Genomic DNA, 72,089 nt, shown 5'->3' on the forward strand with positions numbered 1-72,089 from the left:
TTCAAAGGTACTATTTGGTCAGGTATTAACATCACAAATACTCTAGAGTCAGAGAAGGAGCCTTCCTTCTAACCTTGTACACAGCATTCCATTTAGATTTGGAAATCTATGTATGTACGTATGTATATATGTATGTATGTATGTATCTGTCTATCTATCTATTTATCTATGCATCTGTCTGTCTGTCTATCCATCTATCTCTACATATATATATACACATATATACATATGTATGTATATATGTCAAAGTAGAATTTAGTTTGCATATGTCTATGCAAAATGTGAATAATAAAATAAGGAATCCAGCTACAATTTGATTAAAAACTAGAAATCCAAAATGTATTCTTGCTTGCCTGAACCCTTCAGATTGCCTCCAGTTTTCTCTGCAACATACTAGGCAACATCAAAGAAAATATCAATAAACCCAGACATAATAAAGGCATAAAAACTTTTGATCTATACAATAGAGAAAGCCAGGGCTGTTGTCCAACTCATACTAATTTCCCTAGGGGTCATTTTTGAGCTGTCACTATTGTCTTTGGGAAACTGCTTCACTCTGCTGATCCTTTAGTCCATTTGGAAATAGAAATGGAAGATACTAACTATATTCTAACCATCTATTTATTTGGCCTTGATGATTTTTTTTGTAACTTTGGCATGTGATTGTGTCTAGATCAACTGAGCTCTTTCTCAGTCTTATTATAAGAAATAATTTAACACATTATGACTTCTCCATATCTGTGGAATGTATAGGTAAAATAGGTGAGTACTTATTTGGATATCCCAATTGTTATTTTAGAAACTTATTATAGTAACTTGGAAGACAAATAGATCCATAGTAGATAAATCCATAGGTTTTAGTATGATAATGCTTTATAGTTTTCTGGGCATGAACTTAGTTTATGAGTTTGAAAAATATTGACTAACTATTACTGATATTATGGTTAATCTGTAGATGTTGGTAGGAAAAATGGATCATTCAGATTCATCTCATGCCTTCAAACTTTTTTTTTTCTAAAATGCAATCTCTTTCTCTCTACTGTCAGACCATTTTTGGTTCTTTCATATTTCAACATATATTTTAAATGGCACATCCTAGAAAAGTTAAGCCCTAAGACTATTTTCTGCCATTCTATTCAAATGACAAATTTAGTGCATTACTGAACATAAATATAAAGTTGTGTGTGGATATAACAATTAACATTAAAAAACCAAGCTTTACCATGTACATAGCAGATAACAGTAACATTGGTTTTTCCTATATACTAAAGTAATAAACAATTATCAATATTAAAAAGAATATCTTCATTAAAAGAAAAAAATTGCTAGGTTTTCCTAAGAGCTACCAAAAACTGTATGTGAACAGTCAATCTTAGGGCAGAAGACAACAAAGATAGATTAAACAATTTTTTTTCTTGCAGCCACATTGAGTTGAATGTTAATTAACAAGCATGAATCAACTGTGCCATTTGTATATAGAAGTATTCCTAGAGGTAAACAAGCCATAATTATTTTAAACATTTAATTAAATATAAACTCAAAATTTCCTCTCTCCCTCTTTTATTTGATATAGTATTAAAAGAACACAATTTCTGATACTTGATAATGTCTATTTTTAATGATGAAAAGGAATTATAGTTCTCAAAAACCAAATGAACTACAGAACTAGAGAATATAAACAATCTATCTGGCCAAGAATTTTATAGTTGTAAAGATGATGCCAACTCTTGTGACCCGTGTGGTGAGGGTCATGATGTTTCTGCACATTGCTCCTTTAATTAGAATAAACAAAATAGACAGGAAAAGCTGGAGATGTACACTACAGGAACAAAGAACATTAAGTACACCAGTGGGCTCCAGGAAAGAATTAGAGCAATAATGCTTAAGGGAGGATCTTGTATCCAGACGATGGAAATTTTCATTCATTGGCATGCATGAAGACAAAAGAATTACAGAAAGAATATTAAAACACTTTCAAGTGCTATCTTTATACAACTCTTCGTTCATTTACTCTTCCTTAGTGAACAGAAATGTTTAGGTGGTGAATAAAATAGTAAAATTAGCACAAATATGTCATGGTAGTCTTGATTAAATAGTTATTAAAGTTCTATTCAGTCTTGTTGAGGGGTAAAAATAGTTGTGGTTAACAGTTTGTGTCATATGTCCAGTGTCAGGAGCAGAAAAATGTTAGAGTATGTTTACAGAGTACTGAAATTCATACATTATACATATTCATACACATATTTTCAAATTTACTGCAATCAAGCAAAATAATATGTCTCTCATCCCTAAAGCTGGTAATATAACTTTTGCTTATATGAGGTTAGAGCACCAAGTGCATACTTGCAGAAAATATGCAGAATGAAATTCATTATTATCAAATATAGCCCTTATGCCAAATGTTAGATTTTGAGGATTATTCATCCTATGCAATTCTAACTTGTATCTTTTGAACAATCTTATTCCACCTACCCCTACATTTCTGGAAACCATAATTTTATTCTCTCCTCCGTGTGTGTGTGTGTGTGTGTGTGTGTGTGTATCTCAATTGATATATCAATTAAAATATATGTGAACTCCTCAAAGAAGAATTCTCTCCTCATGTATTTTCTTCTTTACAGAGTTCACATATATTTAAATTGATATAGAAATTTTCTTTCTATGTTGAATTTATTTCACTTAGCATAATATTTTCTAGGCTTATCTTTATGGTAATAAATGACAATGTATACAGATGTTTATAGTAAATTCAGATATATATGTGATTTTTAAACTCATCCTTGCATTTATTGGTAACTTGTTGATTCAGCTTGGCTATTGGGATTAATTCTGTAATTAATTTCTGCAGATATCTCTAGAAGGTGGTAGTTTCATTGGCTTGAGTACAAAATGGTGGAAAGGAGACTTTTTTTTTTTGTAGGTTGTGGGGCCTGGGAGCTGTCCCTAAGCTTTTCAGCTCAAGGCTAGCACTCTACCATTTGAGCCACAGCACCACCACTTCCAGTTTTCTGAGTGGTTTATTGGAGATAAGAGTCTTACGGACTTTCTTAACCCAGCTAGCTTTGAACCACAATCCTTAGATCTCACCCTTCTGAGTAGCTAGGGTTACAGGCATGAGCCTCCGGCGCCTAGCTAGTATAATCCTTTATTAAAGCTTTTTATAATAAAGTCTACAGTTAACTTGTTTTGTTTATTTATTATTTATTGTTTCTTTGTGGTGGCCCTGGGGTTTGAACTCAGGTTGAGATGCTGTTCCTGAGCTTTTCCTCTCATGGCTAGTGTACTACTTCTTCAGCCACATCTCTACTTCCAGCGTTTTTGTGGTTAATTGGAGATAAAGATTCTCCCTGTTGTTCCTGTCCACACTGGCTTTGAGCTGCATTTCTCAGATTTAAGCTTTCTGAAAAAAGAAAATTACAGGAGTGAGTCAATGCCTCATTTATAATTCACTATTTTTAAGCATGGAACAATTAAATTCTGCTGGTACATATAACAGGAATTTTTTTTGCAATCGGGTTTGCAATTGGGTTTCCTAGACTTACCATTTATAACGTCATGAAGATATGTCACCATTGTTTATTAAACATGGTACAAAGAAATCTTACTTCTGTACATTGTGAAAATTTTCATAATCTTGTAACTCTAAGTTAGAATTTTAATAAAAGTGATTTTTAATATTTTCTCCATTTTTGTCAATTGGGAAAATTACAGTGAAATTTCTTGTATGCCATATGCCACATTATGGCACAGTTTCGTGATTGTTTTAGCATGTAATGGTTGTTTGCTTCTCTCAAAATCTGAAATAATGGTTTTATGTAATTGCACTTCCAAATTTTCTACAAACATTTCAAATCTTTAAGAAAGCTTGTAAAGTTTATATCAGTAAATCAATTAAAATCAATTTAACTGATCAACCAATCTAACTGATAGCAACAAGTATCTTAATCTTTATAAAATTAATCCTTTTCACCTATTAGGAAATTTGTCTTTGAAAGTTGGTTTGTTCAAGAGTACTGTACCCTCTATATGGCAGAGAGAATAAGAAAGCCATAGAGACCCTTAAGAGAGAAGCAATCTGAGGTGATTATCTAAAAAAAATGTGACTCAGAATTCCATTGTGTATATATACCACATTTTCTTGACCCATTCATCTACTGAGGGGCATCTGGGTTGGTTTCATATCTTAGCTATGGTAAATAATGCTGCAATAAACATAGTTTTGCTGGTAGCTTTAGTGTGGTCTTGTTTGTGATCATTTCATTGCCTCATTTGTTAGGAAATGGAAAGACTTGAAAAAAATTATATTAAGTGACGTAAGCCAGGCCCAAAAAAACATAGGTCCCATGGTTTCCCTTATTTGCAATTCCTAGTATATGTCTGCGTCAAGCAGAAAAGGTCAGATAAGTTGATGTTAGGGAAATGAACCCTAAGATATGTATTCAAATGTTTTTTCTTTCATGTGATTGTTTCTAACATATTTATAAGATTCTTTGTTGTTTTGTATGTTCCTCCCCCACAGCATAACCCCTGCTTTTGCTGTATATGATGTTGGTATAATTTGTGGAGGGGAAGGGAAAAAACAAATTGTTAAAACAGGGATCAGGTGGACTCATTGCAACAATGAGATGTACAAGTTGTTATGTTGAAAAACGAACTTTACAACTTTGGTGGGAGGGGGAGAAGGGGAGGAGGTTTGGGGGGGAGGATGGGAAGGGATGAGAAGGGGAAACAAAGGAGGAGGCTACAATACTTGATAAGAAATGTACTCATTATCTTGCCCATGTAATTGTAACCCCTCTGTACAGTATTTTCACAATAAAAATTAAAAAAAAAGAAATGTGACTCAGGCTCAATGAATGGATTTATATTGACAAATCTTACATAATATTATAATGATTTTGTGTTTTATTTTGAATACAAGCAATATCCACTAAATGTTTCTCAGTTGTGAAAGAATTATAGTTTACTGTACTGGAAGTTTTCTTTCTTGTACTCAGCATTGATATTAGGGTGAAATTGCAATGTTACAAGCCCAGAAAGATACAAATCATTTAAAGATGATCCTGAAGTTCATATGTTGAACCTTGATTTTAAACAGTTATGTACAAGAAATAGATTATTACTGAGTGTGACCCAATGATTTTATTCTCTTTCTTACTTTCTTTTTCTGTCCTTCTTTCTTTCTTTCTCTTTCTTTCTTTCCTTCTTTCTTTCTTTCCTTCTTTCTGTCTTTCCCTTTCTTTCTTTCTCTTTCTTTCTTTCTTTCTTTCTTTCTTTCTTTCTTTCTTTCTTTCTTTCTCTCTCTCTCTCTCTCTCTCTTTCTCTCTCTCTCTCTCCCTCCCTCCCTCCCTCCCTCCCTCCCTCCTTCCCTCCCTCCCTCCCTTTTCTTTCTTTCTTTCTCTTTCTTTTTGCTTGGAGTCTTGACAGATAGATACATTTCTTTTATCTGTGAAAAATCTCTTTTCTCCAGTGAGTGAGATAAAATGCTAGGACTTTGAAGCTTGAGTTCCTCTCTTCCCTTTCCCAAACAAGTTGAATTGCTACTCATTAACCTCTCCAAGATAGTGATATGACTCCTGCTGAGAGACCAACACTGATGAGTGACTTTGTAGAAACTTGACATTGAAAAGTTTTGGAAGCCTTTATCTTCTTCTCTAAACAAGAGCTCAAAGACCAATGGGGAGTGACATATAACAATGATTAAAGATGAAGGAGTCCTTTTTTTCTGGAAAGAAGGCCAGCTAGAGTGTACTTATTGATCTCCCTTGTCATCAAGAAGCAGTAGAAAAGAACAGATGGGTAGAATTTTCTCTGCCCTTATTGGTACTTCCTATTCAGGTGCTGTCCAAATACAGAACTGACAAGTGTGATCTGACACACTGAAACTCTTGTAGATCCTAGACAGGCCACTTCAGAAAATACACTAGCAAAAGTCAATAGCCACAAAGAGAAAGAGCTATTAGAAATACTGGAATAAATACTAGAGAAGTTAATTGACTGGAAATGATAAACGAGAATTTGAGACAAAAATAGTAAGATTATGCTAGAAAACTCCAAAAATATCAACAAATTAGACTTGGTTAAGAATGAAATTACATCTGAATCTCAGCAAAAGAAAGGGCTGGGAGAGCAAAAGATAGACATATTTAGGAATAACAAAATGAGACTGAATTTAAACATGCAAGAGAATAAAATGAGAAAATGACCTTGGTAAAAGATGAAAAAAAATGAAAGCTAGTAGGTTAAGAATGAGTTTTCTGAATCTAGAAACTGCTCAAAAAATCATTTCTTTTTGAGACAAATCAAAGTCTCGAAATATGTTAGAGACATGAACTTGCTAGGTGTCAATCAAACAGAACAAACAGGGAAACATGACCACGAGAATATAATCAGAATAAAAGGCAAAAGAAAGAAAAAGAAAAGCAAAAACTGCTCAACTGCTCTATGGCCAGAACTGGCTTTTGTGATAACAAATTTCATCATTACATACTAGCAACAATATTGAGCTATCCAAATTTGATGTTTTGACTTAACAGCATGCACTCACACACTTCTATTGCTTACTATAAAGTAGTGTTACACCAGCAAAAAATGCAGAGTAAAATTAATAATAAAAATACTTAAATGAATTTTGTATCAGTTTTCATTTGAATAATATTCCAGGAGACCCTAATGAGTTTTCAAAAGGTTTTTTTTTTAACAGTCTCCATCATTGCTTATGTAGGACATATTAAATTCATTTCTGAATTCATTATCACTTTTTCTCAAACTCTACATTACAGTTATTGAATGTGAGCACTGAAGTTGCTTATTGATTTATATAACCACAAGAAACCTGGCGAAAGGGCTTAAATTTCATGAAATATTTGGGATCTAGAGGAATTGTTTTAAAATAATACAGAGTAACATTTAAGAGAATTATTGATATTCCCTTAGGAAAACTTTAAAAATAGAGGTAATTTTGAGAATAAATGAGTGATAGAATTAGTAAGATACCTCATTTACTTTCTAGTTTTATATATATATATATATACATGACTTCTTACTTGCTGAGGGCTTACTTTGTGTTGGAAGCTAGCCCCAAAAGTCCTGAAGAAAAGTTCAGTCTTGTTCCTTAGGGAATATAAAGGTGTCTTAGACAACTTCTGATTTCCAGTTATAATTCAACCCATGGGTTCCTATCTTGAAGCAATTCTTTTATTCAGTCGATTTTTCAGCCTTTAGTATAAAAGCTAAGGTTTTGAGTTCAAGCCCTACTACCTACACATGAACACACACACACACACACACACACACACACACAAACAAGCATTGCCCATTTTACAGTAGTAGCAGCTCTGAAGTACATTGCAATACATGAAATGCTAAGAAAATCTATGCAACGTAAGAAAAGTAAGTAGTGTAGTGTTACTTGATATGAAATAATACTTTGCTATAGATGATTAACTTAGCCAACCAGACTACTTATACATGAGATTCAAAGATAGAAATTTTGATTATCTTCATTAACAATCCATCATATTCTCTTCCATATATAGTTGAATGGAGAAAATTAGTAAAAAAATTAGGTTATATACAATTCTATCTTTATAAACACCCAAAAGACCTATAGAAATTTCACCTTTTAGGCAAATCAAAGTTTGGTATTGTGTCTTCCATTGAAGTATTCTATTCCTGAATGTATTGTTCACTGGTGGCCAGGAAACAGTCGTATGTAAACTCATGTGTATTCCACAGGAGTGAGAATAAAAAAGGAACTTATCTTGCATTTTTAATATAACTTTATTATAATTTTAATTTAATTTAATTTTATTGTAAAGATGAGGTGCAGAGGGGTTACAGTTACATGAGTCAGGTAATGAGTTCATTTCTTGTAGAGCATTATTATCCCTTTCCTTGTTCTCTCACTATCCCTTCCCTTCCCTACCTCCCTCACTCCTCCCCTTACCCTGAAGTTACAAAATTCATTTCCAATATACTGTCTTGTGGATATCTTTGTGACAATGGGTCATCCTGTGTCCTTCTTTCAGTGTTTTCTTATTTCCCTTCCCCTCCCCAAATGAGAAAAATGTATATACAAGATGCAGGGTACCAAAATCAAGTACAGCGACAACAGGGGATATACCATAGGGGGAAGAACATACAAAGGAAACATTCTTGACTATTTCTAGTTTTACTTTGCACAGTAATGCAAATGATGGCTGATGTGACACATACACAAACAGTTTTATTTCTAGACTAAAGAAGAATTAAAAGCTCTGGGCCCACCCCCACAGGTCATTCACTAATGTGCTATGTGACTTTGAGCAAAACACTTAAGCTCTCTATTTCTGAGTTCTCGTAGATTGGCATAGAATTTTCTTATCCAGACCTTCTAATCTCTTTGTATTTCTATTATTTTAATCTTTGGAGAAAAGTAGATTTTCACACCATTCACAGTTTACTCATATTATGCTTCAGGCTGTGCAAGGTGTAATGGTTAGTTTAGCTGCACAAACTTTTACTTTCCATGCTCACTGAGATTAACACTTGGAAAGTAGACAGAAGTAAGGCAAATGGAAAAAGAAACCCTGGAATTTGGGCCTGCCTATATAATATGGGTTCCCTGCTATAAAGCAAATGAGTTAATTGCATCCATAGGAGCAATTTAATTTAATTTAATTGGACTGTGAACAGAGAAACCATGTCTGAAGGCATGAAATCACACCTGGAGAGTAAAAAGTCGTACTCTTTCTCATTAAGTTAAGTGAAGAAAGGCCCATTTTAAGAATGAATTTGTGATGCCTTCAGCAAAATGACCTAATTAAAAAAAATGGCCTACAATGTCAAATATTCATGCTCAAAGTTCTATCTACGGTTTTAAATTGATAAATTCTACATATATACATAGATACATAGATTATATATATTAAAAACTGTACATATATCACATATGAAAAACTAAAATTATTCTTCCAACTACTGACAGTTGATATGAGATTGACTAAAAAGTTGGAGATATTATGCATCAACTGCTATCACTAATCACGTTCCTGTATCCACAAAATGATTTTCTTTATTTATCACGTTTTTACTCTAAGAGTAAATCCTAAGAATTGTGAAAATTTACAATCATATCATTTTTATCTGTAATCAAACTTGATACTAACAGAGATGGTCAGTGATTTCTCTTAAATTGATGATGAATGAATGAAATATCTAAGAAGGGACTTTACGTTTGTTCAGTTCTGGTCCTTGTTTGTTTTTCATTTTGATTTGAAAATGTGCTTATATACAGGGATGACTGTGTTTAATAACTGAGTTTGTTTTATATTAAAATAATGAATACATTCATGATCAATTAGTGTCAAACTCACTCCAAATGGTCACTTTTGTTATTTGTTGTTCTCTTTTTCTCTGAGAAGACAGCCATTTAGAACATTCCCTACTAAATTTATACAAAGAAAATTACCAACTTACTTTCAAATTGCTATCAAGTAATCTCCAATTCAAGGGATGATTTTTGTTTACAGAGTGATTTGTTTATTAGAAGCATATAACAGGATCATCTACCTCTAGATCCGATTTGTGTCTGCAGTAGAAAAGAGTGCATAACTCAAGTAAACCTGTAATGTCAACTCCTAAGTCTATAGAACACAATGAATTTAAAATTTAAATTTAAGCAGAGAAGTCAAACTCTTCCAAGTCCTAATATAGAATATTCTATATATTACATTCTATATTCCATATTAAATTCTATTACCCAAATTTAAATTATGTATAAATACATATACATATGTATATGTATGTAGATATATGTATATCTAGACATGTATGCAATATATGGATGCATATACATAATATAGATCTCTAGACATATATCTAGACATATCTAGATACATATGTGCATATGTATGTCTATATATATGTATACACACACATATATCAATGTTCTGTGGCCTCTAAGTTGCAAACACTCTTCTACAAACAGTCACTGGTTGTATAACACAGTGAAGCTGGAGCTAGGCATTGAAATATATGGATGTAAACCTCTACCTTTCATCAAAGCCTAACATGTCATTTCTATTTCAGCTTAAGGCTACCAATGTATATGTGTGTGTGTGGTACATGCCTAAAAATATATGTTCATGGGGCTGGTTAGGTGGCTTATTGCTGGAATTCTTGCCTAACATGCATGAAGTCCTGGGTGCAATTTCTCAGTACCACAAACACAGGAAAAGCTGTAAGTTGTGCTGTGGCTCAAGGTAGAGTGGTAGAGTGCTAGCCTTGAGCAAAAAAGCTTAGGGGCAGTGCCGAGGCCCTGAGTTCAAGCCCCAGAACTGGCAGTATATATATATATATATATATATATATATATATATATATATACACACACACACACACATATACTATATATATACATTCATGAATATATATGCATATATGTATGTATATATATATGTATATATATATTCATGAATGTCTATTGTCGGCCATTGTGGTGCACAATTATAATCTTAGATATTCAGGAGACCAAGATGGCCAAGATTATAGCTTAGTCTATCAAATGGCAAAAAGTTTATGAGATCTCATCTCAACCAATAAAGATTGGGCACAATAACATGTGTCTACAAATATAGCTATGCTGCAGCATAAATAGGATAATTTTGGTCCAGACTGCAATAGTTGGGAGACCCTATTTTAAAATAATAAAGGCCAAAAGGATTGAGGCATGCCACAAGTAGCAGAGCACCTGCCTTGAAAAAGCACGGCTTTTGTTCAAACCTTACGATTGACAATTGAATAAAAAAAGAAGGTCTTTTCTGTCTCATTAAAGTTGCCCTCCTTCTAGTAAGTGTATTACTTTTAGAAATGTGTAGTGACAAAATAGTTTGGCAGGCATGAAGTAGCTATCTTCAGAACTCTGTAGCTCTGTTTATTGCCATTGTTCCTCCTGACATTAAATGACCCATGTTAAAAAAAATGATCCATGTCCTTATTTCTGTTTCTCCCATCAATTTCCTAGGGACTGTCACAAAATTTTGCAATAAAATGTAGATTTAATTTGATGTGCTATTACACATTTTTGTGACTGTAGCCATGCGACTGATGGTAACTATATTACTAATTCTTCAAATGTTCAAGTAGAATGAAGAATTTCAGAACAATGTGTATTCTTAATGGTCAAATGTCATTCTCACAGAAAGACTGGCTTTGCATTCATTTATTTTTTTCCTTCTATCCTTCTCTGGTTAAAAAATGCATTGATGTATTTTGTAAACTTGATTTGTGCCTTTCAAATCACAGTTTGAAACTAAACAACATGTTTCTCTTAATCTCTGCTATCTCTTTGCCTCTTTGTCTCTGTCTTTCTCTTTTACACACACATATACACACATATAAGTCTCACACACACACATCCACACACAAACATCCACGCACACCACTTCAGGCTATCATATTATTACATTGCTCACAGTCCTTGAAAAGATAAATGGATAAGCTGCTGCCATAATTATAAGTACTCACTGCCATAATGAATAAAATTTTAAAAATTGTGTACACAAAAGCAAGATAGAAGAAAGGATTCATAATTGGCAACTATTAATCTAATAGAGACAAAAAGAGACTGCTAATAATTAACACATGCCACACAGAGTGATGGTTTATGATAAGGATGACTGAAAGACAGCCACATTACTTAGGTTCCCCTACTGGCCAAAAACAAAAAATAGCCAGAGTAAAAACACAATGAATCTTTGGCCCCGACAGCAGCAATCAGGTTTACTGAGGTATGGTAAAAGTCTACTCTTCATGATTCCATTTGGAATTCTTCTTTAACCCTGCTTTATGGCTACATGCATATACATTCATGTCTCTTCTCATAAAATTTAGACAGTGTACTTAAAAACACAGACACATTTTATTTAAAACAAACTTTGTTTAAGAAAACATTTATACCTGGGCATGGATATGATTTGAAAAAACAAATGGCATTTATTTGAGAGGCAGGCTATGTTTATTTGTACTCTGACTTCATCTATATCTATATCTATTTATTTGTGTATATGTAAATATACATTTGTATATAATTATTTATATTTTCTATGCATATATATGTATGTATCCTAGGCTATATATTTTATGTAGGCTGGGGAAATTGTTCTAATGTTCCATAGATAAAGCATACACTCCTCAACTTTTATTAGAAAAAGTATATTATTCCCACAGAGCTCATTCAGCACATAGCATTAAACAGGGTCACAGAATATACATTACTAACAAAGACTCATATGGGTGAATTCATAATCACTGGTTTATTTTTGTTACTTCCTTTCTACATAGACATGCAGAATTATAGTCTAATGAAATACAATCAACTTCTGAATTATATTTATGATTTTCTAAGTTGAATAAGAAATTAACTGATCATGAATATGTGAGGAAATGTATTCTTTTTTTTTTTTAATTTAGCTTATTTTTATCAAGAAGGGGAAAAACAAATCGTTTAAATAGGGATACAGGTGGACCCATTGCAACAATGGGATGTACAAGTAGTTACGTCGAAAACAAACTTTACAACTTTGGTGCTGGTGGGAGGTGGGGGAGAATTCGATGGGAGGGTAGGGGGAGGATAGGAAGGGATGGGAAGGGGAAACAAAGGAGGAGGCTAGAATGCTTGATAAGAAATGTACTCATTATCTTGTCCATGTAATTGTAACCCCTCTGTACAGTATTTTCACAATAAAAAATACTTTAAAAAAATAAAATAAAATAAAATAAATGACTCCGAGGAATTATCAGATGAGAAAGAATCAAATATATTTTACTCAGGGGCACGACCCAGGGGAATACATGTCTGTCAACCCCTATTACACAAGTCCTTGCCCACCCAGGATTACAGTGGGATCTTAAAAAATAAAGACTAGGGCTGGGAAAGTGGCTCAGTGGTAGAGCGCTTGCCTTGCATGCCTGAGGCCCTGGGTTCGATTCCTCAGCACCATATAAGCAAAGAAAAAAGAAAAAAGCCGGAAGTGGCGCTGTGGCTGGCTCAAGTGGTAGAGCGCTAACCTTGAGCTGAAGAGCTGAGGGACAGAGCCCAGACCCAGAGTTCAGGCCCCACGACCGGACCCAAAAATAAAAAAAATAAAAAAAATAAATAAAGACTAAAGGGGACTGACTAAGATGGTAGAGTACCTTTCTTGCATACATGAAGCCTTGACTTCAAACCTTAGTAGTGCCAATCAGAATGTCAGACTGACAGAAAATAAATTTACAATGCAACTGTTTTCTGATGTTCTCTATTAAAGGGAAACTGCATTTCAATAATATGAGTATTCTCTACATCCTACTTTCATACGTTATGTAAAGGTTAAATAATTTTAAAACAACTATCACTTTTAAAAATGAGAAAATGACTTGAATGGGAACCTTCTTTTAGTGATTCCATCGCTGGCTCAAAAAGCACATGAAAGATTGCTCACCTGGGCTGGAGGTGTAGCAGTGGTGATGGATCACCTGCTTAACAAGTTCACGGCCCTGAATTCTAACCCCAGAACCACCAACCATTTACTCAATTGTAAGTGATCATTCAAAAACACAATAAGAAATTGCAAATACCCACTAGAATGAGAATAATTAAAGAAGCTGAACATGGCATATGTTGGTGATGTTGTGGAAGTGTTGAATCTCCTAATTACTGCTGGTTGTTACAAGATTTAAAATGATGCAATATTGGAAAGACTTTTAGTAGTGTCTTAATACTTAATCATTTCCTACCTATATAATTCAATCATTACACCCTTAGAAATATACTCTGTATCTGTGTCTTTAAAATTTGTTAGAACCTTACAGATTAATGGATTAGCATTCAGCCTCTCTCTCTCATTTTCTCTCTTATCTCTCTGTATCTTTCCCTAGTGTGCAACAAGTCTGTAGACAATTCAACAGTTCTACTAAAATTAATAATTAATGCAAATTATTTATGGCTAAAGAAAAATATTTAAACAATTTCCAAGTCTTACAAATCAAGACAATAGAGAAATATACAATACATAAATTTAACATTTTTCCTTCTTATATATAATAAATTTGTCACAGAACAGTAATTTAATTTATATATTTCTCTTAATGTATTATGATGATTTTCATATTTTTGAATGTTTTGTGTATGACATCACACCGTTTGTTCATTTATAACCTTATTTTTCATCCATATTGGTAAGCATAACTTCAGTGTAAGTTAACAATTTCGTAGTGTTATTACATAACATAAGAATAAATCTACACTGGTCTTGAAGTATAACCCTAAATGCATCCATTTCTCTCACATGGATGGGGCTGAATATTTTTCCAGTCAAGAGGGAAGAACAGAAACAATAAATTGGAAGAGGTTGGTACTTAGAAAAAAACCTCATCTTGGAAAGTGACAAGACCCTTTTTGATGAATATTGAAGACCTTTTTTCATTTTTTACATCTACACAAATGTATGCAATCTTGTTTCATGTCCTCTTATTCACATATGCATGCTTTTTAGTCTAAGAGGAATATCTGTTAGAATACAAACTGTGTTGTGTGTGTGCATCATCAACCTTGGAGATGAAGTCAAATTGGTTTATAAAGAGCTTTTCTTCAATTTAAATATGCAATAGCAATCTGTCAATGTCTGTGATATCCATGTAGCTAATCTTAATATGATGTTATATATTGATAGGAAAAGAATTCACAGTGAATGTTGCCAAATCGTCAGAGCAGGCTATTCCTAGAAGAGGAGACTTCCATACAAGTTTATGAAAATATTTTAAACATGATTTAACAGTCTAAAATATGTATACAAAACCACAAAGAATCACCCTTTCACACTTATTCTATCTCAAACTTATTTCTAAAAGTAAATATATATATTAAATATTACTTGAAATTTGAAATGTTTGGCTTTCAAGTATTTTTTTTGCAGTGTAGGAGACCCAAATGACAGAAAACCACAATAAAGTATTGAGGAACTAGAATGAAAAATGTCATCAAAATTTATCTAATTTCTTTGATCTTGTACATTCAATTATCTGTGCCTCAGCTTCTACTAAAATAGGAAATATAACATTATTGAAAAAAGAAATTGAAATATCTATCATATAAATATTTTTTCTGAGAATACTCAAGAAAGGTAGGTTTTTCTTTTCTTAAGCTGTCATTAATGTATCTTTTTATAATATATATATTATTGTAGAGATACTGGAGGAGGTAACAATGCTCAGTAAGAAATGTACTCATTACCTTACTTGTGTAACTGTAATCCCACTGTACAGTGTCTTTACAATAAAAATATATGCTAAAAATTAAAAAAATAGTGTACATAGGGGTTACAGTTACGTGAGTAGGGTAATGAGTACATTTCCTAGCCAGCATTGTTACCCCTCCTTTGTTTTTCCCCTATTGTCCCTTCCCAACTCGTCCCCCCCAAAAAAGTTGTAAGTTTGTTTCCAATATAGTGTCTTATACATCTATTACAATGATTCAACCTGTACCCTAATTTCAGCTTTTTGTTATTTCCCTTCCACAAATTAGAAAAATGTATATACAAGATTCAGGGCACCAGAATCAAAAGCAGTGAATACAGGGGTTTTCTAATAGCAAAAAAAAAAAAATGGACATTTAGCAAAATTGCTATTACTATCACTGTAATTATTACAATTCATCTCATAAAGATATAAATGTTATCATCTATTATCAGTGGTCCCAAGAACTATTACTATTGGGCTTCATAATTATCTGCAAGTAATCTTGTTGATGTTCTAGGATTCTTGCATATATCTGGAAGTCTGAGAAAAAAAACTATTGATTATGTAAATTTTCAGATAAGAGCACATTTTTATCTTCTAAGGAAATTATCCTCAGTATTGGGATTTTAACTTAGAGCCTTCTCTTTACCAGGCAGCCCAAGTGTCATTCTCTCACTTGGACAACACTCCTGGTCTTTTGTTCTTTAACTATTTTTCTGGTAAAGTCTTGCTTTTTGCAGGGGCCAGTTTCAGAATGTTATTTTCCTATCTCTTCCTCCTGAGTAATGTGGATTACAGGTGTGTACTCCACATCCATTCTGAGCTTGATCTGTAAAGAGGTTAAGATGTAATTTAAATTGGTATTTTTTCTTAAACCTAGGAAGACATTCAAGAGAAATGAGGTAAAGTATAAATAAAAAAGTGGTAACGTGCATGATAAAGTAATTCTGTTTGAATTCAAACTTGTTAGATACCTTTATCAGCATTATTGTGCCCAACTTTTTTTTTTTTTGGGTCCAGTCATGGGGCCTGAACTCTGGGCCTGGGCGCTGTCCTTCAGCTCTTCAGCTCAAGGCTAGCGCTCTACTACTTGAGCTACAGCGCCACTTCCAGCTTTTTTCTTTTTGCATATGTGGTGCTGAGGAATCGAACCCAGGGCCTCATGCATGCAAGTCAAGCGCTCTACCACTGAGCCACCTTCCCAGCCCCTGTGCCTAACTTTTATGACTGTTTTTAGAGTTAGTGACCTTAGAGTAAAGCTGGGCATGTTCTTTTAAGAAACAATACATTTCATTACAAATAATGCATGTAGGCAAACACTTTAAGATTATAGAAGACATTCACTCTGTACATATAAAGGAAAGGATCCATGCATATTGTTTTCACAAATTGATAGATAATGATGGTGAATGTGTGGATTTTCAGGGTTAACACCTATTATAATAGGTGTTAAGTAACCCTGAAAATCATAATCCCATTCAGAATTTCATATATGATAGTGACGTTTATAAGGCTATTGCTAATATTTTATATGAACTATCTCCTTTAAGTGTCAACAGTGTTATGATAAAAAATAATGTTACTTCGCCCTCATTTATGAATGGATAAAGAGTAAATAACTTAAAGTAATAAACATTAAGGATAGATCCAGACTGTTAATCTTATTCTTTCAGACTCTAAAATCTACAACTGTAGTGATATTCATTGGCTAAAATTAGCATGAATATCTATATAATCTAAAATATTTCTCATGTAATAGCAACCAATATTTATCTATTGTTAGACATTAAAATTCAGGATAACAAATTAGAAATTTGTTCTTTAGCATTAACAAATAAAATAAACTGAGGTTGATTAGAGAATTTGAATTAAATAATTAGGCATTTTTGAAATAGAAGGAGAGAGAAGGAGAGGAAAGAAAGAAGAGAGGGAGGAATGAAGGAAGAAAAAAATAAAAGAAAGGCAAATGTCTTATTTTTCTGTCTTATCTCCTGAAATTTCAATTTTGGCCAATTAACTAAGATTGTAAAAAAAATAACTCCTAATTTATTGAAAATAACAACCTCACAATGAAATTACAATATGTCTCTTGCTTTACTATTCCATAATTTTCTTTACACATCATATTGTCATAGGGGAAGAAGAGTTTGACAAAAACATGTTGAAAAAAATAAAGACTGATGAATCCATAATTATTTTCATGACTACCACAGGGCATCATGAAGAATTGCTGTGATTTCTACTTTCCAGAACATTTCATTGCTCTCTGCTGTGCTGAGCATTAGGGGAAAAATTATGCATGTGCCAGACCCTACATTTACAAATCTATACAGCCTAATTAGCAACTAAATGAAAATTTTAATAAATGCTATGAATCAAGGCTAATTGTATATTCTGTCAGCTAGCTGTGATGTGCAAAATGCCATTCCATACTTTTGCTCTATTACTCTGAATAATTGAGAATAAAGTGGGTGTGAATAGCATAACACTTTCTCAGTCTTCAAAAACGTCAGGAAAATTCACAATTATCTGTTTGCTATGAAAATACTAATCAGTTTTACGTTTTCAAAGATGGGAATATAAAACCAAGAAAAAGATAGAAATATGTCTTATTCTACATTATCTCACAGTACAAATGAACACATTATCCCAGGGTTAAGAACTAATGCTCTACTATGGGATATAGTCATGTGCTATGTCATGACATGTAATAAAAATTGAGTTGTACATAATAGACTATTGTTCAAGCTATACAAACTGTTTTGTTAAATGGAAAATCTTTTGTACAACCACTTCAAGAAAATAAAATTTTAAAAAATGATTACTTACTATTTTGTAATTTATGGTACTATGAGTCTTAATGACCTCACCTTCATGATTGTATCATGATAACATTATTATATCATTATGATTAACATGAGGTTATCATTATCAATAAAAGGTAGCATTCTGCTCAGTTGTTGAATGATTCTTTAGGTTAAAAATTCTAATCCATCAAAAGTGATGACATTACTATACTAATGGCCAATAATTATCTCATTTCTTGAAACTCCAAGAATTTTGAAATCTTGAAAGTTCTAAGACATACTGTTTTATAATAATTGACTAATAAAAAAGAAATCTGGTCCACTAAATTAGATCTTCATTTGCAGATGAAAGACAGAAAGTTCAAAGAAAACTATTCTCAGTCATGCCCACTTGTACTTTGAACAAGTCAGGGAAACATTTAGAGCCTTAATATATTCACTGATACCATATTAAAATTTGTACTTTGAAAGTAGTAGTAATGTGGTAATGCTGATGAAATGTGGCTCTCAGATGTAAGTGTTTACAGAAAAAAAAGCAATATTTAAATAAATAGACTGAAAGAGAATATAAGCCCTCTCTAATGTGGGTGATCATTGTTCAATATATTGAAGACTGAATAGAAACAATAAACTTGGAGAATATTTGTATCTCTCTGAGTTGGAATATAGATAGATAGATAGATAGATAGATAGATGGATGATAGATAGAGAGATAGATAGATAGATAGATATGGATATAATTGCCTATTGTCATTAGGTTTTAGAGTTTTCAGGCATCTGGCCCAGAATTATACTACTACCCTTCCTACTTTTCTATCTAGCAGTTCGTAGATGACTCTATATTCATATGAGTCAAATGTTCTAATAGATTAGCATCTATCTATCTTATCTTGCATAATTTAAATACCAGTTCTCAATGTAGTTATCTATCATATGCCATCTAAATGTATACATATAGATATAGCCCACCTGTTAGTCTATTTTCCTATAGAACCCTAATAATTATAACTTTAAAAGTCTTAAGATAGACTGCTAAGTTGAAACCTAACCACCTCATCTTTAGTGATTCAAATTTTTAGGAAGAATGAATTACATGTGAGTTGATATGGTTAATATAATTTGACTTACTTGCACATGTGTGACTTCTAGGCTTCAATTCTAAAATGTAGCTTCAGGCATAATTTCTATGGATCATTAGTTCTGGAGTAATCATCTGCTTGGTTATATGCATAGACAAACATTCTTGTGGGAAAAAAATCTATGCTTTTAGGAACTATTAACCAACATCAACAACCAGTATTGGCTTGGTCATTCAGGAAAGTAACTGAGATTTGTTGCATACAGACATTCTCATTCCAATCAGTTCCTAAATTGACTGTAACATTGGCCTACACTTGAGACTTATGACAGACCAAGAGACAAAAATATGATGCTCACTCTCTTCTGAAATCATGACTTAAAGTAACCGTGAAACAGTAACTGTTAATTATTGATTTAGTCCACCAAATGTTGAGGTATTTTTATATATAACATAAATAATTAATACAAGTAAGTGGTAGTATTCAAATTCATTTTTAGTCATACATAATAAGTTAGTTCTTATAAAAATCCAATATTCCTCATACTTAGCTATATTATTTTACAGACTAATAGTATGTGGAATTTTCTTAGCACATATAACAGAGCACTTTTGGATTTATTAACATTTTCCAAGTATATTTTTTGTCATTTTCAGTTGGGAAAATTAAGTCTTTTCAATCAAAGTTTCCAAGCGAATGACATTTTCACCAATACATTAATTTCATTTGCACACTTTAATGTACAGTATATTTCATTGATTGGCAATCTCATTAATCTTGGCATTATAAAATTTTACCTATTAAACAGTAAGTAGTACTTAGTGGAATTTCCATTAATGCCTTTGTTTTTAGGCAATGAACCTGAAAGATTTTTTTTAAGGTAAAGGAATAAAGAAATAAAATATTGTTGTTGAAGAAAGAACTATAGTCCTTTAAATAGAAAATTGTAGTAATTCAACTTTTCTTAGGATCTTGCTATTTAATAATATTCTGTTCTAGTAAATTTGTAAAAGAATGCTTTCTTTGGATTAAGCTTTGCTTGTAAAATTTACAGAAATATAAATTAGTTTTCTATATCAATTGAATTAAATTTACTATGCATTTTCCTCTACCATTTAAAATATAATAAAATGTGAATAAACTGTCCTATTTATATTTAAATTAACATTTATTTATATTTAAATTAACTTTAAATTTATTTTAAATTATATATTTTAAATTAACTTTAAATTTACATTTAAATTAACATCTAATTAATTTGCTTGAAAGGAGATGTTAATTTTGTTTTACCTTTAATAGAAATGAACCAAGGATGATATTATATTGTTCTACATTTTTAATCATAGACATGAAACCTCTTATTAGGACAATGTATATTAAAAGTTGTTTTAGAATCTTTAAATTCCAATACAATTTTAATTAAATGTGTTTTTACTAAACCTCATTATTTTGAGAAAAAAAATTGTAAATTAAACCACAAAGAAATATTCCTGTCAGCTTCAGAGAAGTGTTTGACATTGTAAGTACTAGTGAAATGATGTTCTCAAGGATGCCTTTGTATTACATGGTGGTAATAATATGACTATAAGAAGCTGGGAGTGTGATTTGAAGGCAACCAGTAAGTTGTAAAATTGATGCAGCAGCTACATTAATTTGTCTGTCTATACTTTGCTTTTTCTCTTGCTTGTGTTTCACTTATCAGCTTTCTCTAAATATCTCTCTTGTTTTCTTTCTGACTGTCTTTCTCTCTCTCTCTCTCTCTCTCCCACACACACACACACACACACACACATCAGGAAAGAGCAGAGGTCCAATTCAAAACTTAATATCTCAGTAAAAACTAGATATAATAGATATAATTGTATTATCATATAATCTCATGTACTTGAAGAGTAGACATAGGAAGATTGAAATTTCTGACTTGCCTGATAAAATGCTATTGAGAACATTGTCAAAAATGATCCAGGCAGGCAGGTTAATGCCTGTATTCTCTACTGTTTAGGAGGCGGAGATGGAAGAATCATAGTTTAAGATAGTGTGGGAAAAGCTAGCTGAAGACTCTATGTGATAAATAAACTAGAAGCAATAAATCACTGGGGAGAATGATTCAACTAGTAAAGTTCTTTATAGCAAGCCGAGGCCTGAATTCAATAAGAAACAGAAAAGAAGAGAAACACGAAATATCAGTAAAAAGTGAATAGCTAAAATTATTACAATATGATTTCTCAGAACCATAGTGTTGAGTGGAAACAAGTTGTGGAATAACACAGAGTATAATATCATATATGAAAATTTTGGGAAAAAGCAGAATGAACTATATTATTTGCATTATTTGCAAATATTAAGTGAATCACACAAACATAAGTATAAGGGTTGTTTTAGATATGGTAAGTCAATAGAGGATACAAAATCAAGATGTCCCAATGTTGTCAATAACATGCTATTGATTATATTGTGTGCTACATATATGGATTGTACCACTAAATGAGTTATCTTAGCTGTTTACATCTTGACTTAGTTATACACATATAGTAATTAATTTTTAATACTTTGCTTTTCTTTTGGGTGGTACTGGGGGTTGAACTTTGGGCTCCATTTGCTTTAGGCTGGTGCTCAATCATCTGAATTATGTTACCAGGCATCAATAATGTGGTTAATTGTTTGCCCAAGAAAGTATGGATGTTAATTTTTTAATGTTTTTTTATTGTGATCCTCCTTTGTTTCCCCTACCATCCTTTCCCTCCCACCTCCTCAGCTACACTCCCCCATTCACACCCTTCCACCCACCGAAATTGTAAAGTTTGTTTTTCAACCTAGCATTGTGTACATCTCATTGTTGCAATGGGTCCACCTGTATCCCTATTTAAACAATTTGTTTTTCCCCTTCCCCTCCACAAATTATACCAACATCAAATACAGTGAAAACAGGGTTTATGCCATGGGAGAAGGACATACAAAGCAACAAAACAATCACATCCGTTTCTACTAATAACTTAGATGATAGGCATGCATCACTGCACCCAGTTATATGTTGGGATGGGGAATTTGTGAACATTTTTTCTCATTGGGCTTCTAACTACAGCAGTCATCCTTTTCTCCAACTCCAATTCCTAAGTATCATAGGTATGAGATACAGGTATTTCTGAATGCTTAGAATTCTTTGAGAAAAGTTCACAGATAGCATAAATATAAATCAGTGGCAATCTAGAATCATAAATCAATATACTGTGGACTGGCAGACAGGAGTTAATTTATTTTGAAGAATTATCTATGACGAAGAGCCATGAAAACATGACCACAGGTCAATAAACAGGTACACCTTACTTCAAGAATATGTAAGTATGAATAAAGATAAAGGAAATGATGAGAAATAATTCTAAAGAAAAAATTCAGTGCAGTTATCTTAGTATAGCAGATATATCATCAAATGATAGTCCATGAAGCAGATTTCTAAAAGGATGAACAAATGCAGCACTGGAACTCACTAGACATTCTGTTGAAAATGAACAATACAACTTGTGGGTAGGGAAATTTGGGGAGAGAAATTTGGGGGGAAGTGGTGACGTTACCCCAAAAGAAACATACTAATTACATGATTATCTATCTATCTATCTATCTATCTATCTATCTATCTATCTATCTATCTATCTCTCTATCTAACTTTAACCCTTCTGGAAATCACCTTTATAATAATAGTAAAAAATTAAAAATAACTTAAAAGCAGATTTCAGTAAAATCAATAAAACGTTAGTTTACATTTGATAATAACTGATTGTTTTGGCTTATATGACTTTATCTGAGGAGAGGCTAGAGTTTAAGGTTGAAGGAAGTACAGACTGCAGAAAGAGGATAAAATATAAAGGGATAAGTAGAAATTTGACATATCAGGACAAAATGAATTTTATATATAGTAAGTCTTTTGGATGTAATAGTGGAGTATAATTTATCTTCATGCAATGTTATTGGAAATTCACTTCAAAAATAGAGACAAAAAGCAAACATACAAGTCACAACACCATAGTTATTAGAAGAAATATTTTATGATAAGCTGGTTGAATCTAAAGTAAAAATATTGTCAGACCCACTAAAGTAGAAGCTGACCTTCTGTATTGGGAGAGCATAAAATTATTTGTCCTGTACTCTTCATAATTCTCACTGCTTCCTCAGACAAGATCACCCATGGATATGAGTATAATAAAATGTTCACGTAGGGCATTTATCTTTGCTTTGGGATCATAAATCAGGGGTATAACAAGAAGCTCTCTGAGGAGTCATCTACATTAAACAATACACCACTGTTTTATGGTTAATATGCTATCATAGTCACAGGTCATAAAATACGACCACACTTACCAGCATAGTCATGCTATCTTTCCCAAATCCTGGAAAGACAAGTGGTATATACAGGGCCATTAATTTATTTGTTTGTCTATTTATTATTCATTTATTTAATTTATTTTTAGTGCCTCTTGATCAATGCCACTTCTACCACCCCTCTAACCCAACGCCTTCCCTCACTTTTCTTAATTGTAGGTTATGTTTTGAATTTTTGAAATGTATCATAGCAATTTATATGTATGATGAATCTTGATGTGTGCCATCCCTTCAACACCCCTCCCCCTTCCACACACCTCTTCCCTTATTTTTCTCAGTTCTATGGCATATACAATGCATTCCTTCCTGAATGAGCACAGTCGGCCTTTGAAACAGAGTACTTTCAATGATTCAAAGATTTAAAAATATTTAACTAAAACCTTCCCCAAATTACCTAGTGATTAAAAGTTGCAATCAAATCAATTTTCTATATGTTCAAAGTGGCACCCAGATGTAGCTCTGCAACTTGAAGCATCTTCCTGGTTCATACCATCAGCCAATTCATATTCTCTGTAAGTGGCTTTTTATGTCACCCACACTAGTTCTTTCTGCTCTGTCTCTCTCTTTCCCTCTTTCTCTTTCTCTCTCCCATTCTCTTTCCTTCCCCTCCCTTCCACTTCTCTTTTCCCCTTCTCACTCCCCTCCTCCCCTTTCCTCCCTTCTTCCTTTCCCCTGCTTCCCTTCTTTTTCTTTACGTTCCCTCCCTTTCACTTTCTTTTCTTTTCCTTCTCACTTTGGCTTGAGCTTAGGTCCCTGAGTCCCTGTGCTTTTTGCTTAAGGTTAGTATGCTACCACTTGATCCATAGCTCCATGTTCAGCTTTTAGTTGTTAACCAGAGATGAGAGTCTCATAGACTTTCCTTCCCAGGCTACCTTCATGATTTTTCAGATCTCAGCTTCTCAGCCTCTTGAGTAACTAGGATTACAAGCATGAGCCACTGGCACTGGCCTCTTTGTATGTTTGTGTGTGTGTGTGTGTGTGTGTGTGTGTGAGAGAGAGAGAGAGAGAGAGAGAGAGAGAGAGAGAGAGAGTGTGTATATGTGGGCACATGCCCATACTGGGGCTTGAACTCAAGGACTGAGTATTGTCCCTTAGATTGTTTTTCGCTAAAGACTGACACTCTACCATCTGAACCGCAACACCATTTACGTTTTTTTGCATGATTAATTGGAGAGAAAAGTCTCATGAACTTTTTTGCGTGGGTTGACATCAAACATGATCCTCAAACCCCAGTCTATAGCTAGTGTTTTGGTATGAGTCACCAATACCTATAGTTCCTTTTTTTAAAAAAATTATAGTTTTAAGTGGTTGTACAACGGGCTTACCATTCAACAAATCAATTTGTAAGTACAATGTATCTTGATCAATGACATTCCTTTCACCATTCTCCCCATCCCTCTGCGCCCATCCCTTCCTCTCAATTTTCCCTTGCATAGAATATACATTACAGAACTCTTATTAGAATAACAAGAAATCAATGAGTTGACTGGGCAATGTCCCTCAAGTGACTCAGAGAATTAAATGCCCTGCTAAGAATGATTGCAATCAATGGCAATACCCTGGATGCAGTCAAATCTCAGCTCACACTGGAACTCAGCCACAAACTTCTGATTGTCAAAGAAACACAGGAGCTCCCCAAATTTTTAACTAAGGCGTGGAAGATTTTCAATCTCTGGGCAGCTATGTCCTATTTAAGTGCCTTTATCCCACACTTATGACAGGTTAAATGGAGTGGAAAAAACGAAACACCTTTTATTTTTTTAAATATATTTCTAACATGAATCCCAATACCAGAAAAAATTAAAACATCATGTTTTCTTTTCTAGAATTATTCTGGATTGATTCTCCAACAAACTGAACTCCTTCTTATAGACTCATCAATCACATTTAAACGCATAATAATTCAGAAAGCTCAAAACAAATAATTACAGCAACATCGATATCTGACATTCATAGTACTCTACTTTTAAGGGAGATATTAAGTGGAAAAGAGTCATTTTTGTTTCATTCAGTTTTGTACTTTGATATCAAATTAAACTTTCTTTCTGTGGATCTTCAAGTATAAAGAAAAAATAACATAAGAAAAATTTGAAAATTTTCACTCTAGGAAAAATTTATTTCACTTTGATTTTCATATAAATACATGATTATCTAGGCATAGAAATTTCTGTGGAAAACAACCAGTAAAGTTGCAGAAAAAAAGAATTTTAAGTTTACTTTTCATTATAAATAATAGTTATGAAATAATGTACTGATTTATATAAGAAAAATAAGTGGACATTTTATGTTTTTATATTTTTGTGCTGGTCCTTCTTGGAGCTCAAACTCATGGCTTGGGCATTATTTTGTTTGTTTGTTTTTGTTGTTGTTTTTGTCTGTCGTGGGGCTTGACCTCTGGGCCTGGGCGCTGTTCCTGAGTTCATCAGCTCAAGGCAAACACTCTACCATTGAGCCACAGTGCCAATTTTGGTTTTCTGGTGGTTAATTGGAGATAAGATTCTTCCAGATTTTCTTGAGTGGGCTGGAACCTGGATATTCAGGTTCTAGTCTCCTGAGTAGTGAGGATTATAGATGTCAGTAATTGCCATCCATTATGTTTTAAAAATTTAAGGCGGGGCACTGGTGGCTCTTGCCTGTAATCTTAGCTATTCAGGAGGCTGAGAGCTGAGGATCACAGTTCAAAGCCAGCTCGGGCAGGAAAGTCTATGAGACTCAACTCCAATAAACCACTAGAAATCCAGAAGTAGCGCTGTGGCTCAAGCTGAGAGACAGTACCCAAGCCCAGAGTTCAGGTCCCACAACCAACCAAAACACACACACACACGCACACAAAAAAATCTTTTAAAACTGGGCTGGGAAGGTGGCTCAGTGGTAGAGCGCTTGCCTTGCATGCATGAAGCCCTGGGTTCTATTCCTCAGCACCACATAAGCAAAAAAAAAAAAAAAATCCGGAAGTGGTGCTGTGGCTCAAGTGGTAGAGCACTAGCCTTGAGCTGAAGAGCTGAGGGACAGCGCCCAGGCCGAGAGTTCAGACCCCACGACTGGCCCCCCCCCAAAAAAAATCTTTTAAAACTAACAGAAAGTATGCTTGCTATTAATCTTGGAAGCTTGAATATTCCTATAAGTAAGGATGAGATGTTGAACTATTGGGTATCTTGGGTCCGTTTTGTGTATTATATTCATTAGAAAGTCTTTTTCACAAATATATTTTTATATATTTTATATATATATATTATATAAATTAATATATATATTAATTTTTCTTGCCTAAATATGGATGCATTGGTTTTTGGCTTCCATTTTTTTAAATTGTCATAGCTTCTTTTAAACATAAACAATTCAAAATGAGCTATTCAATCAGGAAATATCAGTTTTAGTTTTGTTTTGTTTTTTCAACTTCTCATCTAAATAACTTCTTTTAAGGCTCCAGATATATTTAATTTATTTCAGATACACATCCTGCAATACATTATAATTTGATTCTTATCCACAAAGTTAGTTTTCAGCCAACATCTTTCTGAAATTAATTCCTGGAAGTTTTTATTGTAGTGTTGCCAAGATAAAACACTAATTCTTTTGCCTTGTGCATTCTAAGTAAGAAGTTTACAGAATTCAAAATCAACAAGATACAGAGACAATTTTTTATGTTATATGTAATATTTTATTTTCACTTTTGAAGACAGAAACATCACTTGAAGATGAAAGGAGGAAAGAAAAAGGGAGTTAAAAGAAAGATAAAGAAATTTCTATCCCCTGCTGATAGGCATTGAAAAATATTGAAAAAGTACTTTGCGTTTTTAAGTGAATAATTTTCAAAAACATATGAAAGTCATGAATTTCTAAACATTAAACAACAATAAAAATATTCAATCCAAAGATTGTTAGGAATATAGTGGAACATTACAAACTTTATAACAATATAATTTTTTTGAGAATATTTATAAAGGAAAATTGAATTAAATCATTGGAGTTGTTAGAATTTACCAGTCCACAGCAGAAAGAAAAACTGTATCAAAGCATATTTCTCAAAATATATACTGTAATTTCTGCTTTTCAAATAGTAACAGGAAGTTGATAGACCTCTCTATATGAAATAAAAGGATGGCATCTGTGTGTTTGCTTGCTACACATTGAACAATCTCACATTGAGGATTTAGCTAATCTCAGATTGAGTGCTCCTGTAATGCACATGTGTAGATAGGATAGATGATTGTTTTAATCAGTTTTATTCCACATTTATACTTGTTAGAAGAAAGTCCCTAGAATTCAGATACTAGTTTAATCTCAGAGGTCCTTGAAACTGATATTATTTTCATGAAAATTAGTTCTTTCAGCACATCACATTTGAGGAAGAACTCAACGACATTAAACAGTTATAATTCATTAAAAGTACTCAATAATAATGTAGACTGCTTAGCTTAGCATTTGAGAGCACAATCCATGAAGATTTAAATAAATAAATCATATATGTGGTATATCATATATATCATATTTATATGTTATATCATATATATCATATTTATATTATACACATATTTAATATATTCTTGTCAACTTCATTGTTAATCTTATTCTATAAAATAAACTATTATTTTGTTCACTACTTAGTGCTAAAAAGGAATGGAGATTGTCTCTTCATAATAAGAAGTTATTATCTCACTGTTATCTGGATTTCTTGTGGATATATGAGTTTCACAATTGGGTCAGTAAAAATAAGAAGTAGTAATTTATCTTCTAACCTACTAGCTGAAGCTCAGACAAAAAGAGGTTGTTGTGTTATAAAACAACATATTTTTAAAATCCTATGCCTTGGCTTTTATAAATGCTGAAAGTAGTTACCCCAATTTTATTTGTATCAATTTATTAAGCTCTTTGTAGGATGCAATCTATTACTTTCTTACCTATTTCTTTGCACTGATTTATGATGAAATTAGAAAAAAAAATAAATGTACTCACTCAAAAATTGAATATATTCATACTACACAATATTTTTTTTTAATTTTATTTTATTTTATTTGAGAACATACTGTACAGAGGGGTTACAATTACATGGGCAGGATAATGCATACATTTCTTACCAAGCATTGCAGCCTCCTCCTTTGTTTACCCTTCACCTCCCTTCCCAGCCTCCCCCCTCCCTCCCACCCAATCATACCCCCCCATCCCCCCCCCACCGACATTGTAAAGCTGGTTTTGACATGACATTTTGTACTTCTCATTGTTGCAACAGGTCCACCTGAATCCTTAAACGACTTGTTTGTCCCCATCTCCTCCACATGTTATACTGACATCAAATATAGTGAAAGCGGGGGTTACACTGTGGAGGAGGGACATACAAAGCAACAAAGAGATAATCTTATAAATGCGTTAGAAACACTTGCATGAAAGAAACAAAAACATTAAAATACATATTTGAGGTTTCGTTTTCCTAACATCACATTATCTGACTTTTTCCGCTTGACTCATACCTATACTAGATATTGCAAATAAGGGAAACCATGGGACCTATGTTTCTTTGGGCCTGGCTTACTTCACTTAATATAATTTTTTCCAAGCCTTTCCATTTCCTAACAAATGGGGAAATGTCATTCTTTCTGATGGAGGCATAGAATTCCATTGTGTATATATACCACATCTTCTTGATCCATTCATCTACTGAGGGGCATCTGGGTTGGTTCCATGTCTTAGCTATGGTAAATAATGCTGCAATAAACATAGTTGTGCTGGTCGCTTTAGTGTGGCCTTGTTTGTGATCATTTGGGTAAATGCCCAAAAGTGGGATTGCTGGGTCATTGGGGAGCTCTATGTGGAGTCTTTTGAGGAACCTCCATACTGCTTTCCAAAGTGGTTGAACAAGTTTACATTCCCACCAACAATGAAGTAAGGTTCCTTTCTGTCCACATCCCCTCCAGCATCTGTTGTTGTTAGAGTTCTTGATTTTTGCCATTCTAACTGGAGTGAGGTGATATCTCAATGTTGTTTTGATTTGCATTTCTTTTATGGCTAGGGATGTTGAACATTTCTTCATGTGTCTATTGGCCATCCTTCTTTCTTCTTCAGAGAAGCTTCTCTTTAAGTCTTTCGCCCACTTACTTATTGGGCAGTTGTTTCTTTGAGGATTTGTTGTTGGGTGGTTTAATTTTTTGAATTCCAAGTATATTTTAGATATGAGACCCTTGTCCGTTGTATGGCTAGTAAAGATCTTCTCCCAGTCCGTGGGCTTTCTATTGATCTTGCTAGCTATGCCCTTTGCCCTGCAGAAGCTCTGCAACCTTATACAATCCCATTTGTCCAGCCTTTCTTTGATTTGTTGTGTTTCCGGGTCTCTATTCAGAAAATTTCGGCCTGAGCCAAGGAGACCCAGGGTTTCTCCTATTACATCCTGTAATGTTTTCAGAGTGTCTGCTTTGAGTTCAAGGTCTTTGATCCATTTGGAGTTGATTCTGGTGCAGGGTGATATATAAGGATCTAGCTTTAGTTTTCTACATGTAGTTAACCAGTTTTGCCAGCACCATTTACTGAAGAGGCTGTCTGTCTTCCATTCTATTGTTTTAGCTCCCTTATCGAAGATTAGATGGCTATAGGTCTGTAGGTTCATTTCTGGGTTTTCAATTCTATTCCATTGGTACTGAGGTCTGTTCTTATGCCAGTACCAAGCTGTTTTGATTACTATGGCTTTATAGTAGAGCTTGAAATTTGGTATTGATATTCCTCCAGCAGTGTTCTTTCCGTTGAGGAGCGTTTTTGCTATTCGGGGTCTTTTATTGTTCCATATGAATTTTTGGATTGCCTCTTCTATTTCCTTGAAGAATGAGGGTGGAATTTTGATAGGTATTGCGTTGAATTTGTAGATAGCCTTGGGAAGTATTGCCATTTTCACGATGTTAATCTTTCCAATCCAGGAGCATGGGAGGTTTTGCCATTTTTTAAGTTCTGTGTTGATTTCCTTTTTCAAGATTTTAAAGTTTTCATCATAGAGGTCCTTCACTTCTTTAGTTAAGTTAATTCCTAGGTATTTTATTTTTTGTGGGGCTATTACAAATGGAGTTGCTTTCCTAATTTCAGCCACACTTTTCTCATTGTTGGCATACAGAAAAGCCATTGATTTTTGGGGGTTAATTTTATAACCTGCTACTTTGCCAAAGTTTTGAATCAGCTTGAGTAATTTGGGAGTGGAGTCTATGGGATTCTTTAAATACAAGATCATGTCATCTGCAAAGAGGGAGAGTTTTATTTCTTCTTTCCCTATTTGGATCCCCTTTATGTCTGCATCTTGTCTTATTGCTGTAGCTAGGCATTCTAATACTAGATTGAAGAGAAGTGGAGAGAGTGGGCATCCTTGTCTTGTTCCTGAGTTAAGAGGAAATGGCTTTAGTTTTTCACCATTGAGTATAATGCTGGCTGTAGGTTTGTCATATACAGCCTTTATTATATTGAGGAATGTTCCATGGATTCCTAATTTTTCCAAAACCTTCATCATAAAGGGGTGTTGGATCTTGTCGAATGCTTTTTCTGCGTCTATTGAGATAACCATGTGGTTCTTATTCTTGCTCCTGTTGATGTGATGAATAATATTAATTGATTTGCGTATATTGAACCAGCTTTGCATCCCTGAAATGAATCCTGTTTGATCGTGGTGTATGATTTTTTGGATGAATTGTTGAAGTCGGTTGGCCAAAATTTTGTTGAGAAGTTTTGCATCAATGTTCATCAAAGAAATGGGTCTATAGTTCTCTTTCTTTGATGAGTCCCTGCCTGGTTTTGGGATGAGGGTTATGATGGCTTCATAGAATGTGTTCGGTACTGAGCTTTCTCTTTCAATTTCATTGAAGAGTTGGAGGAGAATTGGTGTGAGCTCTGCTTTGAAGGCCTTGTAAAATTAAGCTGTGAAACCATCTGGTCCTGGACTTTTCTTAGCTGGGAGGTCTCTTATTGCTGTTTCTATTTCAATGCTTGATATGGGCCTGTTAAGATAGTTTGCCTCATCTTGGTTTAGTTTTGGCATGTCAATATTTGCTAGGAAGAGGTCCATTTCTGTCAAGTTCTCAAACTTATTAGCATAAAGTTTTGAGAAGTATTCCCTTATAATGTTCTGAATCTTGCTTGTTTCCGTGGTGATGTTTCCATTCTCATCTCTGAGTTTATTAATTTGGGTGTGTTCTCTTCTTTTTCTGATAAGATTTGCTAAGGGTCTGTCAATTTTGTTAAGTTTTTCGAAGAACCAACTCTTTGTTTTGTTGATTCTTTCTATAGTTTTTTTGGATTCTAATTCATTTAATTCTGATTTAATTTTGATTATTTCTTTCAGTCTGCTGGATTGGGGTTTATCTTGCTGCTCTTTTTCAAGGAGGTTTAGATGTGTCATTAAATTGCTAGTTTCAGATTTCTCCAATTTGTTGATGTAGGAGCTCAGAGCTATAAACTTGCCTCTGAGTACTGCCTTTGCTGTGTCCCAGAGGAGCTGGTAATTTGTGTGTTCATTTTTGTTGAATAGCATGAACATTTGAATTTCCTTTCTAATCTCTTCCATGACCCACTCTTGATTCAGCAGTGTGTTGTTCAGCCTCCATGTGATACTGGACTTTCTTTGGTGGCTTTTGGTTACACAATATTTTTGTTTCCAATTCAATAAATAAATGAATTAATACTATTTTTGCAATAATGCTATGTATAGGTTAAATCCCCAGCACAGCTACTTTGCTGTTGGTTATGTTTCATTATGATTGTATTCATGTAATTATATTTATTTTTACATTTTAGATTAATTGATTTCTTTTTTGGGGGGGAGGGGGGTCTGATTGTGAGGCCTGAACTCTGGGCCTGGGCGCTGTCCCTCAGCTCTTCAGCTCAAGGCTAGAGCTCTACCTCTTAAGCCACAGTGCCACTTCTGGCTTTTTTTTCTTTTTTGCTTATGTGGTGCTGAGGAATTGAACCCAGGGCCTCAGGCATGCAAGGCAAGCGCTCTACCACTGAGCCACCTTCCCAGCCCCATTTTAGATTAATTGAATAGGTATTATTTTATAAGTATATGTCCTAATCTTTGAAAATATCTTAAGGCAACTTTAGAGATATATGGGAATAACTAGTATTCTATTTACTTAGCCCATTTTCTTAGAGAATTTTTCAATTCCAAGTGATGTGTGAGTTGAACTTTTATAAATACAATTATAAATATAAAAACACCGAGTCTTATATATCAAAATAAGTGAAATCTGTGTAAGGACCTTGGTACCAATATTCTCAAAAAATTGCTCCAGAAACATTGCTTCATATAAAAACACTAAAGTCTTAGAGAAAGAGAGAAAGAGAGTGGATGGGAATGTTGCTTTACTCAGAAAACACTTAGGAAACTTCTGACATGAAAATGAAATCATATTTTGTATATATATATATATATATATATGCCAAATAAAAATCCAGTATTATAATAGTATCAAACTGTAAGAAATGCTAAAACAATTGAGGCTTGACTGCATAGTTTTGAACCATGGAATGACAAGCAACTCACCTTTTTTTGGTATTTATCTTGAGGACCCAACAGGGTTTGAATATATACCAAATACAAATATACAAATACAAATATACCAAATACAAGTTGGCAGGCTTCCATTGAATTGTATGAATACTTACCATGTTGTTTTGGAAGCAAGCGTTCTGAACATAATCATCTTACATTTAGTTGGTCCTAACAGGGACATTTTCTCCCAAAATCCTTCATAAACAAGATACACAGGTTTTATACATTATCCTTGCAGGACAAGTATCCACTAAATTAAACAGCTTTGCATAAGTTAATTTTATAATGTTATTACAGTACCCATGGAATAATTAATATCATACATTATATTTTATTCTATTATTATAGCAAGGAGTTTTGTGTAATTAAGGATTATTTGGGGGAAATTTCAAGCCACTGTATTTATCCAGATAATAATTCTATGAAACATTGCATTCAACAGTTTGTGCCTTTGGCTCACACCTGTAATCCTGGCTACTCAGGAGACTGACATGAGGATTACAATTAGATGCCAGCCAGGGAAGGAAAGTATGTTTATGTCAAACTCATATTCAATTAGCCACCAGAAAATGCCAGAAGTGGAGCTGTGTCATAAGCGGTATGGAATTGAATTTGAGAGAAAAAAATCAAAAAACAAAAACAAAACACAAACCTTAAGGGTGCACCTAAGCATCTAAGCCCTGAGTTCAAGTCCTAAGTCCAGCACACTCACACAAATAAATAAGCATAATTCATGTACATATAATTATATATACATGTTCATGTACACTTATATCTAATTTTATGTACATTACACATATATCTATATAATGTATATTATATATAAATGTAATCTTCAAAAATCTTTACAAGGTAAAAATGAGAAAGTATCTATGTAAGCTCTCCTTTGAAAAACAAATACAATTTACAATATCTAAAATGATAATCATTTTATTCATGCGTATGCTTAACTTTGTAGAGAAGAATAAAAGAGAATTAAGAAAAATAAAACAGAGAAAAGCAATTGACAAGCTTACTTGAATGAACATGTCACATATCAAATTTCTAATAACACTTTGTCACATAATATTCAAATTTCTTTCTGTAGAAAGAAAATTGACTTTTTTTTCTTATCAGTCGTGGGGTTTGAACTCCTGGTCTGGTACTGTCCCTGCACTATTCCGCTCAAGGCGAGCACTCTACCACTGGAGCCACAGAGCCACAGAAAAATTGTCATCTTAAAAAAATATAAATAAGCCAAGTGCTAGTGGCTGTAATTCTAGCTAATCAGGAGTCTGAGATCTGAGGATCAGGGATCAAAGCCAGCCCAGGCAAGGAAAGTCCACGAGACTCTTTTCCCAATTAATCACCAGAAAACCTGAAGTGGTGGTGTGCCTCATGTGTTAAACCTCTTACCTTGAACTAAAGAACTCAGGGACAGTGTGCAGACCCAGAATTCAAGCCCCATGACTGACAAAATAATAATAATAATAATAATTTGATTAGACAACTTTCAGTTAAAAACCAAGAATTTAGATGATAATGTTTTTCATTAAAGTATGGAGATTATCCTCATATAGTAAATATTTGACTATACTGAGGGTACTTCAAATTTCAGTGTACTACACTTAATAAAATTATCTAACGTTAATTCAACCAGGAAAAAAAGCAATTACACAAATTGTTTCTAGTTTACATAGTGACTTTTTTTTTTTATACCAGAAATGCTCCTGCATTCAAATTGTAATACTCAGATCGGATTATAGCTGTGAATTAAATCACATAAAGGTTAAAGCTCATCCTAAGTGGATATATAAAATTAAGAATGGCATGTGGATTGGATGTGCAGGGGAAATTAAAGCTTTAGATGTTCCATGAGGGAGAGAAAAAGAAGCATTTCTTTGGAACACTTTTGTGGTCCCAAGTAGCCAAATAAATCAGAAGTGTATGTTTACCAAAGTGACTTATATGCATACCATAGAATAAATCTGGAATGTCACTATAGTAATGAGAATACCCAAATTACAGCAATATTTCATTTATTATTATTATTGTATAGTTCAGGAGAGGTAATAATATGTTTGCAGAAGCATTCAGGCAAAAAAGTCAGGCTTGTCAGCATTATTTTTGCAGGTCAGGATACACTAATTAATGTAAAGAAATTGTGTATCGTCTAAATTTTGGCCTATAAATCTCCATGGAAAATGAAATACCAGATTTTGATAAGATACTGTTGGAATGAATAGCGCTGTGTATTGTGGAGTGAACATGAAATCCATGGAGAATAAAGTGTTTTTCATTCAAAAAGGGAAATGGCAATTCTTTGCTATTTGCAATAACTTAAAATAAATTAAAATCAGTTACTTTTGTGAAATTTAAGTAAAACTAGTTAACATTATACAGTTGTAAGAAATTATGCCACAAAATGAGTTGTGCTATCATTTAAAACCGACAGTTGACATTAAAGTTCCTATTTTGGAAATTGAGGCTTAGCAAAGTAGTACTCTACTCCTCATTACAAATGATGTATGAATTATATACAAATAGAATACTTTTTTCATGGTTTCCACCAAATGAAAATCAGATTTTACAACCTGGAGCCCTGTATGCCATACCTACTCTTCTCTCGCCACAGTGTCAACAGGACTAACAATTGTTAGGAGACTAGTTGAAATTAAAAGTTAAGTAATTATAGCCAAGATTGAACATTACATTATCTTGTCATAAGTATTACTTAAGGCTATTTTTCTTTTTATTAATGTACATTGATTGCATAGATGAATTGCACTCTGATACACACACAGTAGTATGTATTTTTACAAATACATATTATAATATACTTTGATCAAATTTATATCATATTTATTCTCTTTTATCCTTCCTTATGCCTCTTCCTTTTCATCTTTTTCTCTTTTTGCAGGTTCCAATATGTTCATATTTATTTATATGAACATGTGAACATATACATGTATAATAAAACAAAGAGAAACAGCAATTAAGACATGTTTTCTTGAATGAACATGTCACATATCAAAATTTTATATATATATTCACATATATATATATATATATATATAGGAGTATATTCATTCCCATGTCATCCTTTGCTTTCATCCTCCTTTTTCTGTCCTCCAGTCCCCTTCTCAATAGCCTCTCTTTTCCATTTATGTTAATTACTTACCAGCAGACGTGAGCTGGGTATCACAACTTCCTTAAGCATACAGTATATGAATTAAGAAAGGAATTAAGGGAAAGATAATGACACACTGGAAAAACAGTGAAGAAATCCTTTGTATTGTAAGAATTGTATTGAATATTTAAGGAAGGGGATAAAATAGAATTTATGGAATTGAAAACATATAAAATTAATAAGTTAAATTAAATTTTATAAACTACTTAAAGTAATTCTTAAGAAAATGAGAGGAACAAATTTTTAAACCGATGTTGTGTGCCTATATCTTGTAATTTAGTATCATTATGCTTTGTGGCAAGTAGATTGCCTGAATCTATAGACACTTCATAAATATTTTTTACTTAATTTGATTATCATTTCACAGAGCAGAGTGTTGCAAAGTGGTTCTTCATTTTCACATATTCTTTTCTCCCCTTTAAATATGGAGATTTATGTATATAATGATTGCACAATTTTAAATGATACTTCTGTTGATGAAAATCCACTTGGTCTATCAGGAAAAGAATGGAAAAATTATCTTCTTCACCAATTAAAAATCAAGGGGATAAGGATTTTAATAAGCCTCCCGGGAGACTTGTCTTTTGTTATCTTTGATAAATACATGATTATAAGGACAAATTATATGAGTAGCAATAATTTCCCAGTAATGTGATCATTAAAATACATCCCAACTGTAATATATCAGTATTAATTGGGGACAGATGATCATTTTAGTTGCATGCTCAAGTCATTATCCAAAGTTCTATACTTCATGAATACCTGAATATTCTTAATGAAGTGATTATTTTCTTAAAGATTTTCAGTGCAATGATTTTTGTAAGGTGTTTATTTAAATGTAGAAAAAAATAGTACAAGAATAGAAATTTGGAATTTCTTTTTAAGGCTATCAGAAAGATTTGAGAAAGATGTTTGAGGAATTTGAGATAAATATAAATTTTACTTTTTTGGTTGCTGAGTTTCACATTTACATGAAACTATGCTTTTTATTATGTTAAATAATCAGGCCAGCCAGCAAAATCAGACTTCAGTAATGTTTGCTTTTTCCTATTATTATACTAAACCAGACATATTTTTCTTTCACTTAGCTTCTCTCAATTTGAGAAAGTAGCTTTTTTATGTGTGTGTGTATTCATCGACATATCTTTTTCACACCTTCCATTTTGCTCCATGTTTTTTCTTTTCCAATGCACATTTTAATGTGAAATTGCAAAATACCATAATATCATACATATCCTAAAAGATTTATTTCTTCACTTAACAAAATTTATTGTTCTTTTCCTTTGTTTTACAATTGCATATTAAATTCTACCAATTTTTACTCATATATAACTTTCACATTTAACTTAACCTGCATCATCTGCAGAGCCTTACATTTGGTTCTGTTATCCTTTTTTTTGTCATAATTTCGCCAGGCAAAGCTATTATCCTAAATTCAATTAATAATCCCATTGTTTACATTACTAATTAGATGATAAACTGCTATTATGTTGTTAATTCATATAATAAATCTTAGAATTAATATATTTGGATTGATGAGATTTACTTTAAAGTAAAATACCTTTACAATCTCTAGAAATCTGTACAAAATATTTAATATAATATTTAAAAACATCTTTAAAATGTTTTATTTACATCAAGTGTTTTTTTTTTTCTGTTACCTCAATAGGTGAAATATTAGCCACAGTCAAATTAGTAGGGATGAAGTGATTTTCTGCCAGAAATTTTCTAAGCACATTTTTTTTTTGGTAATCTTGTTTAATCATTACAAAATCTTCATTGACAAATGGAAAAGCTGATGAACTAAGAAGTTCTATGATTTACTTAACATCATTGCTTGTCAGTGGCACAGACTAGATTTGAATCCAAAATGTAGATAGCTTAGGAGGAGCAATTACAGTATTGTAGTATTGTTCTTTCATTTTAACTTTGTTGTTGTTTTTTTTAAATTGTGAAAATACCGTACAGAGGGGTTACAATTACATGGGCAAGGTAATGAGTACATTTCTTATCAAGCATTGTTGCCTCCTCCTTTGTTTCCCCTTCCCACCCCTTCCCGGCTCTCCCCCCCTTCCCCCCCCCAGCCAAAGTTGTAAAGCTGGTTTTTTGACATAAAGTCAAGTCTGAGGAAAATTAATTATTCTATATTATGTAGATTTGTTTTTCATGCGTGTCAGATTATTCTGTATGAATGCTTCTTAAAATGATTTAAGGATTTGTCTTTTGTCAACTACTTTTATATGTTTGATAATTCCTCTATTTCTTTGAGTTGAAATCTGATTTGGTATACAGTTCGTCCATCTACTAATTCCCCATTTTCTGAAATTTTTGTTTCTGATTATTAATCACTGCAAGCTTCTCTGCACTTTAGAAAATATTATAAGTTTCCCCACTCTGCACTGATTTGGTTTTTCTGAACCTTTATTGTGTGTTTAACTTTATTATTATAATTAGCTTATTATGATCTGTCTTTATCTGAGTAATGGTTAAAAAAAAAAAACAACCTGTTCTCTATAAGGTGTTTATAAGTATATCTGATAAGATAAATATCATATCTGATTTGATAATAACTGACATCTGATTTTATCTCAATGTTTATTCCTCTCTTGTATGAATTATCTGTCTTAAATGCCGAATAATTTTTTAGTAAAGTCTCAAAGGAACCTTCTGTTAAGATGAGATTCTATAATGGATCATTGTTTGTCTGACTCACCACTCATCCTATTTTTTCTGTTTTGTGCTTCTACAATGCATTGTCTTCACCACCTTGTTGTTTCTTAAAAATGACAGATAAGTAGATGGAAAACATTTTTATAAAATCATCAATAAACTATGGTAGATTTCACATCTGATGAATATGTTGATTTTTTTCATGAGTTGATAATAAAGCTCTTAAAATAACTCTGTATTTATTTCAAGGTGTGAAATTTAGCTACATAATTTTAATTGTTAGAAAAATATTATTTTAGAAAGTTTTCTTTATATTTTTTCTTAAAAATCAATTAAGTTCCCATTTCTTCCCACATCACCAGAATAAAAAAATAAAAACAAGGAAACACTTATTCCATTTATCACTCTTAACCTGTGTGAAGATAATTTTCTCCTCTAGATCTCTTGGGAGTGTAGAGAAAAAAGGTCAGATGTGCGCTGGGAAGGTGGCTCAGTGGTGGAGCGCTTGCCTTGCAAGGCCCTGGGTTTGATTCCTCAGCACCACATAAGCAGGAAAAAAAAACTGGAAGTGGTGCTGTGGCTCAAGTGGTAGAGTGCTAGCCTTGAGCTGATGAGCTGAGGGACAGCGCCCAGGCCCAGAGTTCAGGCCCCACAACTGGACCCCCCCCCAAAAAAAAAGTAAAAGGTAAGATGTATTTTGTACTCTAGAAACATTCCGTTTCCTTAACTTGAATATATTCTGCATTTTAGCTATACATTAAGTCTAAGATGGCTTTGAACCATGATCCTCTTAATCTCCATGTTCATGGTAATTGATAATTGAGAAATAAGATAACATAATTAGCTTTGCATTCATTTGTTAACCAAATATTTATAAATGAATAGTTTCTAAGTAAGCATAAATTATGCACTAACAGTTGATAAGCTTAATTTACTTACTTAAATACTTAAGGTATACTTAAATAAGAGGTATACTTAAATAAGTATACCTCTGATGTACATAAAATACAATTTTAAATTGTATTGAAGCAAAAAAAAAAACAATTTTTGGCTACCTTGAAGATATGGGATAGATCAGAACATTTACTGTGATATAATCATTTCCAACCAAACATAAATCTACCATCGATATCATAAAAAATAGCACAGGTGAATGAGTTATTCAATATCTATGAAATGTAAGCTGCTATTCTCGAAATATACTACCTTGGCAACTTGAGAAACAAGTTAAAATGATGAAAGGTATGAACTGCACTTTTATTTTATTTCGTCATTTTTTAATATAGAAACATAGTAGGAAACTCAATAAAATAGAAACCAAGAAGCTTTGAGAAAAATAATATACTCTATTCTCCAAAAAACTTTTTTTGCAAGAGAAATCATATGAATCAATTAAAGTGAGTAAAATTATATTCTAATCATCATTATCATCAGATATAGACCTCATGTTGTAAACGAAAGAAATAATAATGAAGCAAAAGAAAGCTGAAGACAGAAAGGGAGGGATTAAAGGGAAGAAAACAAGAGAGAGAGAAAAAGAGACAGAACAGGTGAGCAGAGCGGAAGGAGGATCCAAGTGAGGTGGCTTTGGCAACATTACTCAGAAATAGATTTGTACCTATATTTTGGGATATGTAGCCTGGATGAAGATGAAGTTATTAATAATTAATATAGTTGCTTGCCGATTATCAGGACAATTGGCATATAGACTTGTGAAAGTTTACTTTGCTGAATTTTAGGAAAATAGAAGCCATAAACATAGTTTTTAGTGTTGCCTAGCATTATTGTCCCAAGTAGTATATTTACAGAATCTATATAATACATCTTTGTTTTGCTTAGTCTCAATGTTTACCAACTTTGAGACTAGAATGCTTAGGGAATTTAGAAATCTAGACACACGATAGAGATGCATAATTAGTTTAACAATGTCTGCAAAGGTGTCCATAATGTTACCTTATTTTCAATAATGGCTCCACAGATCTAGATTACAGAATTTGGCATAGATGGTTCATCCTGATTATTGTGGGTGGCACTAAATGTAGTAATAAGAATCTTTGTGGGTTGGCTCAAAGGCATTTAACTAGAGAGAAGGAAGAATATGATGATGGAAGGAGAGGAAAATGATAATGGAATGAAGGCTCATGAACCAAGCAATGCATGGGAAGAAGTTTCAGATACTGGAAAAAAAATGTATCTGATCTTCCTAACATCTTTAGAGGAAACCCAACACTGTCAACATCTGTATGCTGACTCAGGGAAACGATGTCAGACTTTTAACCTGAGGAATTCTCTCATGTGTGGAATCTAGATCTAATTCACAAATGAAGAATTAAACACATTTGAGTTATATGCAAGTGTACCCAAATGTATAAACTGAAGTGTGGATTTTGCCAGGGAGAATTCAGTGTAATTCCTTAGGAAATCCAGGCCAACAAAATAAATACCAAGAAAAGGACACTTGAAAGGTGAAGAGAGCCCATGGGTGGTTAGAGTGAGGAGGAGAGGAAGAGGAGGAGTAGACAGTCATAATATTCAATGCATATTCTATAAACTGCGAACATTGAGGGGAACGGTTGGGTAAGAGATGAAAAGGGTCACATTGAGCTTTGTTTTACTACTCTCTTTCCCTTCTTTTTTATTTTAGATAGATATGTTTATATTTTTCTTAATCTTTATAAAAATTCTGACCATATACTTTGAGAGCAAAAGCACATTTAAAAATTGTTTGTATTCTTGTAAAACTTCTATGCTATTTTATTTATCATGTTAGTATTGTTCAGCCTGCTTTGGTTTACTTCTTCACGTTTTCATAAAATGTTTGAAAAATGAATCTATGAAACATAAATGTAGTTTAAGAATTTATATTTTCAACATATTGGAAACCATACATGATTTATAATACATTTTGGGCTACCATATTTTTAAACTAGTTTTGTCACTATTGGGGACTGAATCAATGGTCCCATGTGGGCTGGGCAAATGCCCTTATCACCTGAGCATCTTCCTGCTCTGGCATCTAATATATGTTGCATATATCTCAGGGATGTTTTCTTCACCTCAAAATGAATAAGAAAATTGCTAAGATAATTATAAGGATAAATAAGCCCTATGAAAGCTGTAGAATAGTCATAGTTATTATTTAGATTATGAAAGAAAAGGTTAAGGAGATAATTGGTATCTCTTTTCAAGTGATTAAGGACTCATGTTGACCATGTTTTTCTAAATTTATAAAGGTCAGGACAAGGACAAAATCATCCTAAGTTGCTGCAATAGTGCTAATTAGACATAAGGATAAAAAATGTTTATTCATATTCAAACAAGTCACCATGGTGCTTTCAGAATTCAAATCCAAAGGAATTTTTTAAAAATATATATGTTTAATTTTAGATTAGTTATGTCTTAAAGCACAAGACTCATATAGATTAATCTTTTGAAGCTACAATTTATCAGAAAAAAAAGAGAGTTCCTTTGGGAAACTAATCAAATTGTTCAATTAAAAGAAGCACATCAACTTCATTTGTAAAATTAACTACCTATAATTTATATAGAAGATTTTTAATCAACTAAATGCAATAATATTTATGATATTTTTTAATTTTTAATTTTTATTTATTTATTTATTTATTTGCCATGGGGCTTGAACCCTGGGCCTGGGCACTGTCCCTGAGCTCTTCAGCTCAAGGCTAGAGATCTACGACTTGAGCCACAGCACCCACTTCTGGCTCTTTCTGTGTAAGCCTCATACATGCAAGGCAGAGACTCTACCATGGAGCTACCTTCCCAGCCCTATGAGATTATTTCTGAACAAAGTAAAAGTACCAAAACTGAATTTATGTCACTCTTCTATATTATTTCTCTACTATATTTTAACTTTTTCAACGCATCATTTTTCCCCTATCAAAGAAGTATATTTTATAAATCTTTACTAATGACACAGTCTAGAATACAATGAGATACTACCTATGTTGTGCTAGAAACAATGTTCCTTAATGTATTCAATTCAATGTTTTTAAATGCAAATCCTCTTGGGTGAGTCACACTCTGGGGCATCATTAATTTATATTTGGATTTTCAGTGAAGACTTCAGCAGGTATTATTTAATCAATGAAAATCACAAACAGATTCTAAAGTTTGTGTTTAGTTTGTAAGAAAGTTCTTAAAGCAAAGTGATCTCTTTTTAATTTCAAGAGTGAGAAATACCATAAATTATACACTTCATAAATTTGATGAGTCAATCCACAGATGCTCGGTAGATTTTTATTTTATTGGTAGAGTCTTTAGAAGAGTGATTTCTTCATTCTCTTATTTAGGTAATTCTTAAGCCAGTTACTATTACGTTCCATTTAGAGGTACTTTGGTTTGTAATGTATTGTTTTTATTTCTGAGGCAAAAAAATATGTGCTGTAGAAGAAGGAAACTAGGCATATCACCATTATTAAGATAGTATTTTAAGATAGGCTAAGCCAGAGAAAGGATCTGATCAATCAGAAGCAAACAGTGAAAGGGCATATCAAAAAACAAAGCCAAACTGAAAATTATTACTTATCCTTCAGATTGATAGAGTTATGAGTCAGTGGTTAGATGAGAAAATAGAGAAAGCTAAATACTCCAAGCAACCATCCCAAGATGCAGCTCCTGCATATTTCAAATGTAGTCTGAGAGAGACTGGTTAAATGTTGAGGGAAAGGGATTTACATCTGGGTAAAGACATTCAGAAATAAATACTATGCTTACAGAGGTGATATATACATAAAACAAAAAAACAGAAAAATACTCTTATACTTCTTTTGTAGTGTTATTAAATAACTATGTTTATCTCAGTTGAAATCCACCCTTACCTGTCTCTGAGGAGCATGACACCAAAGATAGAGACATGAATAAGGCATGTGCATGATTGCATGGTACATGCTTGAACGAAGCAGGGTAGACATAGGATGCTGTGAATTTTCCTTGTTAGAGATGTAATGAGAAGTATATGTTACTGGATTCTATTTCTTTGCATTGTTTTGAGAAACTACTTCCATTTATTGGAAATGTTGTATTTGCTAGCAGAAAATCAAAATAGTGTTCCTCTCCAAGTGTACTTTGTAATATTTTCACATCTTATTTTGTGGTTGTACCACAATCATGTACTGAACTATAAAACTAGGTACTAAACTGAGGTCATTACCTAACAGGTAGAATGCCACAGGGACAGAGAATCCCAGCTTGATTTTGATTTTGACATTATGTGGTTTAATATAATCTGGTCAAAGAAAGAAAAATACCTTAGATTGAACAAAACTTGTATTTTTTTACTTGATTACACTGCAGAAATTTTCTGTTTCTCAGACCTATGAACAAAATCCTTGATGGTGACCTCCTTATGTCCCTTATATACAAACACCCTTCAAGGCCATCAGTGATTACTCTCTAGATGTATGTCTAATTCTTTGTGTTTGCTTCTGCTTATCTTCTCTTACACAATAGCATTCTTCTCCTTTCTGCATACCTCCTCAAGTAGAAAGCAGACAATATGTTCCCATATTTGTATCTTTGGCTACTGTTTCAGATTGTTTAGCTGCTGCCTTTAATTAACTTAATAAATAAACAAATATGTACATGTGTGGTGGTAATATGTATATGTCTGGTAACCCATTCTCTACATACTGTCTCTCTTTTGGAGGATAGTCTTTTCCATGCTAGTCCAAAACACAATTCCCCAATGTGTTCAGGAGCTTCCCAAAGTTTGGTATCTTCCAGAAATGTCTTCCTTCCCATTCAAAACTTTCTCTGGAAGTTTATTGTTTCCATTTATATTGTTTTTATCCATTTTATATAATAATATAATTTAATCACTATATATTGCTTTATAGAGCTTACTAAAATCGACAACTATTGTATTAAGTACATTAATGTACTATTTCTAAAGAAAATAATTTCAAAAACCTGTGCACACAAAAAAGAAAACCTACTTGAATTACATTGCAGGGTTTGGGGGTTTTGTAATTACTTGGAAAAGAGACAGCAATATCACTTTGGTATCATCATTAACCTTTCAACAATCTCCATGCTAGTTTAGGTTCCTGAAACTTGTGACTTTGAGGGAATTTCAATGTATCTCCTTAAAGGGAACATACAGATTCTGTTTTTCCATTCTAAAACTGTGGAGGGCCAAATGCATAAAATAGAATCTTTTGTCTCCTACTATTACATATGATACATGGATTGAAAATGCTAATTATTATATTCCATTAATTCTGCAAGTGTTTCTTAAATAAGTTAAACATATGTTATAAATGAATAAAGATAAATGTTTCAATGATTTTTTCTACCTAAAATTTTTAGCCTACATTGATATCCCAAGACACACTTTAGGCCTACAAATATTTAGACATGTAGCTGCTATTCTTTAAATAAATTTATTGTAAAAATACTGTACAGATGAATTACAGTTATACGAGTAAGGTGATGAGGGCATTTTCTATCTAGCATTGTTACTCCTTCCTTTGTTTTTTCCCTAGCCTCCCTTCCTTCCCCACCTCCCCAACTCCTCCCTTCTGGAGTTATAAAGTTTGTTTTCAACATAGTGTCTTGTATGTCTTATTGTTACAATGAGTTAACCAGTTTCCTTATTTCAGCTTTTTGTTATTTCCCTTCTCCTCCCCAAATTAGAAAAATGTATATACAAGATTCAGAGCACGGGAATCAAATACAGTGAAAACAGGGATTATACTATGGTTGAAGAACATACAAAAGAAAAAAAATATCACATAGTATATTATAAGTACATTAAAAAACAACAGCACCAAAGATAAAAACCTCTTGTGTCCCTATCTTAGCGTTCATTTTGCTTAGCATCATCTTATATGGTCATACGTACATAGCTTTTGACTTTTCTGCTTGTCCTAAACATATACTAGTTATTGCAAATAAGGGAAACCATGAGACCTTGGTTTCTTTGGGCCTGGCTTGCTTCACTTAATATGATTTTTTTCTAAGTCTTTCCATTTCCTAATAATTAGGGCAGTGCCATTCTTTCTGATGGAAGCACAGAATTCTATTATATGTGTGTATATATATGCATATATATATCACATTTTTTTCATCCATTCATCTACTGAGGGGCATCTGTGTTGGTTCCATATCTTAGCTATGATGAACAATGCTGCTATGAACATAGTTTTGCGTAGCCTTATTATCCCCTTGTATGTTTTCATTTGGGTAAATGCCCAAAAGTGGGATTGCTGGGTCATAGGGGAGCTCTATGTGGAGTCTTTTGAGGAACCTACATACTGCTTTCCAAAGTGGTTGAACAAGTTTACACTCCTACCAACAATGCAGTAGGGTTCTCTTTTGGCCACATCCCCTCCAGCATCTGCTGTTATTAGATTTCTTGATTATAGCCATTCTAACTGGGTGAGGTGGAATCTCAATGTTGTTTGGATTTGCATTTCTTTTATGGCTAGAGAAGTTGAGCATTTCTTCATGTGTCTATTGGCCATTCTTATTTCTTCTTCAAAGAAGTCTTTAACCCACTTATTAATGCGGCTGTGGTTTCTTTGAGGATTCGTTGTTGGGGGATTTAATTTTTTGAGTTCTAAATATATTTTAGATATGAGGCCCTTTTCCGTTGTATGGCTAGTGAAGATCTTCTCCCAATCCATGGACTTTCTATTGATCTTGCTAGCTATGTCCTTTGCCATGCAGAAGCTCTGCAGTTTCATGCAGTCCCATTTGTTCATTTGATTTGTTGTGTTTCTGGGTCTCCATTAAGAAAAATTTTGTCCTGTGTCAAGGAGCCCTAAAGTTTCTCTTATTCTTACCTGTAATGTTTTCAGGCTGTCTGGATTTACTTCGAGGTCTTTTATCCATTTGTAGTTGATTCTGGTGCAGTCTGATATATAAGGATCTAGCTTTGGTTTTCTACAGGTGTTAACCAATTTTGCTAGGACCATTAACTGAAGAGGCTGTCTTTCTTCCATTTTATAATTGCTATTTTTATAAAGAATGTACTTGCTTGAAAGACTAACATGTTTGTACAGATGACAAGCCAGGAAGTTTATATATCCAGTGTCTTCTTAAATTTCTCAGTTTTAGTAGATTCTGAAACAACAATCCACCTATAACTCAATAGTTTCTAATTAGTTATTTTGAAAGGCAATATAGAAATAGTGATGTGATTGAATTTATCCAGTTTATTCAAATTTGAAAATAATGAGTGAGCATAAACAGAGAGGGAGAGAAGAAAAATCTAAGAATTAAGAAATTTCTATAAGAGAAAGAAGCATGACCCATTTTTTTTAAGTTTATGGCATGAATTTGCTTTCACACATATGTTCTGTAGTTCTTATTCCAAACTAAAGCATATTAACTTTTAGTCATATAGGAAATGTCACTTTTTAGCTAAAGAAGAGAGAATGATTTTCACAAAATTTATCTTGATAAATTAAAGCCTGAGGTATATTCTGCCAGATCTTCTAGAAGAATCATTTCTATAAATGTTCACATTTTAAGAAAAAGAGCAGTTTAAAAGTGGTGACTACAATCATTCAGTTAGATTTTAAAAAATCTAATTGATTTTTAGTCAGCTATATGATAAAAGAGATAAAAAAGAAGAATTGTAAAAATGCAATGCTTTGTAAATTGAAACATATTAATATTAAAATACATCATACATAAGAAGGTAAAAGATTCTGAAGTATGTTAATGTCATATTTCTCTCCAATCATAAATTCTACCTTCAAATAATCATATTTGGGGACACAAAATACTATAAAGTTGGGCTGGGAAGGTGGCTCAGGGGTAAAGTGCTTGCCTTGCATGCATGAGGCCCTAGGTTAGATTCTTCAGCACCAAATAAGCAAAAAAAGCCAGAAGTGGCTCTGTGGCTCAAATGGTAGAGCTAGCTTTGAGCTGAAGAGCTGAGAGACAGTGCCCAGGCCCAGAGTTCAGCCCCATGATTGACAAGAAAGAAAGAAAGAAAGAAAATACAATAAAGTTAAAGGTATTAAATTTCTTAAGACAGGACAACAATGTTTTAACTGGTTGTTTAGAAGAAAGTACAAAAGACACTTGCCCCATATTTAGGAAGTGTATGATATTGGTTAATCTTTAAAAAAGCATTTAAATAGATTTCAAAAATAAAAATTGATAAATGGTTAGAATTTTTAATCCAGAAAAAATAACCATGAGTATTGGAACTATAACTCTCATTCAGAAAATAGAACCATCTAAAATTTGGTTATGATATTTAATTAAATAATGTTAGATTCTGTCAGTCAGACACTAACATGACTAACGTATCTCTATGAGTTTATCACAAGTGTAATAATAAACACTTTTGTTCTCTGCACAAATCATTCTTCTTCCTTATTGTTCATAGTTCTTCCATATAGTTAAAATTCAAGTGGAATAATTCAATATGAAATTTACTCTTCAATTGTGTGGTTTATATTTTACATTGGTATGTAGGTGATTAAAAATATTTCTAAAATTATTAAACTAGGGCCAGCAAATTCATGTACTCAAAAAAACCAGAAACTTGTATAATTTAAAGAAAATAGGATAATTGAATAAAACAAGGGTGGCATACAATACACAATAGGAAAAAGGTATAGGTAAATGTCATTTATTTTTGACATCCTAAAAGATACAGTATTACTCTAGACATAATTAAAGTAATTCTTTTCTTATGCAACATGTTAAACTGAGATAATCATTAATTCATATCTGAGCTGAATGACTTTGTTAGATTTTTGTACCAAGACACAAATGATAGAATCATCTTTATTATCCAAAATTATGCTTTTTTTGAACATAGTCTGACTTTCTACTGCCCATGAAAGAAATGCATTACCCTACAGATTTCAGGTCTACCACTGGCCACCAAACTCACACATATACATTTTGTCCTACTTTTCTAATTTGGGAATATTTGTATTCAAATATGTAAAACACCTTGTTCATTTTATTTTGAAGCAGGATTTCACTATGCAAATGACAAATGACAAATCAAAATTTTGGTTTTTGAAAATTCTTTTCACAGCATGAACAAGCTTCTCAATGTATGGTAAATATGCCTTACAAGTATATGCTCTTTACATCTACATACTCTTTATAATTAACCTTTATCTATCAACTTACATGTGATATGAAATAAAGAAACTTCTGATATTTGGTAAACCACTTTCAGGTCACAGTAACCTCTTTTTTAAACTCTTATGCATGTTCCTGTATTCCATGGATTGGTATACAATGCCATTTCCTCTCATCTCTAAGTTTGAAATTTACCAGTTGGAACTCTTCTTTTGAGACATACTTCTGAACATGCAAGCACTAAGAGAAAATGACCACCTGAACACTCAAATCTACTCAGAACTTTCAGTCATTATGACAATCAAAATTACTTCCATTTATTTTTCAAATATTCATTTTTATTATTGTGAAAATACCATATAGAAGGGTTACAATTACACGGGCAAGATAGTGAGTATATTTCTTTGGAAAGAGCTCTCTTTCAGTTTAGAAAAACACTGGTGGGTAATCTGACTGATGGACATAGTTGTGAAAATGAAAGATTATAGTAGATCAAATAATTTTGGTCCTGAAAAAATACAATTAAATCCCTGTAATTTTCTTACCATTTTGTGCTTAACACTCTCATTATCTGAAAAAATGGCATTTAATTATCTTTCTCAGTTTTTTAACATTTAGGAAAATGTCCTTACTTATGTCAGTAGGAACCTATTTTGTCTCAATGATGAACTATTTGAAATAATCAGTAGCTATGATATTTTTTCTGATTAGCACTTATTCATCTACTAAATATTCAGACTATTTGGAAGGTAAAGAAATTACAATCAAATTACTGATAACTGATATTTCAAACAAAGTACTGGGAAAGAATGAGATTATCAAGGTTAATTTGCACTAATTTGCACTTAATAAACCATCAAAGAGCAAATGATATTACCATAATAGATTCAATGTAATTGCCCTTTCTCTCTCAGTAATCATTTAATAACTCTAAATTAGATATGTTATGAGTTGTTTATCTATTTTAACATCAAATCCTTAACAACTTCACATTACTTCTCTTAAAATTCACATTAAAGTTACTTGTGAGTATATATGAATACACATGCGTAGTCATGAAGAGTAGAGCAATCTTTATGTTTATGACATCTTCAGGTACACTGATGTTCCTGCATGTTTACACCATCTAATTATATCACAAACATCATTGTGTGTTTGTCATTATTTCCAACACTATAGCACTTTCTATGACAAGTGTCCCTAATTTTCTTTCAAAAAAGCATTTATTTTCAGCATGTTTTTAGCTGAGTTTGTGGATTGGAAAAAAAAATCACAAGGACTTCTTTAGTGATACAACCTTGGATCTCTTATTTCTCTTTACAGAGTTACAATGATGTCCACTACAGATGTTTATTAAAGTCTAGTAAAGGTGTTTGACCAAATGTTTGCTGGCATCAGATTTGGAGGAGCATAGGAAAGAGGATTCATTGGAGATGGTTTGTGCTGTACCAAATAATCCTAACAATTACAGCTAGAGTCAGGCATAATGCAAATGTTCTTCAAAGTTGTCCAATGTCCCCTAAAGTAGTAGGTAACAAAAGTTCTTTTGGGTCAGATTTATTAACTCTTAGGTTTGTCAGGATATACACTCTCAGGCTTTTGAAAGAATGATTCATTCAGATTTCAGATTCTATAGATATTGCATAGGGGGACATATTTTGTATTCAAAGGAAATCTATATTTAACCTAGAGAGAGAAAATCAATGCAAAGAAAAGACAAATTATCATTGCTTCTTAAGAGTAGTTGAAGTGCTACAAATTTTCCCACATGTAGTTTTAAAAGTTTAGCTATCATGTTGGGGATAAACTATTTGTCCCCATTTCACTGTAAAGTACTCCGATTGTTAACAGTTTGACATTTTGGGTTTTATAGAAGTTTAAACTTAAAGACATGAAAGTGATCAGAAAAGCTTAGCAAGTAATTCGAAAGGTATAGAAGAATACAATAGTTGTGGAAGTTGATCAAGGCAATGCTTTTGAAGTTGAGCTTTGTTAAGTGTTACATTTCATTTTTTCCTTATGATACCAATGTGATAAAAAATCACAAAATGTGAATCTTTTGACATGAACATTATAGTAAGAATCAGTTTCATTTTCTATTAGTTACAGCAATGCTTTCATCATAGTAACAAATACCTTTTTATTACATTTTTAGACATTTTGGAATTGAGTTTTCCCATATGGGCATTTTGTCTTTTTTTTTTCTTTCTCTTGTTTTAACATTCCAAGTTCCCTTTGGTGGTTCCTCTTTAACTTCAATCTTCATATGAGGATTTTTTTCTTTCAGTGTATAGACAATGTCTATTTGACCACAAGAGCAATGCAATCAATTTTCAGAAGAGTTTCAAAATGATGGTAGCCAATATAATATGCTCAATGAGATCAATAAAAGTGTTCTTCACTCAGCTTCCTTTTCTCTTTTGCTTTGTACCTGTTGGTTGATGCTGAGCTGAGTCCAACATGTCAATCTGATGCTCTGCTTTTCACTTTTCATTTTAAGAGTTTTGACCTAAATACAAAGATCTAAAGTTGCAAAGAAAAAATGCTTCCTCCATTGAATACAAATTGTCAGTTCATGGATTTAATATATTGACTTTTTCTGACATATTATTTGAAAATACTGTTTGCATTAGTAGTATGAGGTACCAAGATAAATCATTATGATTGCTAAATAAACAAACATACAGATAGATAATAGATCTTTTATTCCATGACTGTACAAAGAAGTTATCTTTGAAAACAAAGTAATCTTAATCTTAATTTTAGGGTCCTTAATTTTATATGGATTAAGAATAAGCATATGCATTAAGAAGGTATATCTCAAGAAATATTTTCTTCAAATTATCCTTGAATAAAAGAAAAAACTGAGTCAACACTAATTAGTAAGAGTCAGATATATATTTCCCATAATGATGCCTGTCCAACAAAAATTCTCATAGGAACACTCATACTTCCATGATTGTGAATTGATTATAGTTTGAATTTTCTGCAGATAACTTGTTAGATATGCTTGTTGTAAAGATTGTCAGCCTACATTTATTCATCATCTCCAACAAGAAAATGGAACTGACAGGCTCTTGACTATTTCCCAAGTACACCCATCATTAATAAAACCATCAGTCTAAACAAATATTTTTATGGATTATCTATCAATTTTTATGTTATTTTTCTCTTTCTAGAAGATTCACATTGAAAATAAAATCGTTAAGAAAAACATCACAGTTCTAATATTTTTAGTTATGCCATTGAAATTCAGATATTCATAATGGCTGAAAAATGCAAATACAAGAAAAATTTATAAGATCATTTTAGATATGGAGAGTTTAATGGCTCACATATTCCTTCATAATTTTCTCCAGAGGTAGTTTAGCAATGGAGCTTATTTACCTGGAATTAGAATTACCATTATAAAAATGTATTTACATATCTGCTGGAAGTTGATTTGAGTTGACATTCATGGATTTTTCAGTGCTTGGGGAATATATTCAGTCTTTTGTCTTTTAGAGTCAACATTCAAAATTTAGATATTGACTTTTAGGACAACATTATATTGATTAATTAAACATATCCCAACTCTAAGAGATGATATTCACTTCAAATTTGAGAGATTTATATGATTATTAGGCTATCGGATGCATACTACTTTTTTAGGATGTAAATACTGGCAACATGGTGCATGAATATTAGAAACAATTGCTGTAAAACAATGGCCCTATGTTCTTTCAGAATACAAACAAAATGATCACCACTGAGTTGTCATCAGTATTTTGCTTTTATTTTTTATATTGAAAATCTTATTTCAATTGACTTCATACTTTAACCATAGATATAAATATGTTACAATTTTTATTGTGAACTGAATCTTCATATAACAGTTGGAAGGAATTGTAGCAAGAAGTCAAGACTGGAGGCCTGTGCAGGCATTCACGACCACTGATGTTAAGGTCCACCAGGCTCCTCATGCCCTATAAATCAGTGTTATATTCAGTTTAACTCAGCAACGTGAATGTGCATATATTAATACGTGCCAACCACATCTCTGTTAATGGTTTGTCTCTTTTTCCACAGTGTGAAAATTGAAGTCAAGAAAAATTAAGTATTTGAGATGAAACAGAAAACACATGCTCACCCTACCAAGAGTATTGTTCTTTTAGCTGAGAACCAAAGCATCTGAGGGCATGTGGTATAATTCATCCTGAGTCCTTTCCTTTGTCACTTGCACAACATGCAACCTCTGCGTCTCATGAATTACGTGAGTTATGTGCAGTCTGACTCAGATGGATAGCATGAATGAAAATAACCTGTCCTGATTCTCCAATACTTAGGCAGCTCTGTCTCGAAGGATGTCTGCAAATAATGTACCCAAAAAGAAGGGAAACTCTTCAGGAATGTGAATCAACTGAAAAAAAATCCCAGAGAGTATTTCTTTTTTCTGTATACCAAATTACCTATTTTCTACTGTTTTTTAAACCTCTCAAAAATAAAACCTCTGTGTGTGGTGCATTTGATAGCAGCAATTGTGAAGAAAAAAAAAACATAATTATGTCATCAATTACTTCTTAGTATTTATTTTTACCTGTAAAAAACTGATAATATCTCAGGATGTGTAAAAATAGTAATAAAGAGTCCCTAGTACTTATAAACTTACTATCTGTAATGGTAATATCTGATATATTATTATACATTATCAAAATTTGGAAACTGAATAGTGTTCATTTTTTATTGTAAACATACTGTTCAGAGATGTAACGGTGACATGAGGAAGGTAGTGAGTACATTTCCCATTGAGCATTGTTACCCTCCCTTTTTTTTTTTTCATCTACTATCCCTTCCCTTTCCACCTCCCCAACTCCTCCCTCCACCCTTCCCAAAGTTGTAAAGTTCGTTTTCAACATAGTGTCTTAAACATCTCATTGTTACAATGGGTCAGCCTGTATCTTTATTTAAACATTTTGTTATTTCCCATGTCCTCCACAAATTAGATAAATGTATATACAAGATGCAGGGTGCTGGAATAACATACAGTGACAACAGGGATTTATGGCATGGGGGAGGAACATGCAAAAGAAAAAAAACTCACATAGTACATTTAAACAACAGCAAACAAACAAATAAACAAAAAACAACCTCTTCTGTTCCTATCTTAGAGTTCATTTTGCTTGGCATGATCTTGTATGGTCATATGAATATAGCTTTTGACCTTTTCTGCTTGCCTGCTAAGATTATCCTAGACATATACTAGTTATTGCAAATAAGGGAAACAATTGGCTCTATGTTTCTTTGAAATGGAAAGACTTGGAAAATTTTTATTAAGAGAAAGAAACTGAATTTTTAAAAGATATGATGATTATTCAAAATGATAAATATTAGACAAGCATAAACCTTAGGACTCAGAGACCTGGAGGACAACATTGCAAAGTCAGCCCAAGTGGAAAAGTTCGTGTGAGTCAATTTCCAAATAAACAGCACAAAATCTGGATGAAAGTGTGGCTCAAGGATTGGAGCACCACTTCAATCAAGAAAACCCAGTGAGGGGCTGGGAAGGTGGCTCAGTGGTAGAGCGCTTGCCTTGCATGCCTGAGGCCCTGGGTTTGATTCCTCAGCACCACATAAGCAAAAAGAAAAAAGCCGGAAGTGGTGCTGTAGCTCAAGAGGTAGAGTGCTAGCCTTGAGCTGAAGAGCTGAGGGACAGCGCCCAGGCCCAGAGTTCAGGCCCCATGACAAGACCAAAAAAAAAAAAAAAAAAAGAAAACCCCATGAGGACATGAATACATGAGTTCAACTGCTATGATCAGTAAAGAAAATAATTTAATTTGGTATGATTTAATATTAACAGATAGTTACACAGTCTTATTTTGTTAAGATAGAGAATAATATATTATTGAGATTATTTAAAACTAAATACAATTATGTAATACTACAATAATTTTTTTTGTCTATTTATGATTGTTTTGCTATCATTGAAAATGTGGAAGGTTTAATTTGTCACACGACAAAGAGTATTCTTAGCATTTCTTTGTATTTATTTCTATTGTAATTTTCATTCAGTTTACACACCCTCGATATTGTATTATTGCACACTTTAAGTATTATATTTTTTATTTTAATGTTTTATTGTAAAAATACTGCACAGAGAAGTTACAGTTACATGAGCAAGGTAATGAGTACATTTCCTATGGAGCATTGTTACCTCCTCTTTTGGTTTCCCCAACCATCCTTAACTCCCCACCTTCCCAACTCCTCCCTCTTCCTTCCCAATTTGTAAGGAAGGCACTATGCTGAAAACTTTAAGTATTCCATTATTCTGATATAAATAACATTGCCTATGTAAACAATATTTTTAGTATGCATCTAAATATTATCACAATATTATTTCCATTAATCAGAGAGAAATTTAGGCTAAAATTTTCAAAGAAAATGTTACAATATTTCTACTTCCAATATCAATTTATAAATAAATTCTTAATCATGTACAACATATTTTATTTCTAGGAAAGAAATTATTACACGTGATAGTCATTTTCCTATGTTTATTTGTAAAAGTCTAATGCATAAGGATTCCAAACCAGTTTGTACTTAAAATGAAACTGAGAAAAATAGATATAAAAGGTGCTTAGGTGGAAAAATGTAAGTTAATGCACAAATAGTAATAGTCATACTAATATTGCTCCAATGAGGGAATATAAGTATTGAAAATATCATAAATAGTTTCTGAAAGTAATTTTTCTCAGATAAATATTGATGTAAATATTTCAACTTTCTTTTATTTATATATTCTAGATTTTTATTATGGCTCAACTTAGGTGTTCTTTTTTCACTTTTTTGGTGTTGATCTCTAATTTTATTTTGTTGTGATATGAGAGAATAAATGGAATAAATTCAATATTTCTGTTTGCTTTTGTTCTCTTTTTTCCTTTTCTTTAATCTCCCCATAAGAGACCTCTTATACTTTCATTATATACAGCTATATGATATTTTTATTATACACTATATATGGGCATATATATGTGCACGTATGTGAAGTATGTATGCAATGCTTCTTGTTACATATCTGCTATTTAGTTTTTCACTATTTGCTTAGAGGATTGGCAGTTTAAAAGCAGGGTATAATTTAGACAATAAATGCGATAATTTTTTTGTTTGTATTTCATAATCTGTGTATGTGACCAAATACATGAGTATAGATGAGTATAGAACAATTATTCATAATTGAGAAGTATTACATTAAAATATGCATTGTTCTCTTTATGAATAAGCTTTGTGATTATTAATAATAGCTAAATGTTATGCTATTGTTTATTGTGTATTCTGCCTTTCATTATGGTGTGCTGTAAAAGAGGAATAGCAATCACATATGAAATCCATGTCCCTTATGCTTTTGAAGAAACTAATAGCACCCTTTGGAGTTGCTAATTAGCAAAAATCTGCAACTACAAGCTTTAGAGGTATGGTTACCATGGAAAAATTTGCTTTGAAGTTGCCACTTGTGAATATTTGATTTTTTTTTTACAAGTTTTCAGACTGGATGAAAAACATTGCCATTTTTCCATGGACCAGTTCCTCAGGAGAAGTCCAATGTATAATTGCTCTAACAGTAGCTTTGGTTAAATAGGGGAATAAACACTTTTCCTGATGTTCTATAATTGGTTTGGATATTCCTTTATATATAGATAAGTATAATATGTACTATATGTATGAAGTAGACTAACAAAAATAAAAATGACAATCTCATTTTGTACTATTGTCAAGTTCATAAACTAATAGAATTATATTTTCCAACTACATAAATTAATTTGGAGAATTTTCATGAATGCATTACATCAACACAACTATGTAATTATGTCCTACGAGATGATTGGATGTATCCATCCTGTGTTTTCTCAAATTATCATAAAATTAATGGCCTTTTTAGACATATATAAGAATTTACAACATTATGCTTACGTATACAAAAACAGATTTAGAATTTATTATAGAAATAAAAATAAATGTTAGATTTTCTTCATTGTGTATGATTTTCTTCATTATGTATGGTAAATGTAAAGACCAGTCTGAAATCTAACAGACCTATTAGCTATACTTATGTCAGAGAAAGAGAAGAGTTTTGGAAAACTAGCTTTAAAAATGTTTGAAGGTCAATAAAATACTGTCATACAGTAACTGTGGGTAATTTCATATGAAAGTCAGCTTAAAAATAAAACACTTGTATTTGTGTTTCTCCATTTTTGCCCAGTAGAAATTTTATTTATTTTTGAATATTATTAATTTTATTTATTTATTTATTTGTTTGTTTGTTTTGTCAGTTGTGGGGCTTAAACTCTGGGCTTGGGCACTATCCCTCAGCTCGTCAGATCAAGGCAAGAGATCTACCGCTTGAGCCACATAGCTACTTCAAGTTTTCTAGTGGTTTATTGGAGATAAGAGTCTCACAGACTTTCCTGCCCAGGCTAGCTTTGAATCATGATCCTCAGATCTCAGCCTCCTGAGTAGCTAGGATTACAAGCGCCAGCCACTGGCACCAGGCTAAACGTTAATTTTGAAGGGTTGAAGAAAAAGTTGCAATTAAAAAGTAAGTTTGTGAATACAATGCATCTTGATTAACATCAAAGGCATATTAATAATTGAAAATTTATAGTCTGCATGTACATTTATCAAAGACAACAGAAAAAACTAAAATACATTACATAAGAATACCATGTTGCATTAGCAAAATCAGATATACATAAGATGGTTTATATCCATGGAATAAAACGTTGATTGCCTGGAATTGATTAATTTTCTGAGAGATCAAACAGAATCAACTTTATAAATGAAATAATTATATTTTTTCCTTTCATTTTGAAGTTTTTAAATGTATAAGTCAGAACTGATGAATATGAACATATGGGATTTGTTATTCAGTATTCTGGCTAACATTTTTAACAAGACAATATAGAATAATCTTCTTAGGTATTTCTATTAAAGTTCTGCATATTTATTTAGGTTTAGTACCTCAAAGGGAATGTTTTTCTACAAAAATATTTGCTTAAACGCTCTTACACATTTTATTTAGGAAAATTATTTAAAATAATTAAGAAAACTTATAATTCCTTTTTGTACACTACTTCTACTTAATGAAATGATTACTTAAATTTCTTAATACAAATGAAGAATACAATAATTAAATTGTGAAGTTAGGGAGTAGGATTAGTGAATTGCTTTTCTAATTAAAATTCAAAAGCAATAATGCATAATAATATAATTATGCAACATTAAATTAAAACTCTCCAAAAGTTAACAAAATGTCCTTTGTTCTTAGTAAAAGTAATAATGATCAAAAGCTAGAAACATTTTCCTTTTTTTGTTGGGACTTGATCTCAGGGCCTAAGCATTGTCCCTGAGCTTTTGCAACCAAGGCTAGCACTCTACCACTTGATCTAACACTCCACTTCCAGCTTTTTCATGGTTAATTAGATATGAGTCTCAGGGACTTTACTATATGGGCTGGCTTCAAACCATTATCCTTTGATTTCAGTGTCCTCAAAAGCTAGAACTACAGTTTGAGCCACTGACACCCAGATAAAATGTCTTAATTTGTTTACCAAACTATTTATTACATTCCAGTATTTTATGTGTATTTCACTGATCATTACATGCAGAATTAAATCAAGGCTAAAAGATGCCCAAAGGTACACAGCAAAACAGACAAGTCTGAAAATCCAGAAGAATAAATTCTCTTTTTTTTTACATGATTGTTACAATAGTGACTAATAAGATGTTGTGCACATCTGCCAGTGAATCCAGTTTGCAAGACAAAATTAGGAGTTTACCACATAAACATATTATTTTCTGCATTAAAAAGTGGAATATAACAAGCCAGATTCCCTTCAGTAGATGAATGGATCAAGAAAATATGGTATATATATATAATGGAATTCTATGCTTCCATCAGAAAGAATGATACTGCCTCATTTGTTAGGAAATGGAAAGACTTGGAAAAAATTATATTAAGTGGAGTAAGCCAGACTCAAAGAAAAACAGGTACCATGGTTTCCCTTATTTGCAAAAACTATATATGTCTGTCACAAGCAGAAAGTTATGTACATATGACCATATAATATTATGCTAAGCGAAATGAACCCCAAAATAGGGACAAAAGAGGTTTTATCTTTGTTGTGGTTTGTTTTTAATGTACTTACAATGTACTGTGCAATGTTTTTGTCATGTATGTTCTTCCTCCATGGCATAACCCTTGTTTTCACTGTATTTGATTCTGATTCCTTGCATCTTGTATATACATTTTTCTAATTTGGAGATGGGAAAAGAAATAACAAAAATCTGAAATAAAGATACAGGTTCACCCATTGTAACAATGAGATATACAAGATTGTATGTTGAAAATGACCTTTACAGCTTCAGGGGCTGGGAGGGAGAGATTGAGGAGGTAGGAGGGAGGGATTGAGGGAAGGGATGGTAGGGGAAAACAAAGGAGAGCATAACAATGCTCAATAGAAAGTGTAGTCAGAACCTTACTCATGTAACTGTAATCCCTCTGTACAGCATCTTTACAATATATGTATTAAATGCAATATATATTACAATATATATTAAATACAATTAAATATATTAAAAAGATGGAATATAGTTTATATGACATACACTTGTATATTAATAAAGATTCAAATTCATTACAGTTAAGTTTTAATTTTTATTGTACTGTTGTCTAAAAATTAATTTTGAGGAGCCATGGTGGTGTTACACCCAAAGTATTTTTATTTGGTAAGCATTCTGCCAATTGTGTGACACCATTATCTCTTTTAGCTTTCAATTTATTTCTATTTTAGGTATTCTTTTTTTAATTGATTTATTTATTAGTTCAGTCAAGGCTTTATATTTCTGCTATGCCAATTCATACTGAAATTTTGAAAACTATGGCTTCTTGTGTAGTCGGAATAACAATAGTTCAACACTATGTAAGACTTATTTTTCTGATAGGGTTTCATATTTTTTTCCCCAGGCAGGCCTCAAACTCTAATTATCCTTACCTGTACTTGAATTATGGATGTTATCTACCAGGCTTGTTCTATTTTTTTTTAATTTTAGAATTATTTAAATCTGTACTTAAAATATTGTTTTTTTATCTAGATAACTATAAATTTGTCAAATTTTAGCCCACTTCCAGTATTATTTCTTATTTTTCTAAAATATTTCCAACAAATAAATTAACAGTTGTTTGATTTGCCAAACATTTCAAAATCTGGCTTTTAAAAATTAAATCATGGATCAGTGCCAAGATTCTTTCATAAAATTCATATTGCTTTTAAAACGATCTTCATAGGTATCTGTTATATTATTTTATAATTTCAAAGTTAATAGGAGCAGTGTGAAATGGTATTTTGTATTTCAAGGAAAAACTTAGGTTTAAAATTATTATTTTCTCATTCATGTAACTTTTTAAGGTTGCCTTTTACTGAATATACCACTAACGTTTGTCCAAATCTTCAAACACAATATGGGCATCTAAAATGTTAGTAATTTCAACTAGAATGTTACCTAACTAGAGAATCTTTGACTATAGGTTGCATCACTTTTGCATGGATACTGCCATTTTAATGCAACTTGTTTACTCATATAATTCAGAAATGTCAGTATGAATAGATATACTTACTTGCAATATTAGTGGTTGCAAAGCATTTCACTGTGCAAATATATGATTGAACATTTAGTACTGCCAGGCATATATACACTAATTAACCTTTAGAATAATGGAATAATATACACAATTAAAACATGAATTTAGTTTGGATATAAAATGTTCTCATAGTCTCATGTTCTGTAGCATTATAGTATTTAGGTATGCTAAGGACATTGCAGGATTAATTAAAATTTCTAATTTCATAGCTCAATGTACTATTTGTTGATAAGGTTTAATTGGAAGAAATATATAATTGAGCGTGTCCCTTCACTCATTATTTTCCTTTCTCGTTTCCTCTATTTCCTGGCTACCAAGAGGACAACAGATATATTGTGACATGCCTATTTGTCATAACAATTCTAGCTCACCATAGGCCCAGAAATAATTGTGAAAGCTGGGCATTGGTTAATATTTGTGAAACTTAAGAGTCAAATATTCTTTTCCTCCTTTTAGTAGATTTCTGTGATAGGGAAAGAAAGCCGCCATGATGTGATCTTTAGTGAGTTCATTTCTGATGGACTGTGGAGTAGAGAAACCAGATTTTTCCTGTCAGATTCCACTTCTGTTTCACCTGTACTGGCCTCTCCCATTCTGTTGGGGATTAAGACTGTCATTCTAGGCCTCTAATACACTTAGTCAAAGATACATATTGACAGATACTATCTTTTTTCATGAAAATATATAAAATGAGTTTAAAATAACTTTTAACAAATCTGCTTGCAGCTTATAGTTTTCAAAATAATGGTTGAGAGAATAATATAGGGTTTCCCACCACAAAAAATAAATGGACAAGATTTATTACTGAAATGGATTTCATTGACTTATCTTCTTAACAATGCTATTGAGTTATCAGTTTCTTCCTTAAATATATTTTATAGCATTAAGAACATGCTATTAAATTTTGATGCCATTGTTTTCTAGAAATAAACTTTTCTGTTAATAGAGTCTAAATACTTAAAAGCTGGCATTTTTCCTATAAAATATTAAAGATTTATTTCTAAACATTTATTTCTAAAGATTTAATTCTGCTAACTACTCCAGAGTTTCTCTACCTTTAGGACAAATGCATTTTAAGACAACTGTCTTTTTAAATGACAAGTAATTTTAAGGTTGGTTTTAAAAGATATATTTACTAAAACCTGAATGCCTAAAGAGGCAATATGGTTTCATTCTCACAGGGGTCTCAGTTTCCTTACAGTTATATAATAGTTAGGCGCATGAAACAAATTTAAAATCTATGGCATGGCTTTTTTAAGTTTAATTATCATCTAATATAACACTTAGCTATGCAACTTTATGTTTTCACTGGGCCTAGAACACAAGGTATTCAGGTATTTGGCCAAACTCTGTTTTGGGGTATTTTTGTAAAGGTGCTTTTTAGATGAAATTAATATCTTGATCAGTGTCTTTTACTTAAAGCAAATTGCTTTCTCTGTGGTGGGTGTACCTTATCAATGGAAGGTCTGAACAGAGCAAAATGACAAGGCTCTCCTAAAAAAGACTGTATCAGCAAAATGTAATTGGAGTTCATCCACACCATTGGCTCAACTTGTTTGTGCAGCAAATTATTTTTAGATTTGGACTAGAAATTTGGCAATCTTAGGTCTTCTGGCTGCTGCCATGTACTGTAATTTTTGGATATCTGGGGTTCATAATTGTGTTTGATAGCCTTTATAATAATTTTCTTTCTTTATAGATACATATCCTTTACATATTACTCTGGAAATCCCTTATGATACATACTTTGTTACTAAATCAGCCTTCCACCTTGTTACATAGAAACTTACCAGGGTTTACATGAAATATTGGTTTGATATTTATAATTTATTTATGGAAATAAAAATTTAAAAATCACTATACTTGTCAATGAAAGTTTCTTTCCTGATGATGGACTAGGAAGCTCACCTTTCTAGGTGGCTGAATCTCAACCCCAAAGTACTAATAGCAATGGATCAAGTTGAATTTACTGTTCAAGTGTCTGAAAGCCATATCAAGCCATATTGATTTTCCTTAAGTGCTAAAGCTTTTAAGGGGATTTTGCAAAGAAGTGTACATTGTACAGGATTGTGCTCCATCAACTGTGCTGAAGTTTGAGAGTTGGATTTAGTTTGGGGAAATTGAAAAATGGAGAAACCTTTGGGGTTAGTAAAACTAAAGACAAGTTCCCATAGAATTACTGGGTGGGTAATTGGTCCAGCATCACTAGCTTTCAGTTTTACTTCAGGGAAATGGTTAAAACCAGACATGCTATCAGATGCTGTCATGAAGGATAACAGGAAAAGGCTAAGATAGCACATGGATTGTCACACTTGACTAGTCTGTAACCCAAGGGACATGGCTAGCTCACCAATCATGTTTATGTGCTCCAAAAACGAATCAGACATGTACATGACAAGACCATCCTCACACAAGGTGCTGCTTTTACAAATATTGTCACCAAAGTAAATGACCTGTTTCAACTTACCTTTACATATGTTCATCCTTCCGGAAAGTTAAACTTATCAGAACATTCAATATGCCTCAAGGGAGGTAGGTTCCCAATGCTAATCAATAAAGTTAGTGTCTGTCAGCTCATTGACTCTAAGGCCAATAATAGTTTAAACAATTATTTGGTATTATCTGAAATTAAACTAAAATTCCATGCCAGAACTCACTGAATAGAAGATAATTTTAAGTATCATCTAGGGTTTATTATGTTCTTATATCTGACTTGCATATATGGCTACTGTGTAAAATTACAGATATGATGAATAATTTGTCTCAAAAGCAGGTGAGGAAAGAATGAAAACAAATGAAGTTTTTCTTGGGTAAGAAGAAAATAGTGTTTGTTATTGAGACTGACACCTCCGTCTATCTAATTTCCATGTGTAGCAGGTGATTATCAGTGACCCAGTATTTGTTCCCACTTCCTCATTTGCATACTATTTACATGGAGGTTTTTATCTCGCATGTGAAAATTCTGAATTTTATTACAGTCTTTCGTTTCACAAAAAATTATTTGGTGTTTTACTTGATATGATAAGTAAACAAGAAAATTGTTTTGTATTTATGGAAGCAAACATTTAATAAATGTATCTTGGCAATTGTTTTAATGCAGTATAAGGCAGTTTTAATTAAGGAATGGCTTTGCAGGATTAATAACAAGGGGGTAATTACATTATATTCTGGGCTTCTATATAGGCTATGCAAGAATTAATTGTATTAAAGTAATATTCCTTTAGTACTGGACATATTGTGAGAAACAGGGTAAAAAATCTACATCATGAATAAAAATATTCAAATTCCTTTAATATTTTCTCATTTGAAGTATTTTAACTGTAATTATCATTCCTCTTAATAGCTTGTATAACAACAGATATTAGTATCTATTTATTATAAAAATAGCATTATGTAAATTTGGAATCAGAAATCTTTGCCTGTTTATCTAAACAAAACAGTACAAATACTTCAAAAATAAGTATCCCTCTGAGCTAGAAAAAGAATTATTGTTTAATCACCTTCATTTTTCACAATGGAGATATTTTAGAATTAACTTTTGGTAACTACTATAGCATTCATTGAATATTTTAATGTAAAAATCTGATTGATTTATGATATATAGTTACAGTATATAGCTCATTTCAAAAGCTGGCACATGCTGAAGATGCTCTTATTAAAATATAGTAATATAGGTCATTTAGCACAACGTGAGGATAATATTGTTAAATTATGATTAGGAAATCGACATTTTTTGATCAAAGAGAGTTCTATATTATTTATGAATTAATAAGATAATATAAAACATTTGGAACAGCTTTGTAATTGTGACTTTGAGAAGAAAAATAATTAATATTAATCAGCCAAAAAGCATAGAAATATTTCAGAAGACTGAACATGTTTCAGCAATGAAAATGTAATTACTTCCTTTTGTGAACATAAATTATTAGAGAGCAATTTAGAACTTTCAATTTTAGACAAAATGATATAAGAAAAATATTTTTAAGAAATACCTCAAATGTCCGGGTGCTGGTGGCTCACGCCTGTAATCCTAGCTACTCAGGAGGCTGAGATCTGAGGATCGCGGTTCAAAGCCAGCCAGGGTAGGAGAGACCGTGAGACTCCTATCTCCAATAAACCACCAGAAAACCGGAAGTGGCGCTGTAGCTCAAGTGGTAGAGCGCTCGCCTTGAGCTGAAGAGCTAAGGGACAGCGCCCAGGCCCAGAGTTCAAGCCCCATGACCGACCAAAAAAAAAAAAAAAGAAATATCTCAAATGTTTGTAAAAATGCTGTATTTTCCTACTACTAGCAAACTATACAAAACTCAATGACATGCCAGTAACCAGCTTGGCCAGCATATGAAGATCCATTTGTTTAGAGAGGCCCAAAGAAGGAGTGCATGATGTTAACGAAAACATAGCATAGCGTTTCCTGTCTTGACCTCATGCCCAGAATTGGAAGTGCTGTGTTACTAGATGTCCAGCATGTGGACAGCACAGACCTTTGCTTGAGAACTATGTGGCATCTTGACTGCTATTCAAGATCACAGAACATTAAATTATTTTTGTTAGTCAATGCTTCATATTTTCATGGCCACAGCTCTGTTTGTCAATAATAATATGAATAAGCACCACGAACGCAAAGCCCAACAAGAAGTCACTAGCTTTGTGGTAGCTGAGCTTGAAGATGCTCTGGTCCTTCTGAAGATCCAGAAAGGCGTCAGAAATCTTAAATATCAGTGTTTAAAATATGAACAGAAAGAATGAGGATCACTGAATATGTGGCAGTATTGTGAAAATAAAGCACGAAGCCAAGGAAAGGCAAAAGTGCATGAGCACATTCTTGCCACTAAGTTCCAAAGAGGCTACAATAAAGAGAAACTTGTATATAGAGATGACAAAAGAAAACTCCCCCTATGTAATCAGTTGGGTTCAAGTCCAGTAGGGGGAAGTATGGAAACTCATGGAGAATTAGTTAGAAACATTTGCCCCAGTGTCATTATACTCCACTGCCTGCTTCATGGGACCTGTTCTTCTCTTCTCAGGCCCATTCACTCATAAGGCAGTACTGCAGGAAGTTGCTACACAGGTATTCATTGTTTATCTTGAAAATCTTGTCAGACTTAAGAGAGCTGTGGCTTTACAACCACCCAAAGATGTTTCAAATGTTTTGTGGGGTTCCATGGTTTAGGCAGCAGCCATTTAGGGTGGTAGCCAACAGTGCTGCTGACATCAGGTCTGACTAAATAATTTAAAATATAGCAAGAACTATAAGGACAATTCTATTTATTATTGAGTCTTCAGCATAAAATAAAAAATAATACAAAAGAGGAATCCTATATTATTAAGTGAATGTGATACACTTAATTTAATCCTGCAAATCAAAATGATATAGAAATAGATATCTACAAAATTTGTGGACAGAATACACAAAAGTATAATTTGGGATTTTACTGGCATTTTGCATAGATCTTACATGATCTATTTTCCATAGCGTTTATTTCACTGGAATGACACCTATGAGATGGAAAATTCATTTAAAAATTAGCATGTCTTTATGATTTTTAAATATACAACACAGTTTTTAAAATATAAATACAGCAGACAGAAAGGGGATGTATTTTCATCAAACGAGACATGAGCCATAGTATTAACATAATAAATGTTTGAGACTATGTCTCCTTGAATGCCTGTCTCATTCTTGATCTTTTCATACATGTGACTGCTGTGATGTCTGTCTATCTCAAATACCAGCTCCACAGTGAAATTGAAATAATTTTTAGCACCAAAAATATTTAAACCTCTTCTTTTGCACTACGCCATTAAAATATGCTTTGAGAAATAACACATAGATACTTTCTAAGGTATGATCTATGATAATATACTATTTGAGACTTGGTTTGATGTAGTTGCTTGATGTTCAGACGCATCTGAGGAACAAAAGAATGACTACATGATTTTATGAAAAAGGCCTTTCAAATATCAACTCATTAATTGGAAGATGATTCTATTTCTATCTCAACAAAAGAATTTTTAAGAGAAAGGTAAATGGGATATTTGAAAAGATAAAAATCAAATATTAAAAACTGACACATGGTAGGATTCAGAAGGAAATAATAGCACATAAAATTTTTACAACACATTATAATTCTATAATTATAATTCATTTTACCAACCCTTTGATTAAGAAATCAGATTTGTATTTTTTGAACTGATGAAAGTAAAGTCATCCATCACAGGAGAATCCACTGGTTTAGAGTTTAAGACTTTTATTCATATCATTTCATTTTTTGAACTTGTGCGTGATAGGTGCTTTCTCTCATTCACTAATCTGTATGTCACACCCAATTTTTTTAATATCAATTATTGATGACTTTCTTTGTCTCATGTATGAGTCAAATATTGAAGATCATTTGATACATTTCATATTTTATGCTTCATACTGAAGCTGAAATAGCAGACTATTTGCATAAATAACCGACATTCTCATTTATCTTGCTATAAATTATTATTTTTTATTTAAAATTTGAAGAACTTTTACATTTGTTAAAGAGAGGATAGGTCTAGTGGAGACACACTTTTACCTTTCTTTTATATTTTTTTATTGTAAAAATACTGTACAGGGCTGGGAAGGTGGCTCAGTGGTAGAGCGCTTGACTTGCATGCCTGAGGCCCTGGGTTCAATTCCTCAGCACCACATAAGCAAAAAGAAAAAAGCCGGAAGTAGCACTGTGGCTCAAGTGGTAGAGCGCTAGCCGTGAGCTGAAGAGCTGAGGGACAGCGCCCAGGCTGAGTTCAGGCCCCACGACTGGACCCCCCAAAAAAATACTGTACAGAAGGGATACAGTTATATGAGTAAGGTAATAAGTACATTTTCTATCAAGCATTGTTACCCCCTCTTTTGTAGGGCCCTTACCAATCCCTTCCCTCCTGCTCTCTGCAGCTATCCCTCTTCCCCCTTGTAAATTTTAAAGTTCATTTTCTTTTTTGGGGGGTGGGTCGGGCATGGGGCTTGAACTCTGGGCCTTGGCACTGTCCCTCAGCTCTTCAGCTCAAGGCGAGTGCTCTACCGCTTGAGTTCATTTTCAACTTAGTTCTTTGTTCTTTTCATTGTTACAATGGGTCAACCTGTATGCTTATTTCAGCATTTTGCTAGTTCCCTTCCCCTCCCCAAACTAGAAAAATGTATATACAAGATACAGGGCACCAGAATCAAATACAGTGAAAACAGGAGTTATACAATGGGGGAAGAACATACAAGAGAAACAAAAAAAATCACATAGTACATTTTAAAGATGTTACAAAGAATAGCAAGCAAGAAAAATAAAAGCAAAAAATAACAACAACAACAAAAACACTTGTCTCCCTATCTTGGGGTTCACTGCGTTTAACATAATCTTATATGGTCATATATACATAGCTTTTGACCTTTTCTACTTGTCCCAGACATATACTAGTTATTGCAAATAAGGGAAACTATAGGACCTATGTTTCTTTGGGCCTGGCTTACTTCACTTAATATAATTTTTTCCAAGTCTTTCCATTTCCTAACAAATGGGGCAATGCCATTCTTTCTGATGGAGGCATAGAATTCCATTGTGTATATATACCACATTTTCTTGATCCATTCATCTACTGAGGGGCATCTGGGTTGGTTCCATATCTTAGCTTTGGTAAATAATGCTGAAATAAAAAGAGTTGTGCTGGTAGCTTTGGTATGACCTTGTTTGTGATCGCTTGGGTAAATGCCCAAATGTGGGATTCTGTGTCATAGGGGAACTCTATGTGGAGACTTTTGAGGAACCTCCATACTGCTTTCCAAAGTGGTTGAACAAGTTTACACTCCCACCAACAATGCAGTAGGGTTCCCTTTTAGCTACATCCCCTCCAGCATCTGTGGTTAATAGATTTCTTGATTATAGCCATTATAACTGGGGTGAGGCGAATATGCTTTTAGGTTTCTTTGTCTAGGAATATTTTTACCTTCTCTTCATTCTAAAGGATAGATTTGCTGGTTACAATATGCTAGCAATTTCCTCCTGGTCAGTATTCTGAACAACTCAAGCCACTCTGTTAGGCCTGTAGTTTTTCTACGGAGAATTTAGTTGTGAATTGGAGCACCTTTTTGTGTTGTTTCTTTTATCTTGCTGTCTTAAGCATTTTTTATGACTTGTCACTATGGAAAGCTTATTATAATATGTCATGGTAGACTTAGGTGAGTCAAACTCACTGGTAATTTTTAACCTTTGATGACACATAATGCCTTTTTAAATAATTTTATTTTTTAATTAGCATGCATTTGTGATATGAGGGAGTTTCATAACCGTACATACTACAAGTATTTTCGCAGTATGTATATTTCCATATATACCGATAGTACATTTTGAAAAGCACCACGCCTTCCACCTAGTTCCCCCTTATCCTTTCCATTTTGCAATCAGCATTTTTAGGTTCTATTTCACGATGTGTATGTGTATGTATATGTATATGAATATGCTTGTGCATGCCTGTATCTTTTTCTATATATGTTATACTTGTGCATACTATATATAAGTATCATATAATTTTTACTACATATTATAATATAAATTATACATTATATGTCTATATTATTTATTATATATGTTCATATATAATTTATATATATTAATTATATTTATAATTGTATGCTGTATTTGTATACTATATTATATATGCTGTTTTTTAATTTTGTGTTATAGAATTATACTATAATCATATGTAAATGAATATATAATGTGTATTATTACTCTCTCTCTATCTCTCTCTCTATATATATTCTCCAATCTTGTTCACCCTTCAGTATCTCCTTCCTTCCTACCCTTCCTACCTATCCTTTCTTAAATAGTACCATTTTATATTTTATTCTGTTCACACATTTTGTAGGTCCAATACTTGCTAATGTCCTAGTATTAGGTACATAAAAGGTACTGCAACATACAGTGTGGCAATCAATACATTCATTTCATTGAGGTTTTGACAAAAAAAAAATCCCAGGTATAGTAATAACAGTGTTTGATACCAAGACATAATTTTGTGCAAAATATACCCATGTGGAAGCAAATTTTAGAAACCACATACAGCAATTTTGATTGTCTCATTGCTATAACCTATTTATATCTGCAGAAAAATCAAAATGTCCAGTAAAATATTATAGCCTAACGGAATTCTTCTCAATTAATTCTTTGGATTTTACAAATTATCACAAATTTCTTATCTTTGAAGATATTAGCCTATCTTTGTTTGATATTTGGTATGTGCAGAGTACAAGGAATTTTGCCTCAGTAGTGATCTGAAGGATTCTGTGCACAGAATTAGTGGGTTCCCTATCCAACCGACAATTTGTCCATATTGTTTCATGCTTGTAATCTCATCTACTCAGTAACATAGCCAAGAATATCATGGAGGTAGGCTTGCCCTGGAGAATAAAGCATGAGTTAATATTTGAAAAAAATACATAAAGTCAAGTGCATGAGTACATGGCTTAAATGGCATAGTATTTGCTTAATTAACCAGGATGACATCTGAGTAGAAACCTCAACAAAACACACACACACACACACACACACACACACACACACACACACACACACAGAGGCACACTCTATGGGATTTTCTTAGTTCAAACGTGAGAGCAGGTAAAGTACTTTACACTTCTCAAATGAAGGTACAAGTCTTCAATTTTTTTAATTAAAATGCAATGCACTATACCGTTAAAAGATATACTGTTTTATTACTGTTAATCAATGAAACTGTGCAATTTCCTTCTGTGTTCTCATATTTTATAGGTTCAAAATCGAGAGTTCTGAATAAAGTTTGCTTGTAAGTAGAACTATGGTCATGTGACTATATTTATATATTGAAATTAGTGCTTAAACAATTTTGAAATACATTTTATGAAATCTGGGCTGATCCAATTTTTACATATGTACAATTCTACACATTTTAACTTTAGAATAACATTGTTGATAATTGAAATCTCATTAATTTTAGATCTTGGCAAGGCACAATTGGGAGTAATTGATGAAGAAATTTTTAATATCAAGGTTACAAACTAAAATAATACACAAAATGATGTTGATCCTTCCAATCCAGGAGCATGGCAGGTTTTTCCACTTCCAAAGTTCTGTTTTGATTTCCTTTTTCAGGTTTTTAAATTTTTCATCATAGAGGTCCTTCACTTCTTTATGCTAGTTTCTAGGTATTTTATTTTTTGTGAGGCTATTACAAATGGAGTTGCTTTCTTGATTTCAGCCGCGCTTTTCTCATCTGTTGGCATAGGGATACAGATTGACCCATTGCAACAATGAGCAATACCAGACACGATGTCGAAAAACAAACTTTACAATTTAGATGGGGCCGGGTGAGGGATGGGAGAGTGTTGGGGGTGTAGCTGAGGAGGCGGGAGCGAAGGGATGGTAGGGGGAAAAACAAAGGAGGAGGCAACAATGCTGGATAAGAAATGTGCTCCTTACCTTGCTCATGTAACTGTAACCCCTCTGTACAGTATTTTCACAATAAAAAATTTAATTAAAAATACACTAAATGATATCATTGTCCTAAATGTGTATCAAATAATATGCTTAGCATTAAAATATAAATTGGATGTGAATGTATCCTAAATCATGCTTCAATGTGGCAAGTAATTTTAAACTAATATAAACAGTTTGAAATGAATCATGAAAGATACATTTAACAAAATATTGGTCACGTGTAATAATTTACCCCAAATTCTACATGGTTGAATTTTGATTTAATATTAATTGTTAATTTATTAATATTAGATCAGAGATTTATATGTCACAAAATCACTAAACTATTATAGATAGTGTAACATAATGAAGACACATCTAGATTTTTGTAATTTCAACTTAGAAAATAATTTCCTGAAAGATAAAGAGTTTGTTTCTTTTTACATTGTGGATAATCATGTCCCTGAGTAGCCCAAGTGCAAAGAAATATTCAGGAGTTATTTGTAGACATACTGCATCTGTGCCTAAGGATTGCATTATTTTTTTAGATAATAATATATATATATATGTATATATATATATCATATTGAATTGTTGGAGAATTAAATATGCCAATATAGAAAATGCACTTGACACCATTTTCTTGGATGATTTTGCAAACCCTTGATTCATGAATTTGAATATGATCTATGATAGAAGATTCTTGTTATTATTTAAAGATATCATAAAAAATAAATCTAGGCCCCAGGTCAGGCAGAATGAGGTACCATTTCAAAGCTGTTTTTCACCAATAACCTTCAAGTTATAGAAGAAAATGTCCCTTTAGCCTCCAATACAAGATGGATTCTGATAAAATTCATGAATATGGAATGTGTTAGTTGTGGGATGGAGATTAAGTACACTACCAGTATTCACTACTTTAATCTCTTTCCTTCATACTTATTAACTTGCTTCTTAAAGAGGGAAAACATTGAAAACTGTTTCAAAATATGTCATTA

The sequence above is a fragment of the Dipodomys spectabilis genome, unplaced genomic scaffold (genome assembly GCF_019054845.1).
Source record: "Dipodomys spectabilis isolate Male_0828 unplaced genomic scaffold, ASM1905484v1 ptg000032l, whole genome shotgun sequence".
Taxonomy (NCBI): domain Eukaryota; kingdom Metazoa; phylum Chordata; class Mammalia; order Rodentia; family Heteromyidae; genus Dipodomys; species Dipodomys spectabilis.